The 72,089-nt window shown below is 43.6% G+C and overlaps 3 protein-coding genes across 3 annotated transcripts in view; 2 read left to right on the forward strand and 1 right to left on the reverse strand.

The window, feature by feature from the left end:
* si:dkeyp-69e1.8 (uncharacterized protein LOC100001340 homolog) overlaps positions 1-1,432 on the forward strand; it is a 6,873-nt gene extending 5,441 nt beyond the window's left edge. The window contains 1 exon segment of the mRNA XM_020656004.3: positions 1-1,432. This exon segment is cut by the window's left edge and continues 1,151 nt beyond it. The gene's annotated coding sequence lies outside the window, so the exon portion shown is untranslated.
* Positions 1,433-29,235: 27,803 nt separating this feature from the next.
* On the reverse strand, positions 29,236-32,755 carry foxd7 (forkhead box D7). The gene has a single exon (XM_020656009.3). It carries the CDS (start codon positions 31,988-31,990, stop codon positions 31,055-31,057), a length of 936 nt encoding a protein of 311 aa, XP_020511665.1. The 5' UTR covers positions 31,991-32,755; the 3' UTR covers positions 29,236-31,054.
* A 37,406-nt stretch (positions 32,756-70,161) lies between these two features.
* Positions 70,162-72,089, forward strand: part of s1pr5a (sphingosine-1-phosphate receptor 5a) — a 4,909-nt gene continuing 2,981 nt past the window's right edge. Inside the window, exons 1-2 of the mRNA XM_020656000.3 lie at positions 70,162-70,319; positions 71,095-72,089. The exon at positions 71,095-72,089 is cut by the window's right edge and continues 2,981 nt beyond it. Of these exons, the coding sequence (XP_020511656.1) occupies positions 71,360-72,089 (730 nt within the window). The 5' untranslated portion in view covers positions 70,162-70,319; positions 71,095-71,359. The remainder of the gene's footprint in view (positions 70,320-71,094) is intronic.

Here is a 72,089-nt window from a genome sequence, read left to right on the forward strand (position 1 = left end):
CTTGGCGGCTAATGTCTTCTCAACATTATTAACACTTGAACACTAAACACCAGAACAGAGGTATTTACTTTAAAGAAACATTTGATATCTAAATGCTTTAACTATGTTTAAGAAATCACGTTTCATGGATCGATGATCTGTCAAAGAAATGGAGGATGTTTGAAAAAGTCTTCTGGTTTTTGTTCATCTTATTCTTTTTTTTTTTAAGTCAGCATCGAGATATTTATAAAGTTATGAGCATGAAATCATCTTTGGCTGCTACCTGTTTGATTCGGTCAAAACAAAGTCAAGTCTGTTTACAAAGTTAGTGCGGTGTGAAAGCTGTCAATCAAACCCTGCTGTGGACCAAACAACCAAACAGAGACCGCTTGAAGAGGAGGGTCTATGTCCGCTTTCATACCACTCTGGTTCTGTTTGTTACCACCATGAGCCCTCTCTGCTGAACATTAAAGACCAGAGACCTGACGGAGCTTCAGGAACAGTTTGGGTGGATGAGCAGGTCCTGGTTCAGGAGGACTAACGTGCTCCTTCTCCTGAACTGAAGTCTAGATAAACGCCTTCAGCGACTCCAGAAAATCAACATAATATTTTAGAGCCTCAGTCTCGCCTCATATTCAAACTGTATCGTTTGCATACAGAGATAAATTCAAACAAGATAAAAACAGACGAGCAGAGTCCGTGTAGACGTTCATCCGTTTTGAAACTGTGAAGAGTCTTTTGGAGCAGCCACGGGCCAATCAGGAGGCTTTGATTACTTCAGGGAGTTTTACCGCAAGAAATTTGAACCAATCAGAGAGCATGTTCCTTGTGCATTACACATTTTGATCTGTTTGTTAATTTACCTGAGCTTGAGGTAATTATGCAACACATGGCTCCATGATTCACTATTTATTTACTTATTATCCCGGTTTTTTCTCCAAGTGAGTGCTTTGGGGTTAAGTGTCTTGCTCAAGGACACATCGGACATGTGGTTGCTGGAGCTGGGGATCGAACCCCCCAACCTTCCAGTTGAGAGAAGACCGACTCTACCACTGAGCCACAGCTGCTCCCAGTAAGTAGTGATAATAAACAAAAGTCTTTTTATTTGTCGCGGGTTTTAAAACTTAAACCTAAAGATGTAAAACAACCAAATCTTCACATTGTTGAACCAGAAAGAGACTTATTAACCAATGAGCAGAGAGGAACAGCTTTCACACCTGTTTGAGACCTCAGTGAAGACGGCTGGAACACTGTGTAATACTCAGAAACATCCACAAGGGGGAGACTCTGACCTTCACATTGACTTCTACATGTTGAACTGACAGACTCTGATTTCTGCTGATCAGGAAAATAAAAGCTAGAATAATATAATAATAATAATAATAAAAATCAGATGTTGTTCCTTTGAGGTTTTTGAATCTGAAATAAATGCATGTGTCCGGTGTGATGATGAGAGGGAGATTTTAATTTAATTTAAGGACGTCTGACATTTACAAAAGTTTTAAGATGGGGTCGGTTAATAATAATAATAATAATAATAATAATAATAATAGCTTTATTTATATAGCACCTTTAAAAACAAATGTTAACAAAGTGCTGTGACAGACAAAGCAAATACAGCAAAAACAGAACAGAGGTCAACAGAGAGGGCAAAATTGTAAAAATGCAAATAACAGGAATAATATGGAGGCAACAGGCAGGTATGGAGAGGCAGTTCAGTACAGTGAAGGAAAATTAGTTTAAAATCAATCAGGAGAGAACAAAATAAAAATTGAGGGAGAGTGGGACGACATCAGGTTGTCTCAGTACGTCTTAGGACCCGTTGTGTGTCATGTTAATATAAAATGTTTGGCTCTATGTCATGCTCATTTCTATCCAGGAAGTTAGTGAAGCAAACATAAAAACATAAAACTTTGAGGTCATTTATAATGTAGATTTTTGTGTTTAAAGTTTCCAGTTGATAAGTCGTTTCTAAATCAAACATTTACTTAAAAGTGGAGGGGGAGAGCGTCGATTTGAGCCAAGTTTCAGCGAGCTAGCTAAAACCATGTAATCTAAAACCTTTGTCAGGAGGTCAGGTACTGTCTGTCGTCACATGTAATTCACATGAGCCCCGCTTCCACCAAGCGCTCCGGTTCAGTTCAGTTCAGTTTGGTTCAGTACAGTTTGGTTCAGTTCCGTACGGTTAACCCTGAACTAGGGTGCCAAGCGTACTTGACCTGACCCTAAAGGGGCGGAGCTAGACACACTGATTGGTTGAAAGAATCGTCACTTCTTGTGCAAACAGCGGTAATAAAAGAAGAACACAAAGCGCACCGTGTTTAAACATCCTGTGGATTTGGAGAGAATAAATGTCAGCGCGTAGCTCGACGACCTCGGAGATGCTGACCTTCCTAAGAATCACTGATCTTTTGTTTACTGTGTCGCGTTCTTCTTCTTCTTTGTTGGATTTATCGGCTGTCTACTCTTTGTCGCGCCGCAGTGATTTAGTGATGTGTAATGGGATGGGTTAGCTGTGGAAACGTAAGCAAGATCAGAGTTTACCGTACCGATCTGGACTGAACCAAACCGGACCGCTTGGTGGCTTTACTCTCGCTCACTCGCTAAATGTTGAACGTAACATTCACACTGCAATCTGCATTTTACACAAGGCTAGATAAGCAATGTTTTTTAAATGTTGTGCATGTGTGTTTACCTATTTAGCTATTTATGACCTGATGTGAGTGTTAGTGTGAATGTTTGTATGTTTTCATGTTGAGCCTCAACAAAAGGTAATTTTCTGTCACAATGTGATAGACAATAAAGGATTTGTATCCTACTTTAAAAGTCTTTTGTTGACACATACTACATGCCCACCCACCCACAGATTAAATGTCAAAGCTCTGAAGGCCTTCATTTGACCTGATCGAAGAGGATCAGTCAAACAAATAGACAAATACAAAAAGCTTTGATTATTTTTATTATCATCAAGACGGTTTAAATTTAAAACAGATTTGGTGTCTCCAGCTCTCCAGTTTTTTAAAATCAAATATTTTTTAGGGACAATCATCATCACAGTGGGTCAGAGAAACCTTTGATGATTGATAACTTTCTGTTAAAATAATTTACAAATATGAAAGGGAAACTCATTTCAGCGTCCTTCTCTTTCAGGAACGACTGCTGTAAGATAAATGGATCACGAGTAATTCAAAAGAGAGTTAAGAAGTGTGACAGTCGACCCCGCTCTCCCCTAAATGCATTTTTTTTTTATAAACAGTGTCAGAAATGTTAAAGATGAAGAAAGCTATGATGCAAGAAGCTAAATCCCTGGATTCATGCTGCAGAAACTCCTCCTCCTCCTCCTCCTCCTCCTCCTCGCTTCACAATGGCCGGTTATGTCTTCGACATTGACGTAATTGATACTCTGCTAAAACCGTCAGTCAGAACCCATCCTTACATCTCTTTCTCTCCTTCTCTCTCCAGAAAAGCTGCCGCCGCCGCCGGCTCTGCCTCAGGAACAGCCGGGCGTTTCCGAATGTGGGTGGTCCAGCCGGGGTGGGAGAGAGAGAGAGAGAGAGAGAGAGAGAATTAGCTCTCATGTTTCCCAAGGAGCGAGAGGAGGAGGGAGGAGGGAGAGACACGAGAAAGAGAGAGTGAGTGAGAAGTGGTGAATGTGAGCGAGAGAGAGAGAGAGCAGGCTGTAGGACTACATCTGTCCTCCAGATGTGGCCTCCACAGTTGTCTAAAAGAAGAAGAAAAAAAGGTTTAAAAGTAAAGGAAAATTGGTGCTAAACAGTTTTTTATTGTTAGGGATTACACACACAGAAGAGACGGCGGTGTTAGACGCCTTCTCTTCCTCGTTCTGCAGTGAAACAGCACACTAGACCCCTTGAAGTTAATGGAGACGAAGGAACACCTGTCCAAATATTATTCAGTCTCAGTGGATACACATCACGGAGGAGGAGGAGGAGAGAGAGCAGATTAATGAGACGTTTTTTTGGAGGGGAATTTGTTTCTTTATCAGGAAGGAATGGGACGCCAAAGAATTAAGACACAATAAAAAACAGGACGGTTAAAGTCTGAAGATGTCTGGAGGGGGAAAAGATGATTTGTGTCTGAAGGTCGAAGCCAAGGTGGATCAGCGGTGATCCGTCATTAACACTCAGACTGTAACTTCTTCTTCTTCTTCTCTTGCTCGTTGTGGGTCCCTGGTTGGACTTCTTTTTTTAAAGTTGGGGGACGTGGCTGCCCGCAATATTTTTTTGTTATCATCGCGCCCCATGGTCTGGAAAAAACAGCAAACCAAAGGAAAATAAACAAGATGACACACTTTTTCCTCTGACAGCGCAGAGCCGCTTCCTCCCGCTGAGGCCTTAAAGGAATAATACACTTTACAGTTTCATGCTATTCAGATTTGTTTTCACACGTTTCCATCTTTTTTTCTTTACCGACCTGAAAAGAGTCAGAGCAGCAAATATTTAACATTTAAAGATTTATTTTGGGGCTTTTTTTATGCCTTTATTTTAGAGACAGACAGGACAGGACAGTGGGTAGAGTCAGAGACCAGGGAGAGAGAGAGAGAAGAACGACATTTTTTATTTAATTTAATTTAATAAAAAGGTAAATTCTGGTTTGCCCTCCGTTATTGAGAGACATGCTTCTCACACACAGGCCCAGAATCCACACACACACACACACACAAACAGGACCTGAGGACATGCATTAAAGGAGAGATGTCAGAGTGGGGCTGCTATGCAGGGAGCTCACCAGAGCGGTCGGGGGTTCGATGCCTTGCTCAAGGGCAGTACTCGGGAAGTGCCCTGGCACCTCTCCAGCTACCAGACCTACTTCCATATTCGGTCCGCACCGGTTCCAAACCCAAGTCTCTACAGACTGAGCTACTGCCGGCCTACATGTAAATAAAGAAGCCACAGGTCGGATTCAAACCCGGGCCGCCCTAAGAGCACTAAAGCCTCTGTACATGGGGCACAGGCTCTAACTGCTAGGCTAATGGCATCCTAATATTTAACATTTCAGTGTCTGAATCAGTTTGATTTGTCTCTATATTGAATTCATATTGCACATGCAGAAAAGTAATTAATGTAAATCAATATGTTTTCTGCAGTGGAACAAAATGTAGCACAGGTAAGAAGTCTAAATTACACTGCTGCATTATTGATGTTTTCTAAAGGTGAAGTATGGGAATAGGAGAGGATGGATGAGGCATTGCCAAAACCACCAGTACCACGAGTCGACTCATGTGGTACCAAAAGGTGTGATTATGTAGCTGAGAGAAAGACCGTGCAGCGTTTTAAAAGTGATCAATAAAATCTTCAAATCGATTCTGAAACACACCGCGGTGTGGAGGCACTAAAACAGGAGTGATGTGGTCATGCTCTCTGGATCTGGTTAAAAGCCTGGCAGCTGGGGAGCGCTGATAGTCTAACGGTTATGTTGCACAGCCCCATGTACAGAGGCTGTAGTCCCGGTCGCAGCAGCCGTGTGTTCAAATCCGACCTCGTCCCTCTGCTGCATGTCATCCCCTCACTCTCTCCTCACAACATTTCCTGATGCTCTGCAGCTGTCCTTTCCAATAAAAGGCCCAAAAAATAAAAATAAAAACAAACAAACCATGAAGAGATAAAAGAAGGTCAAATCGTCTCTGTGTCTTTAAAAGTTCAGATATATATTTAGCATATATTCTTTAATATTTCTTTTGCTTTTTTGGTTTTATTAAAATTTCTACATTTTAAGAGTTGAGCTGTTTATTTTTTTTAAATAATATTTGAATGTTTAGTTCAGTCAAAAACATGCAGATAAACTCCTGTAATGTGCAGACTGAACTGGAAATAAACCCTGATTTTGATTCTGAGCCTCGTGCACATTAACCTTCAGTTTTTATTGAATTAAATAACTCAAATTTTAGGGTATAAATACCAACATTACATTTACTCCAGACATTTAAAAACCTGTTGACGATAAAGGAGCAGTATGTGAATTAAAAACACTTTAATTAAATTAAAGCAATTTAATTAAAATTAAAATAAAAGATAGTTTGTAATGTTACAAAACTAAAAAAAACAGAATTAAGTAAACTGTGAGGTTAAAAGAGAAATTAAAAGAACACATAAAAGCTTCAGATCAAACCCAGCAGTCTGGTGGATGTAGTTTTTGACCTCGGGCAGTGACCTCTCTCTCTGTGTCTGATCTCTCTCTCTCTCTCGGTGGGTTTTTCCAGTCAGCGGCGTCCGTCTCTCTCTCCTCCTCTCTCTGGGCGAGCTCCATGTGAAGCCCTCTCATCTTTTTCCCATTAGGGCTGTTTGCATGTTCCTTTCCTAGAGTGAGCGTGTGTGGTGGCTGAGATTGTTTATGAATAAGCAATGTTTGCCCCGTCCGACTGTGTGTGTGTGTGTGTGTGTGTGTGTGTGTGTGTGTGTGTGTGTGTGTGTGTGTGTGTGTGTGTGTGTGTGTGTGTGTGTGTGTGTGTGTGTGTGTGTGTGTGTGTGTGTGTGTGTGTGTGTGTGTGTGTGTGTGTGTGTGTGTGTGTGTGTGTGTGTGTGTGTGTCCAACGTTCATTTATGCAACAAATTTAACAGACTGACAGAGAGCACAAAGAATTAAAGTACGATGTTCAGTTGATTAAATTTCATTTTAGAGAGTGCAAATTAAGTATTGTTTACATTCAAAATGTCAGAGGTAGACCTGTCCATTTACAGGATATGTTTAAGTTCTTATAAAGTTTGAAATCTTAAAGGTGACATATTCTCCTCCTCTTCTTCAGTTTAAATAAGTGTCAGAGCTCCTCAAAACATGTGTGTGAAGTTTCTTGTTCTAAATCCACTCTGATCCTGTATTTGATCATGCCTATAAACCCCTCTATTTCAGCCCTGCTCAGAACAGGCTGTTTCTGTGTCTGTACCTTTAAATATGTAAATGAGCTGTGTCTGACCACGCCCCCTCTCTGGAAGGGCTTTGGGTGTTCTCGGTCTTTCTCGCTCTATGTCCTATTGTTTACAATGAGAAGGCAGACTCAGAGGGCAGAACAAACACCTAGCTGTGGGAGTGTCACCCACCTGGGGGAGGGGCTACTGCCCTTTGTGATGTCATGAAGGGAAAATCTCCACAGAATTATAATTTGTGACTGTGCTGTTTTTAAGAGTTTTCAATCTAGAATCCGTTTTCTTAACTTAATCATCAAGCCACCTCTGGTGTCAAAAAATGAAGCCGATGCGGAAGTGAATAAAAAACAGTTCCTGGAGTGTCCACTAGAGGCTGGCTGCAGAAGCACAGGAAGTCACATACACACCCATTCTAAAAAGCCTGTTTTTACAGCAGAGATGAACATGTTTACAGCCTGGTTCAAAAAACTAAATAGGTGTGATTAGCTCATGTCTGGATGGACACACACTGTACGGGGGGTGAATGTTTTGATGACTCATCAGTTTTGATTTGATGAAGGATAAGAGTTATTCACCATAAGGCGTGTAGCTGACCTGATTGACAGGTGGGCGCGGTGTAACGGTTTGTCAGGAGGTTTAAAACCCGCCTCAGCTCCAGCTCTCAGCCTGTCGTTAGGTTGACTGAAAGTTAGACTGAGACGGCATTTCCAGCATGGAGACCGCCATCGATGGGACTCCAGCGCCCCCTGCAGGAACAGACGGGGGACATAACTCAGGCTTCAAACATTCAAAAAAAGGTCTTTAAGCTTTAAGCAATAACATTATTTATTGATGAATAAATATGGATGACATGAACGTATCCATATTGAGATTTAAACATTCTTAGAGTGAGCGTTTCACAACAGGAAACAAGGTGCCATGACCAAAAAAAAACTGGAAAAAAAGACAGAACAACAGGAAAGAAGCCTCCAGATAACATGAACACAAAATCACACACAGCTGCTGAGTGTAGAGGCTTCACACAAACACACACACACACACACACACACACACACACACACACACACAGCAGCTGAACGGCTTGTGGTCATAGGAGAGGTTTAAAGCATGATGGGTTAACCGGACAGCAGGAGTTTCATCCTCTCACACCGGGCCGTCCTGACCCCTCGCCCTGTCCAGATGTGTCCAACGAGGATCTCTCATTGACAGAGACGAGAGAGAAGAAGAAGAGGATGAGGAGGAAGAGGAGGAGGAGGGGTATGAGACACTGGTAATGCTGTGTGGTCTGGTTCAGGTTTGTACGCCCTGCAGTCTTCCGTCTGTTTAGGGAGGGTGGTGTGGGGGGCGGGGGGGATTCTAAATATGGTCGCCACATTTATGTCATTTTTATTCACTTTTACAACCTTGACACACGTTCTGTCACTTGGAACCCAAACAGGACTATCGGCTGAACTCATACCCCATGGCGACACGTCAGGATGAGATGACATGAAATAAGTTCCAGTTTGACTCGGCTCGTTGCCAAAACGATGAAAAAGCAGTGAGCCTCCTGTGAGACGTTTAAAAGAAAGCCGATGAGCTGAGGGGTGTGGGTGGATCAGGATGGACATCAGAGGGGAAAGAGAGGAACTGTTTTGCTTAACGGAGCTGCAGGAAGCCAAACTAATCGAAAAGATGAGCAGTTTTGCAAGATCAAATCATAACACATTTTTACCACGTTATTTAAAGTTTCCATCCAGCTTTAGCTAATGTTAAAGGAGCAGTATGTAACTCTGACACCTAGTGTTTAAAATGGGTACTGCAGTCCAAATAAAAACATTCTAGCGAGCTGTCCCCCCCCTCCTCTCTAGAGTGGATGCTCACTCAGGTCACCATGTGGTGGACTCTGAAGCTTCAGTGTTTATCCAGCTCTGCATGGGTCTGTAAACCTTTCTGTGTTCTAACCTCTCTCCATTTTTCAAAAAGCATCTCCAATATTGATCCTAGTTTGAGCACGTTTCTGCTCGTGGAGCTTATTAGAAACATGCAGAGGCTTTTTAGGTCGGGTACAATCACTTCTATCTGAACCACTTCTCTTGACCGCTTCCATCGCTGCAACACCTGTTGACCTGATAACTGCTCTCATATCTGGCAAACCGAGGGGTGTCCAAAACGGCTGTGTGGGGGCGTGTCTTAAAAGCGCCTACCTTCTCTGGTCCAAACAAATCCAGAGCATTCAGGAGCAGAATCTAAAGTTAGAAGGAGGACATACTGGCTGCTGCATTGTTGTCAGAGAAGCCAGCACTTCAACATAGCATGTTTCCTTAATGATCAGATAGTAAGATACCTTTATCATCTCACTCTCTACACAGCTCACTGATTGGACCTTTAATCCATCACTTCTTCTATCTAACGTCTGTCTGTCAGTAAGGATGAGGAGGTTTTAAGAATAAGATTTTCAGCTGGTAATTTTAACTTTAAATCTTTTTTATCAATTATGTTAAGGAGGAGTTTTTTTTTAGGGGAGATAACGCAGCATGAAAGCTGAGGGGAAGCCGGCGCTCTGAGTGTGAGACAGCTCGGAGGAGTTAGCGAGGCTCAAACTTTACCTCCTGAAACAGATGCTCTTTGAGGACTGCGGGGGGGGGGGGGGGGTGGGGCGCTTCAGTCAGGACAACAAGACGACTCGCTGCGGTGCGAGTCTCGGATTGGCCCCTGAGCTCCCCCATAATTGATGAATGGTGTGGTCCACATTAAGTGACATGCGCCGTTGGCTGTAAGTGGGTGCGATGATTGGGGGGGCCCTTTTGAAGCTGGGGCTGTGTTTGAACCGTCAACAGAGACTTCTCTTCTCTGTAAAGGACACCAGCCTGTGGTCGGGTTGTGAACGCACAAACAAATGCACACATGCAGACGTTACCCTTCAGTAGGATCGTAGGGGTTTTGGGGGTGGGGGTGGGGGGGTGATTGTATTATTCCTGCTGTAACACTGACTTAACTCAAAGCAGATCTGACCCCGGCTCGTTCGCCTCCACTTTTAGTCTTTTGGATCAAGTCTTAATCCTGCCTTCCACCACATGAATGGGCGACACATAAGAGGCTCTGAACTCCCTCCTGCCACATGCATCACATGTCACTCAGGCACATGTGCTGTCATGCAGCTTCTGACGGGCAGCGCTGTGTTTGTATGAAAGCTAAAAAGGAGCTTAATGGAGGCCTGGAGGAGAGCGGAGCTGGCGACAGACGAGCGGGGAAGATTGGAGCCACGTCTCGTTTTCGATACAGTACGCACCGTCAACCTGGATTTGATCTTCTGTTGTTTTCACAGATCCACAAAAAAAAAAAACAACAGATCCTCCGCCAGGAAAACCAGAAGAGCTGACACCGGGGCACCACCTCAGAGAGAGCGCAAAAAACTATCTCTAAATAGGAGCGTCTTTAGGAGACACTTTACTGTAAGCTCTGACTAACAAACCCAGAGCGCTTCAAAACAACACTGGGAGGGGCGCTGGTGGTGCAGTGGTGCAGTGGTTAGTGCTCCCATGTACGGAGGCTTTGCTCCTCCAAACGGGCAGCCCAGGTTCAAATCCAGCCTGTGGCTCCTTTCCTGCATGTCATTCCCTATTCTCTCTCTCTCTCTCCTTGATCTCCAGCTCTATCCTCTGTCCTGTCTCTCCATTAAAGGTACAAAAAAGCCAAAAAATGAATTTTTCTATAAAAAAAAAACAAAACAATGCTGGGAATTGTCCAACATCCATCACAGCAACAAGAGCGTGCAGAAAAAACCCTCCTGATCAAGGGCACATTACTGTCATATCTTTTCAAAGGACGCCAAACCCTGAAACACACGCTCCCACTCACTCTCACGACCTTGAGCTAACGAGGGACGCAGGCGAAGCGTTCAGGGCCTTTTTTTCCAACCAGCGAGACGTGCAGATCACGTCACGGGCAGATTCACTTTGCGGTTTCGCTGGATGTTTGGCGTGGGTCGTGGTCCAGCTCCGACGCAGTGGAAACACAGAGGGGGCGCGGTGGATGCTACCCCCCCCCCCCCCCCCTCTGATTCCCCCCCCCCGAGGGAAGACTCGCCCTTCAATCTCCATGTGAAATGAGAGACAGGCCGTCGGGCCTCTGATATGTTCTGTGGTCACTTTGAAAGCACCCTGCAGCAGCGAGGAGAGCGGGCGGACATGGTAGACGGGAAGGACGAGGATACGATGAAGATGTGCAGCTGCAGAGGGCGGCCCATCAACGTGGAAATGATAAGGTTGTGTCAAGATGTGCTGACGTCTCTGGCCGTGTATCTTTATTTCTAAAGCTCTTAACTTCGGCTGAGGGCGACACAAGACAATCAGATTTTGCTGTTCAATACCAAACTTTGCAAAGATTTAAAAAAAATCAAGATACACAGTGGTTGGTGCGCGCACCCAATGTACAGAGGCTGTGGTCCTCCAAGTGGGCGGCCCAGGTTCGAATCCCACCTGAGGATCCTTTCCTGCATCTCATACCCCACTCTCTCTCTACCTGATTTCCAGCTCTATCAACTGCCCTGTCTCTACAATAAAGGCACAAAAAGCCCAAAAATAAATCTTAAAAATAAAATTAAAAATCCAGATCCACTCTTAACTGAAGAGCAGTGGCGGTTCTAGACCACTTTTACTGAGGGGGCCAAACTGGGGCCAGCTGTTTTGTCAGAGGGAAACATTAAACCCAGACTGATGACAAAGATGATCGCTTTAAAAAACATTATGCCAAATAATAGCGCACATCATTAAATACCATGATTTAGAATTGTTTCAGTAACTATATTTAATATTAGATTGTGAGTCCGGTTGTTGAGTCACTGTGTATGTGTTATGAGGGGGGGCTCTTCCTTTTGAAAGGGGTGGCCAAAGGGGGGACCAAGCTCACTGTTACAGGACACTGGCCCCTGTTGGCCCCTGCCTAGAACCGCCCATGCCACTCTCTTTCCAGCTCTATCCTCTGTCCTATCTCTCCATTAAAGGCACAAAAAGCTCCAAAAAAATAAATCTTAAAAATAAAATAAAAAATCCATATCCACTCTTAACTGAAGAGCGTCATAGAAACACTTTTTTTAAATCCTAAAATGTCTACATTCAGAGTTGTCTCCCTCTGTGAGTCTCCTCTTTTGTGTGTTTTGGAAAATAAAAGTTGTCAAAAATGTTCACTGAAAGTTTTCACTCGGCTGACGACATGTGAGTGGCCTCTTTGGCTGATGATTGTAATCGCTTGACTCTTTGGGGCGGGGGAGGGGCAGCGCTACCATTGTTCCTAAATAATGCAGCATGTTGGAATCAAGGGGGCTTCAGTGTCAAAAAATAAATCTGAAATGTTTCCGAGCACTAGACGCAGCGTGATCAAAGCTCATGTCGGATCCCTCCCATAACATCCTCGTACACAAAATGTGTTTCAGTTTGTGCATGGTTTGTGTTCAGGCGGGAGACGGAGTGTGTGAGAGACAAATCGTGAGAGAAACAGACAGATTGTGGCGGCTTTGATGTGTGTGTGTGCAGCTCCGGCCTCAGAATAGATACGAGGTGGAAAATAAAAAAAAAGTGCAGAATCACAGGACAAATGTCTCTCTGGAAACCACCACAGCAGAGTGTGTGTGTGACTCTGTGCGTGGGGGGGACTCTGGGTGTGTGTGTGTTGGTGCAAATGGTCTGCACACTCAGACTACCGAGCTGTCAATCATTCGGGGTGATGAAGTAGAAAACGTCTTTTTTTTTCTCCGCTGTATCCTCGAGCTGTTCAGACAACCGACACGCCTTTAAAGGGAAACAAAACAGCCACCACATCTGAATCCTGAAGTCCTCGGCCACCAATGTGCTCCACACATGTCCAAGTTCACTCTTTTGTTTCTTTGAGTCACTCGGCTTCGGGGCACTTATCTATTTATCTATAACATCTTAAAGAGAAGGCGCGCGGGCTTCAGATGAACGCTGACAGCTCGTCACTTAGCGCCGACTTGATGGCTTCTTTATCGGCCTGGATCAGAGAAAACAGCAGAGTCAGCACGCTTTAGAGTACAGATCACTTCACCATCACCCTGATGACGACCCAGATGAAACAAACTTTAACAGACATTTAACGTGCTGATGTACACCTGAAGATTTATTTCTGTTTGAGTTTGTTCCCCTTTTCTGCTCTTTCAAATCAGAGGTCAACCCCTACAGTGTTGAAAAGGGCTTAAATTATTTAAAAAACAGACAGATCTGACATTTGAAACAGACCAGCCTTCTTTTCAAACCCGACATTGTACTACGGTGGCCCTGAAGGTGCACTGCCATAAATTCAGTGAAACATAAAAACATGTTGTGTAAACTAAAGACATTTAATTCAATTCAATTCAATTCAATTCAATTCAAAAAACTTTATTTGTCCCCAGGGGGCAATTCAAAGGCACACAGAGCAGTAAATTAACAACAGTGCAAGTTAACGAAACATTTTAACCTAAATATAAAGTGTCAATTTAAATACAACTTGAAGCTTAAACTTAAATTAAAAATACAAAATATAAAAGAGTAGATATAAGTGGACAGTGATCGGACTAACAGATGTAAACAGATGTAAACAGAACTATGTGCAGTAAATGAGAAATAAATAAATATATACAGAGCTATGTGCAAGTAGGCAAATACTAAATGATAAGTTATTAAGGTGCATGGTGAATAATGGAACAACAGAACTAATATAAACAATATAACTGTAAAGGTAAAATTTAATGAAATGTAAAGCCATTTTTGTGAGACGCATAAAAGCTTCTTGAAACACAGACGATTGAAACTTAAGCGCAAAATGCACATCATGATTTTTTTTGGTTTCAGGATTTTTTTGGAGATTCTTAAAATGTTTTTGCGTTTACATTTCAAACATGTTTTATTTTCCTGATTCATGATTGGCGAGGCTCCGACTACACAGGTAGAAATATAATCGTATGGACACCACACACCTGAGGATTTTTTTTTTTTGGACAAAGATTGGTTGTGACACAAGCCTCGGATCGGGCAAATGGCGCCCAAAATCTGACCTTAAAATCGTCTGATGTGAAGCCTGGTGAACGTTCACTTCCAAACTGGAGCCGCCAAAAAACTTCCATAAACACAATTTATCTTTTTACCAATAAATCTCCCTAAACATCCCACACTGCTCCTTTAACTGTCAGAAGATTGTTGAATATATTTATTAATTTAAACTGATTCAGACGAATCGCTCGCCAATCGTTAACGCAGAGTTACATCATGTAGCGTTCCTTTCGACTCGACTCAACAGATTTGATTTGATAAATGTGATTTTCTCTTTTGTTCAGATGATACGCGTTGTAAAGCGTCGACGTTTTCTGAGCTTACTTCATCTTTAAGCTCGACGCCAGCTCGACATCTGAACATGCCATCACTCTCTGAAATATTACAGACATCACACACTGGAGCAGCGGGGATCTGAGAAATGAATCCACACATTCACACGAGCTCGGGCTAATAATTAACGGATGCTATGACTCAGCGTGGTGGCGGGCGCTGTAATTATCAGACGAGGCTGTCATATTTATTTAAGTAGGAAGCTAAGACGGCTGAAGTCCAGCCGCGTCGTATGTTAGATCGTGTCAGATTGAAACCATGCCACATTAACCCCCCCCCCTCTCTCACTCTCTCTGTTGAGGCAGGGTGGTCCTGATTTTGGCTCCGGCCTGCTGTGTGTGTGTGTGTGTGTGTGTGTGTGTGTGTGTGTGTGTGTGTGTGTGTGTGACTGTCACAACAACATGACCCCCAGAAAATCTTTAACATACACACTAATTCTATTCAGACACGCACATGTAGACCACACTACACACACACACACACACACACACACACACACACACACACACACACACACACACACACACACACACACACACACACACACACACAAACACACACATTTCTTTCTGAAATACATTTTTTAAAAGAAAACAAAAGAATGAATCATGGAGGAGTTTGTTCATGTTTGACCTGAGAAACACTTTAAAGTCTTTCTATGTGATGTTTAACACTTAAATGTAGAAATCAAGTATCTCCTCTGAAAATAACTCTGTGAGTCATGACTGTCTACAATGGGTGTAACACCCGAGTCCCACTGTCTGTGATGTTTTCAGAGTTTTCAGAGTCCTATCTTCAGTTTGTTTACATCGCCAGGACGGCCGGCTGACTCCTCCCCTCGTGTATAAAAGTTGTTTAATTGAGGGACTAGAGAAAAGAAGAATAACATACTGTACTCACTGCTTAACTGTGTTTCTAGATCACGCTCATTTCAGGTCAATTTACATGCAGTGTGAAGATACCAGCATAATAAAGATCGCTAGCATTAGCATGCTAACACAACAATGCAGCGCAAGTTGTTTTGGTTTCATGCTGGAGCTCAAGGGCGACATCTGCTGGATCAAAAAATCACATAGAAAGACTTTAAGTATTCAGATAAGGAAAGTGATTGTGAGGTTTTAAGTCTGGATCCTTTGTTTTGTTTAGGACATGATGCTTTTTTTGGCTCCAACATTGCCCAAAAAAATTCCGAAATATTTGCTGCTGAGGATTTCTATTTTTGTTGTCGGGTTTCATTTTCACTCATCTGAAAGTTTGAACTTCTGGCGTCTTGACAGCCCTTCCCCGTCCCGTCTGCCGGGACAGAAACAACAAGGCCGCCATTGACACTGACCCTAACCTCCATCCCATCTCCCCCCGACCCCTCATCACCCTCCCTCCCACGTCGACCCGGCTCAGCGCTGGTTCAGGTGCAGGACTCTTCTGTTTCCAATTAGCGTGGTATAAATTAGCATCACTCTCTCCAAACATTGGCGTCTCTTCATCCCTGTCGACCCTCCACGCTCTCACTCCTCCTCTGACCTCCCGCCTGCGTCGCTGCCGCTCATAAATCCGCCTCCTTTATGGTTCCTGTCAGCAGCCTCTGCCCCCCCTAACTCGTGCTCGGTGCTGATAATGTGCGCCGCCTTTTGGGATGAAACCCTCTGTTTCACTGGATGTATAAAGCCTTCATGTTTTACTGTACATCCTGGTTACTGTAACTCGGCGTACTGCGGCACGGCGAGCGCCGATAAGGTTACAAAGAGATCAGGTGACTCGGCGGAGGAAATGTAGCTTCACTCCTGGACTTATTACGCGCCGTGTTTGCGAGCGTTCTCTTCCACGGGTCAGTCTGTTAAACTGAGTGTTATTTTTCCAGAGGCGGAGAGATCAGCTGAGTCGGACCCCGAGGTCACCCCGAGACCGAGAGGTCACATCTGTTCAAATAAATCCTCCACTGTGCCATCAGCAGTAAAAACACACACACACACACACACACACACACACACACACACACACACACACACACACACACACACACACACACACACACAGACACACACACACACAGACACACACACAGACACACACACGCACACACACACACACACACTGACACACACATACACACACAGACACACACACACACACACACACACACAGACACACACACACACACACACACACACACACACACACACAGACACACACAGACACACACACACACACACAGACACACACACACACACACACACACACACACAGACACACACACACACATACACACACATACACACACACAGACACACACACTGACACACACACACACACACACACACACACACACACACACACACTGACACACACACACACACACACTTCTCTATTTGTTTTGAAAGCTACACACACTTAAATCTTTTCAAATATATAACGGCCTGCGTTCACTGATGGCGCTTTTTGCACTGGCAGCAGCAAGTTTGAGTACAAGACGTATGCATTTGGGCGGCCGGCAGCCTAGTAGTTGAGGCTCTAGTCCTCCAGGCGGGCGGGCGACCTGGGTTCACCCACCTGGGGGAGGGGCTACTGCCCTTTGTGATGTCATGAAGGGAAAATCTCCAAACGGCCTGTTTGAGCACACATTTTCTGAAAAGTGGAGCAGGCAGAAGACGGAGAGGATGGACTTTTCTCATGATTGGGGGTTTTGTAGACGGACTACAGACACATGTTAGAGTCAGAGGAACATGGAGAAGAGGAGTTTAAATTATATGTGACCTTTAACCTCAGACTTTAATCGCATCACGCTGTTGGCTCTTATCTCAATATTTCCTCAAAGACTCCTCACTTAACCCTCTCACAGAAAGAAGGTATAGACGCAACAAAGGCTGCGACGATATGTCATCGTTTACGTCTTCCACATTCCTGACTCTGGCACCTGTCAAGTGTTTGGATTTTATTTTTTATTTTTACAAGCGAGGGCTGCTGTTACAGAGAACACAGCACACGGGAGGGAACTTTACAGAGCGTGTCCTCCTCAGGCCGTGCAGGATCAAATGCTCCCAAGGTGTTCTGTGTGTGTGTGTGTGTGTGTGTGTGTGTGTGTGACTACCACCACCGGCGCTGCAGCCTTTTTACTGAGTCCAGGACCTCAGCGTGCCCTCTGAGTTTCCTCTTTATGAGCTCGAGCTCATCCCTCGACTTGTCGAGAAAACAAGAGCCGAGCGGTCGTTTATGGGACTCCTGAGGAAACACAACGAAGGAGGCCGAGAGAAAAAAAGAAAAGAGAGGCAGTTTAGAGGAGACAGTTTAAGACTTGTTCATGCTGAAGGAGAGAGGAGGGTTAAAGATTCAGAATTTATCAGCAGCATCAGCGATGTTCTTTTATTATTTACATAAAGAAGAGGAAGCTGATGAGTCTAATTCTTCATGATTATATAATCTGCAAACTGCATAAAAAAGATGGACGACATGAAGTGAAACCAAAACACTCAGAGCTCCCCCTACTGGCCGGCTGAAGTTTGGGTCATAAGCTCCGCCTCCTCCATGTTAACAGATGGGACAAAAGTCAAACAACAAATTAAAAATACATGTGAAAAGTTTTTCAAACATCGTTTCTTGGAGCGCAGATAGCCTAGTGGTTATTTTGCGCGCCTCGCGTGCATCACAGCAGACGTGGGTTGAAAAACGACCACGGCTCTTTTCTGCGTATCGTCTCTCGCTCTCTCCTCCTCACAACATCTCCTGTCTCACTTCAGCTGTTCTTTCTAATTAAGTCAAAAAGGCCTAAAAAAACGTGGTTTCTGTCTTCATAGTTATTTCTTATCGCACTGATTTGACTAAGAAGTTTCGTTTTAACGAGTTATTTAAAGATATAAAAAGAAGTATGACATCATGATTGACAGCTGTGATGATGATATGTTCCTTTTATTGCATCAAATATATATTAAAACACTTTCTCATAAATCATTATGATAATATGAAACTGTCATGGCAGACTCCAGGTTTGACAAACATTTATTTGACTGTTGATTTTAACTGTTTTGTTTGTCCCATCTGTGACTATGGAGGAGGCGGGGTTTATGACGGTCAGCAGGGGGAGCTCTAAACGTTTTGGCCTCAGCCAGCTGTTGCTCTGTCCATCTTTATAAAACAGTCAATGGAATCACATCTTAGCTGGATTTAAAACCTAACCAACCAGAGAGTGACGTCTGCTGAGTGAATCCTGTGAAATGTTTGAACAAAGTGAAGCAAATGAAGAGAAATGAAAAGCAGGTTCAAGGAGGGCGTGAACTTTCTCCATCGACACGAGTTAACTTATGACACTCCCTCCTCCCGGGGAGACCCCGAACATAAACATGCCTGTCCGTTTAACATCTTTCGCCTCTCTCCTCCTGACCTCCCTCCTTTTTCACTCGCACGTCCATCCTTCCCTCTCTCTCTCTCGTCAAAACTGTCTCTCTTTCTCTGTCCAGATGTTTGGCCCGGCAGAAGAAGCTGACGCAGGGAGAGACAGAGAGAGAGGGAGAGAGAGAGAGAGAGATAGAGACAGAGAGAGAGGGAGAGAGAGAGAGAGAGATAGAGACAGAGAGAGAGGGAGAGAGAGAGAGAGAGAGATAGAGACAGAGAGAGAGGGAGAGAGAGAGAGAGAGATAGAGACAGAGAGAGAGGGAGAGAGAGAGAGAGAGAGAGAGATAGAGAGAGAGAGAGAGGGAGAGAGAGAGACCTGGAGGGGATAAGCGGTGGGGATCTCCAGCGTGGACTGGAATGCTGACCCTCGATCCATCTCCATCAGCGGAGGAGCGTTTGTTTGACTTGAGTTGTGATTGTGTTTTCTCTTCCCCACACCTGCAGCTTCCTCCTCCTCCTCCCCCTCCTCCTCGACCGTCTGGATGCTCGCTGATCGATTGATTTCACTCGCAGAAATACTCCACCACAGCAGGGCTTTGACTGCATGGCAGAACTCTGCTGGAAAACATTGTTAGGTTTTTATTACACTGTTGCAAAAAAAAAAAAAAAAAGAGATTTTAGAATTGGAGGCAGTTGTTGGAAATTATGCGAGATAATCACTTCCATATTTTCTGGCATTGCCAGGTTGTTGTGCCTTATTAGCTGGAAATTCATAAACACACAAAGAACATAAATGGAGTTGAGATGTAATTCAGTACCGGGGTTCCCAAGCTTTTCAGCACGCGACCCCCAAGAGAGACCGGGGACCCCGACTGTCCCTGAAAGTGGTTAAAGCATGAAACGTTGAGCACAGCCGCACGCACTAATGGGCTTAACCAAACACTGGCATTAGAATACCACTGAACACAGCAGACTTATTGCATTGTAATGTCAATAGAATTGTAAATTAGGATACAAATTAGAGGCTTTTCCTGAATTAAAAAGATAACATTAAAGGAGCAATATGTAACTCTGACCCCCTAGTGGTTAAAATGGGTACTGCAGTGTAAATTCTAAACACCATAGAGAGCTGTCTCCCCCCCCCCTCCTCTCTATAGTCCATGCTCACTCAGGTCACCATGTGGTGGACTCTGAAGCTTCAGTGTTTATCCAGCTCTGCATGGGTCTGTAAACCTTTCTGTGTTCTAACCTCTCTCCATTTTTCAAAAGCATCTCCAATATTGATCCTAGTTTGAGCACGTTTCTGCTCGTGGAGCTTAAAAGTGCCTACCTTCTCTGGTCCAAACAAATCCAGATCATTCAGGAGCAGAATCTAAAGTTAGAAGGAGGACATACTGGCTGCTGCATTGTTGTCAGAGAAGCCAGCACTTCAACATAGCATGTTTCCTTAATGATCAGAGAGTAAGATACCTTTATCATCTCACTCTCTACACATCTCACTGATTGGACCTTTAAAGAGAAATCTGCTGCAGTTACATATCCTCACGTCTTTTCTTTTTTTTTTCTAGTGTTGCTTGAGGAAAGTGATGCAGAGATGACTCTCTGCTGTTTGTTTTCACTCTTTGATTGACGGCTGTGAAAACAGGCCTCTGAGAGAGAGCGAGAGAGAGAGAGGGAGTGAGCGTCGTTATCAGAGGCAGCTCATGTCGGATCCGTGTTAAAAAAACAAACCTCCTACGTGTTGTGACGGTTTCACGCTCCGTCACTGTGAGTCCTTAACAAAGTGCGGTTTTGTTGCAGATCAAAAAGCTCCTCTCGATTTTTTTGAATTCATCATTCAGCGAACACGCCCTCATTAGTCAGCGGCACTCAGCAAGTTGTAGGGTCTAATTCTGCGGGGCGGCCCAAACTTATCACCCTTCATTTCAACATGGTGGGCTGAAAGCCTCTCATGCTGTTCCAGACATCTGACAACGGCCCACATTTATTTATCGACTTCATTTCGCTTACAGGGCAGACTTTACAGCTCCCTCGAGTGATGCAGAGTTAATGTACAACTGCTCATTGCTCGTGAGTGTTTTTTTACTCCTCCTCCTCCTCCTCTAAACTCTTCTTAAGTGTTTAAACACTCGGTAATGACGTGCTGTTGTGGAAGTGAAAAACCATGTGGGATGAAAAAAAAAAAGAAAAACATCCATGTGGGCTCCCACCCCGGCTCCCACTCCCCCCCCCTGCCCCCCGAGGGGAGAGTGAACCACCGAGGACGGGATGAGAGCGAGGAAGGCCCCGTTAATCAAAATGAATGAGCGTCTCTCAGGGGCCGTCGTGTTAACGAGGCTGCAGAGGATCCCTCAGCCTCCCTTCTCTTCAGGAACGTGGAGCTCAGGGTGTTAAGAGAGACAGAGACGCTTTGCAAATCTGAACTATCTGCACACACATGTTCAACTTTGATCCAACTGTTGTGATCTGAAGTCCTTTTTTACACGTGCACTCCTGAAACATTTATAATTCATAGCAGATAAAATTAAAATGAAAGGGTCCTAGGACAGAACCTTGAGGAACTCACTAAAGTAAACCAATTTGAAGTGAATCCATTGTCTTCAGCCCTTCATGAGAAATAATTTCTAAACTACCCTTTTAATTTAACAACCTTTAAGAGTACTTATCTGTCTGATCCCTCAGCCTCCCTTCTCTTCAGGAACGTGGAGCTCAGGGTGATAAGAGAGACAGAGACGCTTTGCAAATCTGAACTATCAGCAAAACCAATCACACATGTTCAACTTTGATCCAACTCATGATCAAAAAATCTGTTTATAAGCTCACATGTGTTGAAATTTCAGGATCTAGTTCACTTGAAAACATTATTAGTCATGTTTAAAGCTAGCAATAGATCATTCCCCAAAATGTACAGAAGTTTTTTGTGTTTACATCTAATGGAGGAGGATCATAGACGGAGATTTAATTTTAAAAGTCCATTTGCACGCACTACATTAAAACAAATGTGTATTTCAGAAAATGGAGTTAAATTATGGAATTCACAAAGAAAAGGTTCTGGGAAATGATGAATGTATTGAGTTAATCTAACTGCTTGTATTTGATTGTTTCTATATTGTTGATCTATTTTCCTGTTTTCTCATGAACAGTGTTTCAGGATTATGAGAAAATATTTCTTGTTGTGTTTTATTGTGTTGAAACCAAACACTGAGATGAGCAAATAAATCAAATATGTAATGAAATACTCTGAGCTAACACTTAAACCATTGACTAGCTTGGATGGAGAGATATTTAAAACAAAGCTGAATTCACACATGAAATAAACCTGAATTTTCTTTGTGAGCTGCATGTGTGAACAAAAACCTTTTTCACCCCAACTTTACCCAGATTTTCGCTGTTTGCGACAATTGCGTCATGCAACTAACTCTTCCCTCAGTAAAGTCCGTCTGTTTTAGATCGCTCCATGTGCTTAGTATTTTCCTTTATTCAAGGAAACATCACCGAAAAAATCACCGGTTGTAGCGGAGAGAACTCCACTCTCATGATTCCCCGCCAGCCTTGGGGTCATCTTTCGTCAGGAATGAGAGCCCACGGCGGCGGAATTTACAAACTGTGCGTTTGAACCCAATGACCTACAGTATACCCCCAAAACCAAAACCATTGAATACATAATTATACACACACTACATCGGCTCCTACACTAAACCTCCCTGATTCGATCTGAAGTCTTTTTCACACGTGCACTCCTGAAACATTCATAATTCAAAGCAGACAAAATTAAAATGAAAGGGTCCTAGGAAAGAACCTTGAGGAACTCCCTAAAGTAAACTAATTCAAAGTGAATCCATTGTCTTCAGCCCTTCCTGAGAAATCATTTATAAACTACCCATTTAATTTAACAACCTTCAAGAGTACTGATCTGTCTTGTATTTTAGATTTAGCTTCTTTTGCATCTGACAATCGTACGGAGAGTTTTTAATCTCAGAGAATTTGATGTAAAAAAAAAAAGAGAAATATGAGCTGAATTGGCCCAGAGAGTTTGATAAGAGCACGAGTGTTTTTATAGGATGAACATAAATCAGATTATCTTGGAGAAGAAGAGGAGACATTATTGGCATCATTTCATAAAAATAATTATTTGTGGCTGCAGCTTATATTACCCAACAGTTATTATCGCATTGCTCTCTTTTGCCTTTTGAGGCTCATCATGTTTTTCTTTTTTTCTTCTGATTGAACCGAGGCCGCGTTTCTCTCTCTCTCTCTGCTGCTTCTTTCACAGAACGCCTTCAACTCAGCAGCTTTTTCAAATTTGGGGCTTGCGACACTCAGCCAAAAGCCGCAAATTACCCCCCTCTAGCAGCAGCGAATTAGGAACAATTTTGTGTTAGCTATAAAAAAGGAGAGAGAGAGCGAGAGAGGCGAGGGGAAAATATAGCTTACACCAGGGACCACCAACAGAGGCAGCATGGGATGAACGGCTCGTGGGCCGACAGTTTGGGTGGCAGGGCGGTGCTCGAGCAGCCTCAGTGATCTTCACAGCAATCAATCCTATCATATCACATCTACATGGTGCAGCACAACATCCATTACAAACACAAAAGCCGGGATAAGTGGATTTATGTTGCTGTTACAGGATGTTTGCAGGCCTATGAATTGGCTTAACAGCTCCCTGAGCACACACAGACCTGCAGCAGTGCTTAAAAAACAAAAGGGCAGGCTTGTCCTCTCAGCACCCAGCCGTCTTCACTCTGGTGACACTTTAAAAAAAGAAACCGTATTAGGTGACTGAAATTTTCATTCTCTCCTTTTCTAAGAGGGTGGTATTTTTTGATTTCCCCCTGCGATGCGGTTGGTCCTTCACTAATGTTAAAAAGGATTTTTTTTTCTTGTTTCTGACAAAGCGTGAGGTTTGGCATGCCCACTTAATCTGCTTTCGTTGAGCCAATCCATGTTTTTCCCATTCTGGCACCCTCCTCTGCTCCCTTTTAAAATCCATTTCCAAGTTGTAATATGCCACTGCAGACGTTATTGAGAGGAGAAAAACCAAGAGTTAAGGGGGAGAAAGTGCAGACGGAGAGAGGTGGAGAGGCAGGCTGCCAGCGTCGACCTGGCTTGTTTTCAAATGTCCCCATTGCCTGGTGAGGAAGGCGGACCACTTTGTCTTAATGTCGGGGGTTACTGACTCTCATTAGGCCGTACATGCAGGCCTCAGACTGTACCACTGTAATAAGAGCCTGCACGGTTACAGTCTGACCCGTCTGCGACACGTCGTGACCCACATGTTAATTAAACTTCCTGCTCGCTCTTTTGATTAAATGACAGAAGGTTTTAAAGTCTTTGTTTGTTCGGCTAATGGCGCTCATTTAGTGCAATAAGTGGTTTTGAGGGGGCTGCTGTGGGTGACATCACACTCGCGCTGTGTTTGATGTGAGGCCGCTGAAGGGTGAACTAAGTTTCCCCTCGGTGGTTAAACTCGTTGTACCTGCACATGGTGGTGAACAAAAAAAAAACCAAAGCAGCAAACCTCCAGGGCTGAGAGATAAAGCCTGCAGTACCTCGAGTGGCCACTAGAGGCTTGCTCCAAAAGCGAGTAAATCCCCATTAGGCTCGATATAAAAATGCAAAGATAAATGACAGATTACAAATTGTTTAAAGTCTGGTTTTAAATACTTTCTAGTGTGATGTTATTTCTTCTTTGCATGACAACTTCATAATTATTATTTATCAGATATTATGAAAAATCTCCAGGTAAATAAACCAATATTTTAAAGGTACAATACTTTTTAACTATCATTAAAATATCAGAGATTTTGAGCTCAACGCTTCAACAGTCAACAACCCACATGGATGACGTCACTGTGGCTGCGTCCGTTACTCTCCGTGTGCAGGGCGAGGGCATGAGGTTGCCAGGCGGCGAGCAGAGTTAGCAACAGGAAAAGGGGGGGAAAAAGTAACAGGAGGTGGAGGAGTGAGTGAGAGGGGGCGTAAAGAACTGAGTGCCCACACAGGGAAACACAGATTGGCTGCTTCAGAGTCTCCTTCAGAAACAGATGTTTTTAAAAAGAGGAGGAATCTATCTGCTGTGAAATCTAAAAACTCTGCTGTGGATTTTTTGTGAAGATGCCTCAAGGAGCGCTGCTGCAACTTCCTGCTGTCCTCGTCCGGCAGGAAGACGCCTCGGTCTGAGGGTAAGTGGAGGAGAGTATCTCAGAGAGGTTTACATAACGTTCAAGATTAGTGCACAACAGATATATTTTTGCTTCTCTTGCAGCATCTTTAGATCATTCCTGAGATTTTTTTTTACTGTTTGCTTTCAGTCGCTGGTGTTTGTTTTCCTCATTTTGACCTTTTTGTTTTTCCATCTTCTCAACTTTTCATCTTAGTTTTTTATTGTCCCCCCCCCCCCCCCCCCCCCCCCCCAGCTGCAGATTTCTCTCTCTCTCTCTCTCTCTCTCTTTATTTTCTCCCACTCCCACTGAGCGCGTGGCTGAGGTGTGAGATCATTCTCCTTCTGGGTGGCTTTTCCTGCTATATGTCACTGTCATCTGTTGGCACTGAGGCTCGAGGGGGGGTCCCCCGTTTCCACAAAAAAACACACCACACTCCGCTTCACCACCCGGAGAATAATAAATTCTTGGGCACGAGAGTAGAGGAAGGGTGCACCGGCGCAGCAGAGTGTGTTTTACTGGTGTTGGCAGGGCAGCACATGGACCGGTGAGAGAGAGAGAGAGCAGGAGGAGGGAGGAGGGGGCACAGCAGAAGAAGGGTAGAAGATTTATAATTGAATAACTCCCCGAAAGCAGGGCAGCGGGGATCGGCCCTGCCAGGAAAAGCAAACGGCAAGGAGCGAGCTCCGAGTGCGGCCTGTGGAAGCGAGAGGAGAGAAAAACCTCGGCTGTGAAAGATAACTGAAAAAACCACGACACCAACGTAATCTGAAACTCTCCACCTTTAACAACGCCAGCGCCCACTCAGTCGCTGTGAACGCTCCAGGCTACCTACGGCGTTCACACATCGACACAAAGTTGAGGTGAACAGATGAAATTAATAATTTCTTGAATTTATAAAGCGACTTTCAGGAGACCCCAGAATACACAAAGAAAACAACACGACTAACTAAGTCCATCAGACGAGTTGAACAGCTGGGTTTTCAACGCTGAAGGTGCATGAGGGTGGTATAGCGATGTGCTCTCCGTGTTTAGAGCGGGAGAGAACTCAGATCTCGCCGATTGAGTTTGACCCTGCCTCCCACTGCAGACGATGTTCAGAGTGCAGTGAAGGAGTGAACGGGCCTTAAACTCCTTAAAAGAGTTGACACCAAACTTCAGCGTTTAATCAGCGGTTAGGGTCAGTCGATACGTCCATATTTATACGGGGACAAATTACACTTCACACTAATGAGCAGAACATTTGGAAACAACGTCGAGGACAAACTTCTTTGCAGGCCGAGACCTCGAGCAGATCCAGACCTCGGATGGGCCGAGAGGACGGGAGAGAGAGAGTTCAGACTCTGAGTCACAGCGAGGCTTTTCGACCCCACAGACTCATGAGTCAAATGAATAAAAAGCAGAAGGACACAAGACCAGCGGGGGAAATACTCAAATGAAGCACTTTGCACTTTCTGTGAAAACACAGACGGGTTGTTTTTTCTTTTTCTTGGATGAACTCGCAGGTTTTTTTTTTCTATCCCAGAATGCATCTCTTCACTGCTCTGAGTTTTGGGGTCTTTGCTCAACGGATGAGTTTGGTGGAATGGAGACAGTGGTGAGGTTCAGGGAGTTCAGAGAGGATGAAGCAGCTCCACATCAGAGGGACGAGCTGCCTGAAACGGACAATTCGTCGTCAGAGTCGGAGAGCTTTTGAATTTAAATGTTTGTATTCTTTAGATTATTTTAGATATCTTAACTTTCCTCTAACTGTGTTTTTACATCTTTATGCTGTGAGCTTGTTTGTCTCTTACAGCAGAGGGACTTTGAAACGTCTACACACAGAAGATATTTAAAGTATGCAGTGAGTGTGTTATCAGGAGCAGACAAAGACCTACATGAGATCTTTTGCGTCCCTCCTAGTGGGGCCCGGACCACAGGTTGGGAAACGATGCTTCAGATGATACGCTCACAGGATATTAACCGTCCCATGATAAGATTAAAAAACCTTTCAGGAGCGTCACCGAGACTCAGGACGAATCCTTCATGTCGTATTATTTATCAGTTTATTTATCAGGGACCCTACAGATAGGTCTCTCTCTCTCTCTCTCTCTCTCTCTCTCTCTCTCTCTCTCTGTCTCTCTTTCTCTCTGTCTCTCTCTCTCTCTCTCTCTCTCTCTGTACAAGGTATTTATTGTGTTTCAGTGTTTTTTGGTGTTTTGCTGGCAGGAAAATATTCAGGGAAAAAACTTCATGACGTTTGTGTTTTCGCGTGCAGCTCATCTCAAAGAATTTGGGAAATTTCAAGGACTTTTTTTGCAAGTGTGAAAATAGACGATGCACATGGGTGTGTGTGTGTACTTATATGTACTTATAGTTATATTCACATCTCGTGTTAATTGCTCTTTTAATATGTTCATAATTTCCTGTTGGGACATTTACTTTTTCTGCTCTAAAATGACCTTTAACCTTGGATCTATTTTCTCTTAAACCCTGATGATTGTTAGTTTTGTGTGTTTGATATTTCTGCCTTTTTGAAGAACTTTGAGACTTTTAATAAAGTTCATGTTTGAATAAAAGCTGCAGCGTTGTAAGCCAGCATGCAGCATGTGAGCGGTCTGTGATCCATCATGTCCACTCAAGTGATAAATCACATTCATATGACGTTAACGTCTTTCTCTGTGGTGACTTCTTCAGAGAGACGTTGTAGATCAAAGAGTAATAAAGATTGATTTTTTAAAAGAAGTGTGGATGAATATGAACTCTCTTTGTGAAGACTTAATAAAGCTCATCACACTCGATGACGCACACAAAGAGGAGGAGAGGAACGAAGCAGAGCTGGCAACTTTTACCTCCTTCAGGGTGGAAAATTGATGTGCAAACACACACACACACACACTCACACACACACACTCTCTCTCTCTCTCTCTCTCTCTCTCTCTCTCTCTCTCTCTCTCTCACACGATCCCGGGGTGTCCAACTTGCTTATTTTATCAGGTGCAAAGACTTCTCCCCCCGTCTCCCCCGTCTCCCCCCGTCTCCCCCCTCCCCCCGTCTCTGTAACAGTTTGTCTGCTTCACTTTCTCCTCTTGTAGCAGAAATAAAATCATCAAAAACACAAAGATTCCTCCTTCATTCATCTTCAACCTTCATTCAACTGTCTGATCGTGTTGTGTGCAGAGAAATTCTTCAGCTCCTCCAAACTGCAGCTCGTTTTCACTGTTTAAAAGCAAAAGGAAAACATATATGTGGAGCCGTATGTTTGACTTTCCAATCAGATAAGCTGTAATAACATGAGAGCTGATGTTTAACCGCAGCTCGGCCGCACTGTTTGAGATTAGCTGCACAAATATTAGACATTTGGTTTGAACTTGAAGAAAGAGGAAACCTCAGGACAGATTGGATTAAATCTGTGGAGAAAGGAGGAGAGAGGCAGTGAAGCGGGACGCTCCATCAGGTACCAATCTTTCTGATTTGTTGGGGAGCGTGCCGCCCCCCGTCCCACACCCTCAGCTCGGTGATCCATCTAAAGCAGAGAATTAAATAAATACATCCATGCTCGGGAAACCCAGAATTATTATTTTTCTGCCGTCCTCCTCGCTGCAGAGCAGAACTGTGTCGTCTTAAACGAGAGAGACAGAGAAAAATAAATCAGATCATCGTGCATTAGAGGCACAGAGAGAGAGAAAGGGCCACACGACGGGATGTGTGTTTACTGAGTGAAATCACGGAGAGAGAGGGAGCTTATTTGTTCAAGGTTTAGGTTGGAGATTACAGTTTGATGCTGCAGAGCGTTTATGGTCTATAAACGGGAACAAAGACGTTAAAAAGCGGTCGTAAAGTGAAGTGTTTAGATTCGTTTCAGGGACAAATAAAAAGCAGAGACGTTTATCGGATAAAGTAGAGATCTCCTACACGTATGAACCCTCTCTTCACATACTCTTTTTTTTCTTCTCTGCATAAATTGTGAATCTGCTGCATGAACACCAAGGCCGCCCATACGGGGGAAAAGGGGGAATACTTTCTGGGGCTGGGCTCCTAAATTTAAGCGTGAAAAAAACATTTTATTTTTACACCAAAATACTCAGTTTGTTTTTAACTTTCTGTTTCAAAATGCAACGCCCCCCCCCCCCCCCCTTCTCTTTCTTTTAGTTTGTGATGTTGACGTTCCGGGCGCGCCCCTCTTCAACTTGAAGGTTGAAGGAGTCGGACTTTGTAAAACCTCACCAGGAGCTGCACAAAGAACCAGAAGGCAAGGACATCTGACCTCAAGGCAACAACAACCTGTTAACAAACTTCTTGCTGTCAGCTCCAACAGCTGATCGGATCCAGGACCAGGATGCAGATGTGATCCAGGAGGAACACGCACTGATCTGATTAAAGGACGTCTGCAGAGGGTCCAACTCTCTGACTTTACACATTTCTTAGTTGAGTTTGATGTAACCGTTCTCTGTAAAGCACGACACAGTTTGCTCTTTCTGCATTACTGTTTAAATCAGTGGTTCTCAACTGGGGGGTCGGGACCCAAAAGGGGGTCACCCAGACATTTCCAGTAAGTCGCAAATGTGTCTCTGCAAAAAAAAAAAAAAAATCCTCAAAAAGTCTCTGAAGCACTTTTTTTAAACGAGTCGTTGTGTCGCTTGTTTTGCACATTTTATTTTTCATTTGATAAATTTAGTGAGTCAGATATGAGGGTCCCAACGTCTCATGGGGGGAGTTGATGGTTGGTCTTCCTGAGGCCAGACCAGTTGAGCAGCACTGGTTTGAATCCTTGCTGCACTTTGTATATTTGATATGAACGGTACGGAGCCCCTGAAGTCCTAAAGAGTTAAAAACAAAAACTTCAGGGGCTTTGATGAATTGTTCGGTATGTAGCTCCTACTTTTTTTATTTTCTTTCTTCATGTTGAGATGCATGAGGCGTGAGGGGGGGTCAGGGAGATGAGGGGTGTATACACTGGTATTTAAAATACTCATGCATCCTTGATTTATTTTCTGTAAAAGCACGATGACTATAAGAGAATAAAAGGACGATTTCGAGGAACATCTGTGACGATGAATCGAGGATGCTAAATACATTTTTTTTAAATTTAGAAACAGATTAGAAACAAGCCGACAGACAGATGGAGACCAAACAGAGATTTTAGAGTTAATGTTGATGAAATCTTTGTTTTTGTTTTTCACTTTGTCGTCTGAATTGTTTTTGTTTGTTGATTTTTGTTCTGAATGAAGTCTATGAATTTATATTATTTACATCAGGAATAAACAACAACAAGGAAGACAACTACAAACTGATTCAGCGTGACCGTCTCAGAGCGATCTAATAAAATGTCTTCATTTCAATCAAACAGAAATTCATTTAAATAAATTTAAATCTGTTTGATTTCACAACAAACTATGAACTGTCTTTCAGTCTCTGCTCAGTCTTTTATTTCAGCTTTAGTCTCAGAAATTCATTTAAATGTGTTTTTGTGATTTTCTGGATTTTTTTTAATCTAAATAAAAGATTTTATAGGAATAAAAATGTTGGATATATTTTCATCTTTAACTCGTTTTTTTAAAGGATAATTTAAAAAAGTTAAAGTACATGACACAAACACACACACACACACACACACACACACACACTCAGTCACACACACACACACACTGCTGCTGCTGCTTTTCCCATCACTTTGCATCAAGCATGAAAAATACACTTTGTAAATTAAGATTTTTCGTTTTCCTTTTTTAAACACGTTTTTTTTCTCTTTTATATTTTTCCTGTTTGATAAATTTAAAAAGGTCAAAGACAGTTTTTATTAATAATTCAGATTATAAAACTTCTTCCTCATAAATGTGATCGTGTCTGATTTTTTTTTAACGTTCAGTGGAAATAAAAACGATTTAATCCCGAGAAGTTTTTAGTCTTCATAGATTATTTCTGCATTAATTTCTTTTACAATCTTATTTTTATTTGATATATTTTCCAGTTTCTTTACGCATTTATACGTCATCACGTTTAGATTATTGTTGTTTTGATTAAATTAATTTAGAGCAGATAAATAAAACAATCAGCGTGTTTTAGTATTTATCTGCTGCTTCATGAACACCTGGATGTTTACAAAAATAAATCTGAACGCGAAGATTTAAATATTCACTTTTATTTTACCCAAAAAGAAAAAAAGCAGGAATCTCGTCTTTTAAATATTTGAACAAAGGATGATATTCAAGATCAAAAAATCAGAAAGCTCAAAGTTTGTTTTTTTTTAAGAGAAGGAGAGAAAGTTTTTAAAAATATTTACAACATTTCTTTGAAGCAGATCCATCAGCTGTCTTCGCTCAAACTGTCTCTGTTACCTGAGAAAAAGTCAAACTCCGGCTCGACGATTATTCGGTTACTCGTTGGTCGCAGTGCTGATGTGTTTGAGCAGCTCGGAGTCCCGCTGAGTCCGTAATTTGTGATACTCCTGCTGTAAACTGAGGAGGTGCGGGGACGCTGCGGGGTGGAAGAGCGCGGGGGAGGCGTAGGCCAAGCTGGAGGTGAGAGGAGGGGAGTACGCGGCACACTGAGCCGGGGAGAAGGCATCGATGCCCGGCTGCGCCTGGAAGAACGCCTTGGCTGTGAGCGCGCTGCGGGAGAAGAAGCTGGAGAGCGCGGGCAGGAGGCTGCTGACAGGTGGGATGGTGGTGCACGGGGAGGGCGGGTGCTGGTGGAGGTAGGGGTAAAGCTCCAGCCCGGGCAGCTGCAGCCCGTAGGCGGCGTGCGGGAAGCCGTGCAGTCCGCTGGGCTCCAGGTGCTGCTCCTTCAGGGGGTCGAAGCGGAAATGCTGCCGCTTGAAGCGCTTCCTGCGCCGCAGAAAACTCCCGTTCTCAAACATATCCGAGGAGTTGGGGTCCAGGGTCCAGTAGTTGCCCTTGCCAGGGTTCCCGGGCTCTCTGGGCATCTTTACGAAGCAGTCATTCAGAGACAGATTGTGCCGGATGGAGTTCTGCCAGGCGGGGAACTTCTCCTTGTAGTACGCGAAGCGCTGGCTGATGAAGTCACAGATCTCGCTGAGGGTGAGCCGCTTCTTCGGACTCTGCAGGATGGCCATGGTGATCAGAGCGATGTAAGAGTACGGAGGCTTCACGGACGCGGGACCTTTGCTGATAGAGGGCGGGCAGGTCGATGCAGGACTGAAGGTGTCCCCCTCCGTGCTCAGACTGCTGCAGGTCTCGGTGCTGCGCTCCTGCTCATCCAAAGGTAAGATCTGCTCCTCTGCGCTGTCTCTGACTCCTTCCCCCACTACGTCGATAACAACATCCTCCATGATGTCCAAACCCAATGTCATAGTAGAAGTCCGCGGGGGAAGCCAACACCACCTGCCAACAGGTGGGGGAGTGACAGCTCTGCTCGGAATCGCGATCAACAGATTTTCACGCACGACTCATCTCCATTCACAAAAAAAAAGTAAAAACCAAAACACATCCTTCTCCAGCTTTTACGGAAGTTTACTCTCCAAAACCGCAGCTCATCCAAACCTTTTGTTTCCTTTGTTTTTGTTCCTTTAGAGCTCAAAGCGGCGGTCAGCAGGCGACCGTGCGTAAAGCGTAAAAGTGTGTGCGTCCTCTGTGATGTCCAGCATCATCTGTAATCTCTGCTGCGTTCCTGCGGGTCGAGTGGATGTGATGTCACGTCGAGGCACCAGGAAGAAGATCCTGACCAATGAAAACGCCGCAAAGGGTACCAAGCAGGCCCAGATACCAGCCTCCACGCGCGCTCTCATCATCTGCGTAGCTGTGCCAAAACGACGAGGACTTTACAAGATCCATTCATGAAAATATCCGAGTGAGAGGGACAGCAGAGGAGGAGGATTTTATAGAGGAAAACTCGCTCTTTAATTCAAGATGAATATTTAAAGTGTACTTAAAAAAAATCACATCAATAAATGTAGAAAAAAAATAGGGAATAAATTAAGGAATATTTTTATTTCTTGCGTAAAAATATATTTCTTTTTTTTTTGATGATCCTGAATTTAACGTCATTCATTATATATCAATTATTCCAAAAAGTCTCCATTTAAAAAATGTTCTCCACCCCTTAAAGCAGATTTATCTTAAATAAAGATGAGACGAAATTCAGTTTAAAACGTTGGTGTGAAAATCTGCTTTTGATTTTATTTCCATTTCCAGACAGAAAAGAATCAAATCAACAAACTGTCACCGGCCGTGTTGATGTAAATATATATATTTTTTAAAGGAATATAAATAGGACTTTAATTTGAGAATGAGTTGATAGACACTTTGGGGACATCAGATCACCGTCCTGATTTTAAACACTGAGGGGGAAACACCTCTCTACGTGAGGCAGGGGCTTACTCCCTAATCCCCGCGGAGGCTCCTGCAGCCGCTCTTTACGCACAAGTGAAACACAATTACACGTTTTCAGAAACTCAACAGAGGATGAAACTGGAATGACTGATTTTGCTCTGCAGCAGAAAATAATAATTTGTTGCCTGCATGCATGCACTCACGCCAGCTGCTTTGATTAACGTTTTTTTAAAATGTACAGTCTCGTGCTTCTAAAAGGGAATATGGATAAATACGAGCATGTGTGAGATGGAGCAGAAATAATATTTGATGTGTATAACCTGAGAGAAATCCACACCCTCTGTTCTCCTGACGAAATCCTCCGTAACCCCCCGTCAGATTATCTTCTTTAATAATGGGCAGCTGAAGGCAGAGTGGTAATATCGGGATGAAAGTGGAAGATTTTCACTCGCTCAGACATAAAAGCGGAGTGAGGAGAGGAGGGCGCTTTTGGTATTGTTGGGAGGCCTCTGGTTGTTTGTGTTTAATGATGGAGCCCTTTGTTGGGGATTCCCACATTTCCTGCCTCTAATCGTATTGATACCTCGGGGCACAAGGGGGACCGGGGTCCGGACTGGGTGGGCTATACGGTACCAGCAAAGCTGCAGATGATTTTGCAAATTCATCACGCATGTCCTCAGATTGGAAACAGGCCCTCGCGCGCGCGCTGTGTGGTTCCAATAAGGCGCGAGGAGCAGGAGCGTCAAATGTGTGCGAGAGCTGAAGGTATGGCACAGAGCTTTACATCTGAGACACACACACACACACACACACACACACACACACACACACACACACACACCAGGACAGCACATCCTCCGTCACTGCTGTCCTGCTCACAGAGTGTTTCCTGATGTTTCATTCACAGATACAGCCTGCACATTTTTTATTTCTGCTGATTTTATAAGCACCCTATCATAAAAAGCTACGCAACATTAAACGTGTTGCTCAGTTTGAGGCGTTTTTTCTTCATGTATGTTCATAAAAAAAAAGAACAGAATGCAGCAACAACAGAGCCTCTTTACCCCGCAGACGCATTACGCACACATCCTAACAAAAAACAAATGTTGCTATCGAACACAAACGACCATTGTGGAGATCTCATTTGTCCTGCATCTCAGCTGAGGAGGTGGGAGAGGAGTCAGGGGGTGTAATAATAACATCATTTGGCACAGGCTGAACCGGCCTGCGGGATCTTCTTGGATCATTCTGGATAAATGAACCTCCATCCGTGCGGGTCAGACGCAGAGGCTTTGGATGAAGCTGTTACGGCGCTACTTCAGTTGAAATGTTTTCTTATCTCAGTGGAGGAAAAAAAAAAAAAAGAAGGAGAAGAAGAAGCGAAAGCTGAAGCCTGTTCGCATGATTCAGAGAGTGATGTTTTTCATTGGGAGCGGCTTCAAAGAGAGAGAGGATGTTTTCACATCATCTCTCATCTTGATTCTCTTAAAGAATCTTGGCAGCGCAGTGGACAATAATATAACGTGTAATTTAAGGTATCATGAATCATAAGTGTATGAAACAAAGTACGCAGAGGTGCTGCTGAGCCAAGCACACATCTGAAGCACACACACACACACACACACACACACACACACAGAGAGAGAGAGAGAGAGAGAGAGAGAGAGAGAGAGAGAGATACGGTTTAGAGAAAGGATGGACTACATGTGTAAATTTCACGAGCTGCACTTGGTCATTAACGCGATATTTATGAGCTGACAAACGGCTCTATAACATGAAGTAAGTGATGCAGCCTGTTCTCTGCATCCCATCATCTCACCGTGCCGCTGTCTGGGACTACTTTACCCACCTCACTGTGTTGTTTGTGCAGTTATTTATTTATGAGGAAAGATGACACGACTGGAAGAAGAAGAAGAAGAAGAAGGCCCGTCAATCACAGGACAGCGCCGCGGTGACTCAGTGGCGACATCTGGTGGTGGAAAACCGAAAAGCAGCTAACGGCACATCTGTGAAGGGTGATAAATAACTCAAAACACCTCTAAGTCTCACGAAAAAACAAAAATATAGTCAAATAAATGATAAAAACGTCTTAAGAGCGTAACATATGAACATTAAAGAGAGGGCAGGAGTCACTGCAGGCCTGTTATAAACTACAGTAGCCTACCAAAAAACGTCAAAACTGATCAATTTTCCTTCAAAAAAATCTGTTTTAAAAGGCTACTGAACATCATACATGGCTGTATTTTAATTAAGCTTGGCTTAAGCAGTGCATAGAGGTTATAAAATATGTTTTAAAAAACTTTTTTTTAAAGTCTAGGCTATTTTGTGTCATGCTGTCTTGTCTCCTTTTTTGTATGTTGTTGTTTTTTTGTTTTGTTTTTATACTGTTAATGTTATGTCTATATGTTTGTCTTTTGTGTGTGTGTGTTACTGTGTTACTAAATGAAAATGCAAATAAAAATATTGGTTTAAAAACAAAAAACTCATCAAATAACGTAAAACAAACAAAAATAAACAAAAAAAAGCCAGTTATCAAACTTAACACTTCTTAAAAACTGAACAAAACATTCAAAATCCACGACAAGACAGTTGAGTTATTACAGAGCCTTTAGCCTATCTTCATTCAAGCCAGTAACATAAAAAATAAAACCAAGCAGAAGTTTTAATTTTGTTCAAGGCTACACCACTTTAGTTTTTTTCCTTCCTTCAGAATGTGTGCAGTCTCACTGTCTCAGAATATTTAACATGTTTTCAGGTAAAGGTGGTAAAGTATTGTAAAATATAGACTAAATGAGTATCCTACAATTCATCATAATTGATAATGCTACATCAAAAGAGCACTCACTGTGTGCAGCCCCCTCACTCTGACATCTCTGTTTGTGCATGTGTGTGTGTGTGTGTGTGTGTGTATCACATGAACGTGTGTGTAGCATGTCTCAATAACAGTGTAAAAGTTGTGTGAACGCAGCCTCAGCTGATATTTAGTGAAACAGAACTTTGTGTGTTTTGCTTCCCCTGAATGTTAATGACATGTATCTGACCCTGACAGACCGTCTTTAATCTACAAACCTAATCACAACAGTTTCTGAGAATAGGAGCCATGTGAAGGACTTATAAAGTGTTTAGACACAAATTGCTCAAGCAGGTGTCACCTCTGGGTTTCAGGTCGTACGCGTCATAGGTGGAACTTTCACTGGGGTGTCAGGTAGTGTTGAAGTCAAGACCACACTGACCAAGACCAAGACATACCTGAGACCAGAGTGCTCAGAGACCCAGACCAAGACCAAAACCAAGACCAAGACCAAGACAAGACCAAGACCAAGACCAAAACCAAGACAAGACCAAGACCAAAACCCAAGACAAGACCAAGACAAGACCAAGACAAGACCAAGACCAAGACATGCAGGGATCAAGACCATAAATATCTCTGATAAGTCATCATCTTGTGTGCAGGGGGCGTGTCACAAGACCGTAACACCGGGAAGGTTGAGTCTGTAACCTTAAAATTGATAAGTGGGATAAAAAGTGTAATAATCCTCTAGAGCTGAAGTGAGCCTAAAACCACAACCGTTTCCGCTCATTAGCAGGAAACTCAACAACATGAAGAGGATCAACAAACAAACCCAGATTAAACATGACTGTGTCAGCAGTTCAACTCATGCTGAATAATAAACGTTTAAATCTTTGAGTGAACGAGACCGGCAGCGCTGAGTGTGAGGCCGAAGAAATCATCAGCAGGATGTTTATCACACAGTTTATCAGTAGTTCATCAGTTTAACGATGTAATAACATCATTAAGAGTGTGATTTAAACCATCAGGTCTCTTATACATGAGGAGCTTTTACTGCTTTAGAAACATTCAAAGTGTTCCTCGACTTGTCCAGAAGAGGGCGCTCTGACTCCAGTTATTGACATCCATGTCTGCACCTTTAAAAATCTTTATCCTCCAAACATTAGATGAATGAACATTTAGGGATCGATTTGTTTTTCAGCTCAGTGGAACAGATTTTATTAAAAGACTTTCTTGTAAATTTTGTATTTTAAGGAGTTTTTTTCGGTTTTTAATTTTTTTTAAATGTTCCCCCTTCATGCCGTGTTTGTTTGAATCAAACATGTCAGTTCATGTATCTGCTGAGTTTGTTATGTTTTGACTTTATAGCTCTGGTTTTGATGAGAACTAAACTGTATTAATCATCATTATTATAAATGATTTGAATGCAGGTCACAGACACTGAACGCGTCACCCCTCTGCTGACGCTCCCTCAACATGTCTCCATCCGCTGACTCGTCTACAAAACGTTATTGCAACACAGGGCGGAAATGTTCATCGTTATTTTGAATTTGGGCCGGCAGCAGAGGTTTGTGTGAAGGAACCTGAGGATGGAGGGAACGCAGATCTTTGTGTTTTGACGCTCGGTACATACCATGCTGACTGATAGTGAGGGGGCTCAGGCTGCAGGCCGGAGGGGGCAAAGGAAGTTATTTAGCCCCACAGGGTGTTCAGTGAAAAGTTTTAAAGAGACAGTAAAAATAAAATACAGACTTATACTCCATGGTCCCTTCTGGGCCTTCATACATGTGTGCTGGTGACTGTGTCTGCAGAGACTCTGTCCTCTCACTGGATTTTACTGTTCTGATTTGTTCTGGTTGACTCGGGACGTTTCTGGGCGGAGCGGGTGTGTTTCCTCCAGCCAATGACAGCGCAGCAGGTGAGTTTAGGAGTGGATACAATTAAAACACACCACTAACAACAACAACAAGAATAGAACACTCACTCTCTGATTTTTTGTCCTGCATCTTTCATTGTCATCATCCTGAATGGTGTGAAGATTTTATATTTGTTAAAATGTGCTGCATATTCAGAAGAAAAACAGAACCCTCAGAGTCTGGAGTACTTCCATCGTGTTGAAAGGAGGAGCACCCCCCCCCCCCCCCCCCATTATTAATGGGGGACTATTAATGTCTCCATCAGAGCTCCCATAACACTTCCTCTGATTCTACACGCTGAGCAGGTCGTTCAGGAGCAGAAGTGGAGGTCCAACATGTGTCAGAGCTGCTGCCGAGACATTAAAGAACCACCATGAATTATTTCCTGACATCTGAAGCAAGTGTTGTAGTCACACATGTTGTAAACCCCCCCCCCCCCCTCTGTGGTCTGTAAGAAGGACCTACACAGCAACTGGTCCCAGGAGACCCCAGGGTCATGACCCCTGGGTGCACTGGTGGTGTATTTAGAGATCAGACTGAGGCCCCCTTCATAATCCTTCAGCAGCGTCTGAGTGAGAAACACACATGCTCGCTTTAAAAGCTTTTATTTGTTTCATGTCATATTTATTAAAGGAACACAAAATCTACTAAAACAGCAAATAATAATCCAGTCTTCAGGCTTTGAATTCACAGAATCAGGGTGGGGAGGTAGGGAGATTTAAATTTGTGTGTTTGTGCAAAAAAATCATGCTTGATGCAAAAGTCAGCGCCCCAGTTGGGCCACCCCAAACGTCTGGACACGCCCCTGGTTACACAGCAGCCCAACATAAAGGTTGTAAATGAAATACTTACATTTTAAAAAAACAAACCTCAGCAGAAGTCACACTTAAATAATTTGAAAGTAGCATCTGGAACAAGTTTTTATACTTTAATCAACAACAGTCTATTTGACAATGAGAGAAGTTTGCACGTCCAGACTGATGCACCCTGCACGCTAAAGCTTGATGCTGCAGTATATGTGTATTTGCGCACACACACACACACACACACACACACACACACACACACACACACACACACACACACACACACACACACACACACACACACACACACACACACACACACACACACACACACACACACACACACACACACACACACACACACACACTTCCTGTTCTGCCAACTGCTGCAGACACTTTCAGCTGTGACTGGAACACATGCCAGGGATGATTCCCACTGGACAAGTTCAACGCTGACAGTTACATTCCTGCAGTGGCATGCCATCAAAACACCCACCTGGTCTCTCTTTCAGCTTCCACATGTTTTTGTTCCTGCTGTCACATGACCTCCCTGACACCCTGCACAACAACAATGACACACACACACACACACACACACACACACACACACACACACACACACACACACACACACACACACACACACACACACACACACACACACACACACACACACACACACACACACACACACACACACACACACACACACACACACACACACACACACACAGGTGGGCGGATTAGCATCAGAACTCTTTGTATTAGTTTCATATGTGGTTGAAATCGTGCCCGTTCCTTCTGGATTTCACATCTGAAGTCCCGAGTCGTGTTTTTGTTGGAGTGGGGCTGTTTGCTCTGGAACTGCACGAGATGACAGACGAGAGCTGGTCCCAGTTTTTCACTGAGCTCTCCAGTAAATCCGTGCAAATCTTTCATTGAAGGAAGGACACATCACTCGGATGATAAGAGGTTTGAACGTCGTGCAAACTGTCCCACACGGCTCCACAGCTCGTTGAGAGAATAATCCAAGTTTGAATTTCAGATTTCCTGAATCTGAGTCGAGGATTTAAAAGATTTCACTTCAGTTAAAGTCACTTACGTTGAAATACTACGACTGCAATATCAGGGATCCAAATCTAAGCCGTACAAATTTTGTATAAACAACGGCCCCTTCATTTTACTCTGCCAAACACAGGCTGCTATTTTTAGATCATTCATCAAGATTCAGATTCAGGCGACTTTATTCATCCAATTTTACTGTACAGTCCTGCTCATATCTTCTGAAGTGATATCCAGGTCTTCAGACGTAATCGACGTCAATGCAGAATTTTGCTGACATGACACTTTGGCAACTTTCCAGCTGACTTTAAATGTCATTGTTTTTAAGCTTCGGGGAAGTCTTCTCTGACAGAGGGAAACCGAGCTCTGCAAAGAGCGTGTGAACTTTTCTTTCTTTTCTTTCCTTTTTTTTTTTTTTTTTTTACCACAGGTGGAGGCAGCAGTGTGTGATTGAGATGTGGTTACAGCGTGTCACAGAGATGGTGATTAGTGAAGGGACGCTGACCGACCCGCAGCAGCTTCCCTCTCTGCTTCCTGTGGTCGACTGTCCTGTGATGTGAAGTCAAGGTCGCCTGCACCGCTCTGCACCAACAAGCAAACCTGAATGTGAGCATGAACACACTCACGTAGCCGCACAATAACACACACACACACACACGCACACGCACGCACACACACACACACACACACACACACACACACACACACACACACACACACACACACACACACACACACACACACACACACACACACACACACTGCAATGGGCAACAAATACAAAACAGGATGAAAAATTCAAAAACACCTGTGACATTAAGTGAATTAAAGAAAACAGCAAAAATTAAATATTCACACCAAACATTTTTGCAAGATTCAAACTTCAAACCGGGAAACAAAATGCCACAGAAAATGCCGCTAATCCCGCGATTATAACAGAAATGCTCCTGGCCTGAAGGGGGCGATATTTATCACAGTTGGTGTTTACTTACCGCTGAATGAGACGCGAGACGACGTAGTTTCTACACGATGCAAGAGATGAGCTGAGGTCCACTTCTGGAGCGAAGGCGCTCGTGCATGTAAGTGAGGGGGCGTGGCTTTAGAGGGAGCACAGAGGGGAGGGGGTGCAGACGGAGCACTGAGGGAATGCTACTTTCAAAATCAGCCAGTTTTAGAAAATATTTCTCTTTGTTTCTCTTTTAATTGCTTATTTATCTTCTTACCTTCCCCGTCCTCTCGGTCTCAGCTTTAGTTTCCTGAGTTATGATGATGTCCGGGTTCTGATATTTGTTGCATTTTTGTTTTGTTGTTGTTGTTGTTTTGGTTCTCATGCCGTAATGTTATTCTGCACATGTCAAAGCACTTTGTTGTTTATTTTTAAAAAATACTAAACAAATAAAGTCATTATCATAACGTTTTCCAGAAAGGCCTTTAAGACCAGTACGTGTATCTGCCCGTCATCCAAGTGACTGTAACGTGCAGGGCGTGCAGGTTGTGACAGGCCCGTCATGTTGCCATTATGACTTAACATTGTTTACAGAATACCGCGGGAACATTTACGACGGCCTCCAGCGCGAGGGGAACAGATTTATGAGCCGCTCTGACAGCTTATTGACTCTCGGCTTTAGAGGTGGAATGCTTTTTTTATTTGTGTGTGTGTGGGAAAAACGGTGAACGCCGTTGTGGAAATGAGCAAAAGATATTCTAGTTATGATGAGCGTGTTTCTCAAAGGCTCCGGTGTCCAAAACGTATTGTTGCCGGATGAGCCAAGAAAAACAAGATCGAACGGAGAGGTCTCTTATCGGTCGTGTTTCTGAAACCATCTGGCAGTTGAACAGATTTTCTATTTTTGTAAGGATGATATCTTTATTGCTTCTGGCTTTGTTTGACAGATTTACAGGCCAAGAATTCAGGAGAGAGAGGGTGACATGTGATGACAGGCAAGACAAAGCAAGAGGGGAACTGTAATGGATATTCACTCCAACATATTAATAATTATGAGAGCTCACTAATGGACAGCCTCTCCTTCGAGGTCTGTCAGGGTTCCTCCTCTACATTTCTACTGATGGGGGAGTGAGACAAACTGAACACATTGATTGTATATCAATATGGACAACGGGTCCAACGCTGCTCCTGTTAAACTAAATTTAATGGAAAAATGACCACATGTAGCGTTTCGGGCCCCCGCCTTTCATAGCTCCTGAGGTCACCTGACAGGTCATGTGATAATCAACCAGGAACAAGATTGAATATAAACTATGCAAAACATTCATGCGCGCTGTCAGGTGACCTCGGGGGCTGTATATAAATGTATGTGGAGGTGTGTCCATGGTGCTGAAGTGGTTGATTTTCTGCTGTGACAGCGGAGGTCGGTGCCTTTTTTGAGCACTGAAAAATGCTTCAATTTCACCAAAATAAAAGCACGCTAATTACTTTTAAAGTGTGAGATAATTGAGCCCTTCTTTCTGGAAAAGACTGATTTCAGAATATCTAATTTTCTCTGTTTGTGCTGAAAAATAAAAAGCTTTAAATTCACATCTAATTTCAGAGAAAGATTTTCTAACATGTTGGTAGTTTATTGTTTAGTAGTTTATTGTGTTTGTCTTTGTTGTAGCTGTGCAGGCTTTCATGTGTCTGCTCTGACATGTTAATCCTCTCTCACAGGGGATTTGAGTTTTGCCCCACAAACACGTACCTCCTTCACACACGTGTTTCACCGCACAATGAAGACATTGAACGCGGATCGTCCCGCTTCACTCCCGGTTCCCATAAATCTCCTCGTGGATCAGAGACACACACACACACACACACACACATGACTCGAACACTGAAGCCAGTTTGACCTCACGTCTTTGGAAGTTCGAGCTCCTGAGAGAGAGAGAGGGAGAAGAGGAAAAAAAAAAGAAGAGGAAAATATTGGTTTTAACAGTCGGAGCAAATGTTGACAAAGACGTCAGAGAGAGAAATAAATCATGTTAAAGGAGAGGACGATGCAGACAGTGTGTGACGCTGAGCAGCCTGTTCAAATCAATCAAGCTTCAAATAAACCAGAATACACACCAAGCACATACAGCCACACACACACATAACCAAAGGAGTCCGCACCGCTGGCCCCCCGCCTCCCCCCCCGTTCTGTGCTTGGCAGAAAAGCCTCAATCACACGATGCAGAAATCCCTCACACGCTGCAGCAGCTATACCAGACCTACATCTTCTCTGCTTAAATTCTTTCTTTTGTGCAACTGAAGAAAGAATGTCGATTTACTCCCCGTCTAACTTTAACAGTCATGTGAAGGGAGAAGTGAAACAGACCACAAGTTCAAATAAACCCAAAAACTCTGTGTGAAGTCGGAGAGGGCGATACATCATGGTCTGTCAGTGCTGGATATTTTATCTGTGACCACACATCGCCGACATGTAAGTCATGTTTTCATCAATGCTGACCATTAAAAAAAGTCTCCTCTCACTTCTGAAGGATGTTCAGTTAAAGTGGAACACATTTTACAAGTTAGCAGGAATGTGTGTTGAAGAAGTGTAAAGTGTGTGTGTGCAGCAAACATTCTGGACGGCTCATATCAGATACTCCTGAAAATCAAAGAGCTGCAGTTTCACATGAGGGAACCATGGGCCCAGACCCGAGAACACCTGACCCCAAAGAAGTTTGGGAGTCAGGAGTTTCAGGAGTTTTTTGCAGGTGTGAAAGCACTAACACTGTGTTGCTAAGTTCGTATTGGAGGGACGCCACTAGACGCCGCCTTGTTTTTTAGCCTTGAAGCTAGTTTGAGCGGCGCTTCTGCCATGGATGGATGCTGTTTAAGCCCTGTTTCCACCAAGTGGTCCGGTTTAGTACGGTACCCATTTTAGAGGGGGTGAAACTACATCTCTAGTTCCTCATGTTTTCAACCCGATCAGCTGGTGGGACCTCACTCCCAGAATCTAAAAGCAACGGCCGCCATCTTGCTTGGGAGCTATGCTAACAGGCTCTGTGGAGAAAGCTGATAAAAACCAACAATGGCTGGAAAATATGTTTGAACTTCAAACTGATTTGGATGAAGGGGATTTTGAAGGTCTGAAGATCTCTACGAGATGAGCAGTTAATGCTGATGGAGGAACAGGAGGCGCACGACCTGCTGTGCATTCTGGGAGTTGTTGTCTTTCATCCACATGAGCCAAAAATACTCTTTCTGCTTTTTCTTGGTCAAGAAGGCACCAACTTCAAAATGTACATGTTCACATTTCTATCTCATATATGACCCAATGTCAATACAGATTCATGTTTCAACCAGTGAAGTTTCCCTTTAAAGGCTTTCTATGTGATTTTTTGATCCAGCAGATGTCGCCCTTGAGCACCAGCATGAAACCAAAACAACTCCCGCTGCATTGTTGTGTTAGCATGCTAATGCTAGCGATCTTTATGATGCTGGTATCTTCACACTGCATGTAAATTTACCTGAAATGAGCGTGATCTAGAAACACAGTTAAGCAGTGAGTACAGTATGTTATTCTTCTTTTCTCTAGTCCCTCAATTAAACAACTTTTATACACGAGGGGAGGAGTCAGCCGGCTGTCCTGACGATGTAAACAAACTGAAGATAGGACTCTGAAAACTCTGAAAACATCACAGACAGTGGGACTCGGGTGTTACACCCATTGTAGACAGTCATGACTCACAGAGTTATTTTCAGAGGATAGACTTGATTTCTACATTTAAGTGTTAAACATCACATAGAAAGACTTTAAGTCTGCTAAATAATAAATACAATGAAAGCTTCTTCAGTCAGCTCTTTGCAAACAATCCAGCCGGCTAGACGATCATTATTAGCTCATAAACTTGTTGCCCTTCTTCGGTTAAGTCTTGGACCGACCGACATTTGCGAGTGAACTCACTAATGATCGTGTTTCTGTTGGAATGAGAGGAATTTATTCTTGTAAAAGTTGGTGTTTCAGTATCAGGCTCTTAGAGGAGAAGTGTGTGATTGTGGAGCTTAAAACCTGTTTTCTATATGTGATGATAAAAGAATGTATATTTAGGGCTTACTGTACACACAGCTGAGGGTGTCATTGTGTGAGCGTGGAGCGTTTATTCTCCACATGTGGACGAGGTGACTCTGTGATTAGAGGGTGGCGCTGCAGTGTTCCCCCCTCGGGGACTCTTCACCCTGTCATTTTCCCCTCCTCAGCCCCGTGCCTTCAATAGGGAGGGTGGGTCCGTGACCTCCCTCCCACGCACGACCACGAGAGAGGGAGTCACCCCCCTCATCCCCCCCCCCCCCCCTGCACCAAACCCAACCTTAAGTGTCCATTTAAAGAAAGGCTGGGTTCACCGGCCCCCCAGCAGGACTCTGCAGAACTCCACATTTCTCTAAATACAGAGTCGGCTCTCATGCTACTCCCCATGAGACACAGACGGTTGTTTTCTTTGCCCTCCAGATGAACTAACGAGAGTCATGAAGTCTCATCAAGTCTTTTTGAGCCTCCTCAAGTCCCTCTGGGTTTGTATTTCTCAGCTCTGTGTTCACACTGACGGGGACGGCCCCCCGAGTCAACCTCTTCCCTCTCTAACTGTTAATCCCAGGGGAAGAGCGATGGACCCGCCCACTCAGAGTACGACAGAAGGAGAACCAACAGACTTTCAAAAACTATGAAAAGACATTTTTTGGCCTAAAAGTCAAACATAACGACTTTGAGATGTGCATCATCACTTGATTGATCGCAGAATCTTGTTTTCAGATGTTTGTTAGAACTTGTTTGCAGCCGTCTCTGTCCCTGCTGGTGAAACAGGACGGGAGGGGCGGGGAAAGTGTGGAGGGGTGGTGGGAGAGAGATATTGTTTTAAGTCCCAAAATAAGCCTTTGAATAAAGAATAGTTTAAGGATGTTAAATTGTAAATGGACTTGAGCTCTAGTCTTTATTTCTTTAAAGATTTATTTTTGGGCTTTTTGTGGCTTTAATGGATTGACAGGACAGAGAGAGAGGGGAATGACATGCTGGAAAGGAGCCACAGGTGGGACTCGAACCTGGGCCGCCCACTTGGAGGACTACAGCCTCCATACATGGGGCACACTGACCACTGAGCCACCAGCAAAGTTCTTTCACACTGCAGGTCACACCTCCACTTTCACACACTGATGGTAGAGGCTGCTGGGTAAAGAGTCCATCAGTATGAACATACACATTCACATGCCCTGTCGAGGCAGCGGGAGCAATTTGGGGTTAAGTGTCTTGCCCAAGGACACATCGGACATGTGGCTGCAGGAGCTGGGGATCGAACCCCGACCTTCCAGTTGAGAGATGATGGACTCTACCACTGAGCCACAGCAGTCCCTTGTTACTGTAATGAGAAAGACGCTTCCAAGAATTGCCAAACTAGTTGCTTCTAATGAACACAAAATCTTATAAATTGAAAGACACTCCAGAGACTCTTCTTTGCCTAAAAGTGACCGCTGGACTTTTTCATGCATTCATGAGGTTTGTTAAATTGTTGTAAAAGAGATGATTTGTGATGTTTTGTCTGTTTTAGTCAAACTGCTCCTCACAAAGCCCGTCAAAGGGTTCAGACAGCTGTGGTCACGTTCAGCATTTTATCAAACACGCTGCTCACATTAAGTCCAAAACATTCCTGCCATCGTGGTTCCCAGACTCCCACTGCTCCACACAACTGTAAAAACATCACAGGAAACAGCATTAAAAACACTTTTTACAAACACGCCTCCCACCAAGCCGTCTGGGAAATACTCCAAAAAAGAAAAAAGAAAGAAAGGGCTAAAGTGGGAAATGAGGAAGAAACACTAAATGGACCTGAGCTTGTTTTTCTAGATTTAAAAAAAGGGGAAAAAACAAGTGTCACACTTATACAGAGGGAAGTTAAATGTGGGCGTGTAGCTACCTTGTCATCTTCAGCCACAAACCACAGAGAGATATGACAAAGAAGAAACCATGATCTGGGTCAAAACGCCCCCTCCCACTCGCTCGAGGTGAATTCTCCTGATTATTTCCTTCTGCATTCTCACATCAGCTCACTCTGACCTGCTGCAGAAAAAAATACTAGGGGTCTGGTAAAAAAAAATATCATGAGTTTTTCAAGAGAATGAGAAAGAGTGAAGTTTATTTTAAAATGTAATCCCCGTATTTACAAAAGAGACGAGCCTGAGGGAGTACAGTTTCCCACCCGTCTTGTTGCGAGGCTTGTGATTAACTCTGACACAACACAGGAGAGGTGATAGTGAGACGGCAGAGGCCCCGCAGCTCGAGTAGAAACACGACTTGTTTGCAGTTAGCCGACTTATCTTATCAGGAATCGCAGGCTGTGTTTACCTCCAGCAGAGAGATGCAGAGAGGAGGTTTACAGGATAATGAGGAACTTTAACGCCCTGTGTGTTAACCTGTCACCTTCACTGTGATCCAGATATCCCATTAGTGAGCTAAAGGCAACAAAACATCAATGAAGTGATGAAATAGCCTGTCTGCATTTGTGTTTTTACTACCTGTGATGCCATCTTCTTCTTCTTTATTTGTATTTTATTGCCCTCAGTTTTTTGACTTTTCCCTTAAATTTCATCTTCTTTAATTGTACAGCTTTATAACTTTTACTGCCTGTTTCTTTTCTTATTCCTGTTTTTCACATTCAAATTATTTTGGTCGACGTCTCTCTGTTTGTCATCTGACGTTTACAGTGAAACGACCTGATTCTGGGTATGACTGTTTCAGGACCAAGTTATATCTGTGACACCGCCATCAGTTGACACCCACACCTCACCACAAGCCTCAGTAGAGTTTGCAAGACGAGTGAGTGTAAGCATGTGTGTCGCTGCTTATCGTTCCATAGGAGACATATGCCGTCCGTCCTTACAAGGACAGCACGGGGAAAAGAAATGCAGGGACATTTTTCCTCGGGAGGTCATGGGATAATACAAAGAACAACATACATTCTCAGGCCGTAAGTGAGGAAATTAAAGAATTGCTCAGTTTATTTTTGACATGATATGTTCAGATTTGGGTCCTTTCAAGACAAATAAACAAGATGTTCTCCATTTATAAACGGCTACTGAAACACGATGAAACCTTTTGTCAGGGGGGGAGCATGACTGGTTAATGAGCGCCACACTTTTTAATTTGTAAAGCGAAAGCAGTCGAGAGCGACCGTCAGGACTTTAAAATGAGAGACAGACAGTTCTAGAGAAAGTAAACAGAAAGTAAAAGATAGAGACGAGTCTCTTGTTCCATCTCCATTGTGCTAAAGAGTGTTTTCCTCAGATCTGGCTCTGAGCCTATCCAAACACCCCCCCCTGCCTGTGCCTTAAAGTGACCCCACAACCCGTCCATTAACCCCCCCACCCCTCAGACGTCACACGAGGCCCCAGCTGCATCCAAAAGAATCTGAAGAAGAGTGTGTGCAAAAGTTAGAGGTGGGGATCACCAGCTGAAGAAGCGAATGTGTTCCTGTTTTAGATACTTGGGAGGATCTTTACGTCCACTTGTTTCAGACATCTCCCTCAGAGTTTCTACCCTTGCTGCCCTTTTCTTCTTAGAGGGAGAAGGGAAACACGAGGGTTGGATTGAGTTAATATCTACAGCTGGGAGGTCAGCTTTCCTCTGGGACAATGTGAGGATATGAGTGCTTGATGACAGCTCATGATAAGAGGCTCAGTTTGGTGCGTGCGTGTGTGTGTTGAGGAGCTAACAAGTACAAGGGCAGCCAGTCTCCTTCAGTCCTGTATCTGCAGACTGATGCCAAAGTCTGCACAGCCTGTGTTTTTATTTTATACAAGCAGCTAGTCCGTTATCCACTTAGCTGAGGAAGAGGCAGATATATACGTAAGGGTGTCGTCTGCATACAACCTAAGTTTAGATCAGAATCTGGAGGAGGTGCCATGAATAACACGTCTGTGTTTGAAGAATTGAAACAGTGTGCAGGTATTAATCTGCATTTTCTTTTGGTCATTAAAAACAAGAAATAACCCAACAATGGACCGGCTTGGCCATGCAAGCCAAACATTCTGGGGGGGCTTAGTGAGAGTCAGGTCAAAGGGGTCCTTCTTGAAAAAAAACTGGGAAGAATAAAGAACAGGATGCTATAGTCACTATACAGCCTTACTCTGCATTAGTCATTAGTGCATCTGAGTCTGTGAGTAACCGCTGGTGTGATCAAACCAACAACAGGGGGGGCACACATTTATGAGGTATAGTATATTCTGTTGAAAAAGTCTCGATATAAATGCGTCAAAGTAAAAACATCTTACAGTAGGTTAAACTTGAATCAGGAGGTCGGTCTGTTGAGATACTGTTTGCCTTTTTATTCTCTTTTAGATAACTTTAAACTACCTCCATGTTTGTTTACAACTTCTTTAACTAAGTGAGGACTAAAGTCTGTCATGATTCTGGACTTAATTTGCTTTATTGCTAATATGTGTTGAGATTTGATCAACGATGTTGGTAAGGACGGTGAGTAAGATCAACAATGTTGACATCAGCTGTTCTCTGATGGGTTTTGATATCATGCTTTAAAAAGCTCTGATGTCCCTCAGATATGTTTTATCACCTATTGTTTTTTAAGCTGCTGATCAATCAGGAAACACTGAAATGATAACGACGACCTTCTGAGGACAAAGTCAGGCTGCTGACCGTGTTGACCTTTTGGGGGTCGAGAGACAATCAGCAGTGACAGAAATAGAACCAAACAAGCAGCTGAAAAAAAAAAATTCCAAGACAAAGACCAAGACATTTAGGGATCGAGACCAAGACAAAATATAACAGATATATATGTAAGGGTGTCGTCTGCATACAACATATATAAATGGGGAAAAAGGGAAAAGAATCAAACTACAATTGATTTGAAGTTATATGTTTCCCTTCTAGTCAAAGTAATGAGGTGGAAAAATAGCCTTTCAGTGGAGGTCTTAATTTAAAATCCAGAGTCTGTCAAGTCTGAGACCGAGACAAGGCCGAGTAAAAATGCTTCCGATTCTGAATCGGGACTCTCAAAAATGGTCTTGGAAGACCGATTTCGAGTACTACAACACTGTATTGTTGAAGATAAGCTTGTTTCATTGTATTTAAGGCGATGTATGTTAGAGCTTCATGCTTCATGCTTGACCACGAGCGCCTGTGTCCACGTCTCTCACTGTCATCAACACAATCTGATAATAAACTTAAATGTTTATGAGCTTTTTAAGGACTCTTCCTGGTTGACTTCAGGCTACTGTTAAAACTCACTTGCCATTTGGCTTCCACACAAACACCCAAACACTGAATCAACTTTCTGATCATTTCTGGGAAATTACAAGTTGCTGACACCTTCATGATTCAACTCAAACCTGTGCAATCAGAGGAAATTGAAGAGGAGCTCCTCAGTGGTCAGCGAGCCCGTGTGTTTCCTGAACGTCTTTGAGCAAACACACATCCTTCTGCTGGGAATTTTTTTATCTGCTCCCCCGAGCTCACATCAAGGCCTTGGACTGTCCTCCAGAACAATGGGCTCAGGAATCCCGCTCTGTGCTCTACGAGAAAACCAGGCAGTCATTTAGATAGCTGTATCTGTCTGTCTAGACCGCGGGGCATGGCAGAGGTATCACTTGTTGAAACAATGCCGTGTTAATTGCTGTTTCGAGTGACTCTGGGCAAAACAACAAACACTGAGCAGGGGAAGGAATTTGAACATTGTTTTACGGAGCTGTAAGGGGTTAAACTTTGTGTTTGCGCTCTAATTAGTTTGAGCTCGGTTTTGTTTCAGGTTAAAAAGTTTTGATAAAAGAGAAACAGAAAAATCCCCTCGACTCTGGCTTCTGTCATGAGGGGATTTCTGGGATCAGATTTATCAGAGCAAACATCTAGCAGGCCAAGAGACACCCACGCCATTCCACACACACATACAACAAAAGTAGTAAATAATGACTTCCTGTGAAAATGCAAAGCAAGAAGTTTGACCAGTTCCTTTAATTTCCCTTCCTCGTCTTTCATTTAAGACTCCCAGAGGAAAGTGCTCAAAACTCTGCGGTCATAATTACTTTAACCAAAACAGCAGGCGAGTTAAAAGAAGGCAGGAAGAGAAGGCATGGGCTGCTGGAGGTTTAAAACAGGGTCCTCTGAGAAGGTTATTTTGGAGTGGTGTTGTGCATTGTGGGTAATTCTAAGGTCTGCTGCTTTACTGTGATGTTTTGCAAAGTGAGAACACCTCGTGTGGTTTACCAGATTTTTACCGTCTGCTGCTTTTTTGAATTCATTTTATTTGAAAGGGAACGATGAAATGTAAGAGTTCACATCACCCGTTTTCACACTTGCACTGCTGAAAATATCTAGGACTGCTCCTGATATTCTCCTGACCTGTTCACACATGCTACTCACAGTGGGAGACTACCCCTGTTAGACAGGAGGGGGGGGGGGGGGGTCTCCTGAGGTAAGACAAGATGCAAAAAAAAAAGATGCAGAAGAAGCAGACGGAGCAACAGAGTGTTTGTATGAGTGAAATTTCGCATTTGCGACCTTCACCAGGGTCAGTTCATCATCACGTGTTGCTGGAGCATTTTGACCTCTTCAAGCCTTTCACTCTTCATGCACCTGGTTAGTTGGTGAAGGTGTGTCAGAAAATCCCAATTTGCTTCAGTGCGTGTGTGAACAGCCAGCTCAGGAAAATATCTGGAGCAGTCCTCCTGAAATACTCTTGACATTTTCAGGAGTGCACATGTGAAAACGGCTTCAGAGTGATTTCAGGGGGCGCCTACCCGACATATCCTACACAAGAGTGCAGTATAATGCTTACAACATATCCAAGATGGCTGACGATGAAACAGAGTCTGACGCTATGATGACAGCTATTCCCTTTAAAGGCTTTATATGTGATTTTTTGATCCAGCAGATGTCGCCCTTGAGCTCCAGCATGAAACCAAAACAACTTGCGCTGCATTGTTGTGTTAGCATGCTAATGCTAGCGATCTTTATTATGCTGGTATCTTCACACTGCATGTAAATTTACCTGAAATGAGCGTGATCTAGAAACACAGTTAAGCAGTGAGTACAGTATGTTATTCTTCTTTTCTCTAGTCCCTCAATTAAACAACTTTTATACACGAGGGGAGGAGTCAGCCGGCCGTCCAGGCGATGTAAACAAAGTGAAGATAGGACTCTGAAAACTCTGAAAACATCACAGACAGTGGGACTCGGGTGTTACACCCATTGTAGACAGTCATGACTCACAGAGTTATTTTCAGAGGAGATACTTGATTTCTACATTTAAGTGTGAAAAATCACATAGAAAGACTTTAAATCAACGCTGCTTTTAATTGGATGTTTTTTCAGCATCAACGAGACAAAAAAGGGTGAACAACATACTGAGGAGCCAAAACAGGAAGAAGGAAGCTGCTTCATTAAGTGGAGATTGAAGTCTCAACACTCGTTAAAGACGCCTGTATTAATTTCAGTTTGTTTCATAACCAGATAAAAAATGTCCTCACATGGTTTACAGATCAGCCTCTTAACCACACGACATGCCTCTACAGTTGTTTGTATCATGTTATTTCATTATTGACATGCCTTCTTGTTGTTTCTTTTACGAGTAAACATCACATACATTTCCATTCATCACCCTCAGGCTATAAATAGTCTTGGAACAGGACCAGATTTCCTGCAGTGATGCAACTTGTTGTCCAGATGTGGACAGCCCTTCAAAAGAGCGCCTGAAAAACAGTGAAGTCATGGGAAAGCAAACAAACACACCCACCTCAGAGAGAGGAGCGCGCCGGCGTCGCTTAACACGTCTTGTTTCTGAAAGAGAGGCGTGCTGCAGGGCCGGGAAAACTTCACCAGAAACCAAAAAAAAAAAAACCCTGAATTCTCCAACACAATGGCAACAAACACGACGGCTCCGGCTGTGGAAGTGACAGAGAATGGGAGAGGAATGTGAATGAGCTTTTTTTTAATGTTCTTTAGTATTTACACGATGTGAGGAGAGTAAGCTGGACTCTGCTAGCATCTTCACCACGTTGTTAGCAAAATGTTAGCATGTGTCTTCAACAGTTACCATGACGACTATAGGCCGTAGCTTAACTGTTACATCACAGAGGATCACTTATTTAAGTTTGTGTGGTTCCAAACTTATTCATATCAAACCTGAGACATAACTCGGGTTAGACCACTTCCTGCAGCCGCTAAAGCCGCTAAACACGAGACGACGCTGACACCGCTAACGATACATGCTAACGTTACAGCTCAATCTGTTCAGAATGATATCTGCAGGATGTACGCTCTGCTTCTCGCTCACTCTCTCTCTGTTCTTCTTTTCCTCCGTCTCCATCCTCTTCCTCTTCGTCGTATCAAACCGTACAGAGACGAGCTAACAGGCTGCTTTGTAGCTGAAGGCTGCTGTGTGAACTAACGCCCTAAAGACGTACACACTTCTCACGAGGTGACCTCGACCTGCTGCTGAAGTTACATAGTGCTGAAAACAGGCGAGCGGGGCGTTCTGTGGACACGAGAGAGACGCCATTCTACCTGTTGAAAGTTATTGTGCAATCAACGTCTGAAACTATTTTAAAATGGGTATAACGTTTCTACAACTGAAAGCTACTTTTATATTAACTGTTTGTAGCGTTCTTGTTACCGGTTAATGTTGGAGCAGCTGGTTAACTCACTTTAACACCTGAATGCAGATCGTAGCACGCACAGAAGGGTTCTCATGGGAAACATCTTAAACATGATGCATGCAGGAAATATAAAAAATGGATGGTAAAAACAGGAAGCTTTGACTTGATAGATGCTGCCTGTTTCACGACCTTTACACTTCATGATTCACAGGTCAGGAGAAATACTTCTGATAACGGCTGATGTAAAACAAGATATACAGGAACTCTAAGAGGAGGTAGCACTTTCACGTCACACTTCATGTGAAATTCAATGTCAAATTGAAATTCAGAGATTGAGGCGGCTGAGTTTAACTTGCAAAACTCAAACAGCCATAAGAAACAGGGTCAGTGAGGTCATGCTAAATATGCAACACCTTCTCTTTGTGTTGTGACCTGCATGGCTGCAGAAAAAAATCACACATTTTCATGAGTGAGAGCGTAAGTGAGATCACAATTGCAGGCTTAACTGTGCTGTGCATGTGTTTGGTAGTGTGTGAAAAGCAAACACCTGCTCCACCCAGAGAGAGTCAGAGAGCCTCCGGCAGGAGAAGTTTTTCAACTTTCAGAACTCGCAGAAAAACACTCTAACACATCAAGAGTTTGTTTTACAGTAACAGACAAGAAAGAGTGCAACTTATCTGACTTTATACTTACCATGATGTTAACCATATTCACACAGCTGACAGTTCTCCCCATGCAGGTTCCAGTCAGTGAGATGTGTAGAGAGTGAAATGATAAAAAGTATCTTACTCTCTGATCATTAAGGAAACATGCTATGTTGAAGTGCTGGCTTCTCTGACAACAACACAGCAGCCAGTATGTCCTCCTTCTAACTTTAGATTCTGCTCCTGAATGCTCTGGATTTGTTTGGACCAGAGAAGGTAGGCGCTTTTAAGGCGATCCCCACACGGCCGTTTTGGACACCCCTCGGTTTGTCAGATATGAGAGCAGTTATCAGGTCAACAGGTGTTGCAGCGATGGAAGCGGGCAAGAGAAGTGGTTCAGATAGAAGTGATTGTACCCGACCTAAAAAGCCTCTGCATGTTTCTAATAAGCTCCACGAGCAGAAACGTGCTCAAACTAGGATCAATATTGGAGATGCTTTTGAAAAAGGACTTTCTGCAGAAAAAAATGCTACACATGGAGTTTTGTGCAAATGAGAGAAAGAGAGCAACTGCCTGTTTTCCAGCCTCAGCTGCTACACAGAGTAAATATTTCACTCTTCATTGAAATACTCTCCCTTTTTTCTTTTTTTTTTAAACTGACACACAAAGACACGCTGGAGGTCTACAAAAACAGATCCTGTCTTTGTTCTCGGTCAGCGGCCTGGTTCATGTCGCCCTCGGTCTTTTCATTTCACAGGTGTGCCTGCCAGTAGACAGTTCAGTCCAATATTTGTCACTATGCTATTGTCTGTGCTCACTGCTGTGGAAGTGACACCGGGTTGTGACTCAGTAGCATTTCATGCAGTCGGCCTGCACTCAGCGGTGTGTGCATGAATGCTCTTCAATGAGAGAGTGCACAGGCTGGTGATAAAGGAAGAATTATGAAGTACATTAGTGAACAATTATTGACTGTTGAAAGCCGATCTACAATGAGTAGGTGTGTTGTCTCGCAGTCTGAATCCTCTAGTCTGCGTTCAGAGGATTAAAATGTCACAAAATGAGTTGAAGCTCTCCTTTTGTCTGCATGGTTTTTTTTTAATTGTTAAACATTTGAAAATCATCTTGTGTGTAGTCAGCTTTAGCGAGCATCAGATGCTTCCTGTGAGCTAGCTCTCACTCTGAATTACAACGTACTTAGTGTGCGCCGGTCCTTTAGCGCTGTTCACTTTCCCACAACAGACGATGCGGCCCGTCTCCCCGGAGCGTGCAGGCAGCGCCACTACGCTCCGCTGCGTTTCAAATACGCTGCAGGTCTATTTTTGACAGATATCACTGCAAGAAAGCGTTACAGTGGACAGAATAAAACGACCCAGACAGGAAGTCAGACAAGGAAACGCACAGAGCGTTCGGTCAATTTCAAAATAAAACAGAACATACAGACTCATGGACTTGTTCAGGGATATCTTCAATAATAGTTTGAGGAAATGTCTCATGTTTTAGTCATCGTGCAGTTGTCAATGGATGCAGGATATTTGCTTGACATATATATTTTATATGTCACGGTAGTCCTTTGCTGTGAAAACCTTCGGTGAAGCTGTGGTATGTTGCTGTTTCCTTCCCTTTACTTCAACACATATAGAAGAAAAGAAAACCACAAAAACCAAACAGGGCCACCCTCAGACTCTCTGTGCCACAGCTTCCTGAGGAAATGCTGACATCATGACAGCCCACCTCACAGAGACTTTTTCAGGGCCGAGTTTGACCGTTTCCTCTCTGGACGACTTCAGAGCTTTCTATAACCAGAGGGGTAAGTTACGTCTGGGTGAAGCATGTCGATGATGTTTCTGAGGCAAAGTACTGAACTACTTGTTTATCTCTGACAGTTTGGCCCACAGCAGGAAATCAGGGACCGTATATTAACTACAAACCTCAACGCAGACACTCCCGTTATGTACACATGCTGAAAAAAGAAAGACCGGAAAGTCAAGCCGTGTGATGTCATTCATCCAGCTCACCCACACGATTAGATCCTCCCCAGTGGATTCTTCCTCCAGTGGACTTTTTGCATGAAACGTTTTGTTTTTTATCAAGAAAATGAAAGAAAAATTAAATCAACTCTTTGAGGCTGTACTACAGTAAATAGCTGAATGCTATCGACAGCATGCTAACATGCTAACAGAGGTTGTGTCCCATTCCACTAGCAGCATCTTTCAGTCGACCTTTTGAAGTCTGATTCTGTCTCTAAAGGTTTTCCTCTTTCAAAGGCTCCTTTAAACGTGTCCTCCTTTCCCAGAAAACTAAAGATCCATCCGGTGCATCTCTCCCGTTCCAACATATCCCGAGGTTCATTGCACACTGATTCAAATGAAGCAGCGGACTCCGGAGTGGCTGAGTGATACACTTTAAAGCAGTGATTCTCAAATGGAGGGTCGGGACTCAAAGGTGGGTCGCGGATCTGTTTTCAGTAGGTTGCAAGCATGTGCCTAAAAAAAACCTGGAATCAAAAAGTTTTGTCAAGCGCTTTTTTAAACATGTATGTGGTGTTCAGTTAGCAGCTTGTCAGATTTTTCCGTCAGGTACAAAACATTTGACAGAAACTGAAAAACTACATAATTTAGCATTTAATAAATCTGAAAAATATCAGACATTTGGGTCACGGTTTTTCAGGAAGGAGTTGGTGGTGGGTCCTGACGCTAGGTGAGTTGAGAACCATGCACTGCTTTAAAGTGTGAGTGTGTGGTTTCCCAAAGACAAAAAGTCAGTAACAGGAAATAAATGAACACCAAATTAATTTTTGTTTCAAATTTTACACTTTACATTTGCACACTATTTTCTTAAAAAAATGGATTTTTACTTTTACACTGAATTGTCCAAAAACAAATTAAAACATCAGGAAAAATTCACGATTAACGCAATTACGTTTCCAAAGTTTTGATTGACCTTTGGGATTAAACTCTCTCACTACAGTGCCGTCTTCTCAAATACACGGAGAGGAAAACACGTTATATGGTCGATAAATTAATTAAATTTGCTTCAGTTGGCCCAAAACTATTTTTGGATGACAAAGCAGGATTTTGAAGTTTGGGAATAAGTGATGTTTAAAATTAACTGCATAGAGGTAAACGCCCGGCGTCCTCATCACAGACCCAACAGAACTTTTTTTTCAGTTTTCATGGCCTGCGTGTGGAAAAGGCCCCGAGTCGCACTGATTTACAGACCGATCGAGCTCTCTCACGGGCTGCAGTGTTTAACATTCAATGCCAAGCTGCTAATTTTCTACCACAGATACCAAATATTATGACAGGAATATATCGTCCCAAAAATCATGCAAAAATTAGTCGGTCAAATATTTACAGAGCTGGACGGAGGAGAACGTTTGACAACAGATGACCAACACGTTTTCCAAGGCGAGATTTCATGCCTCAGCAGAGCGAGGAGCTACATGTGCCATCCAGATGCTTTCAGAGAACTTGAATCCTAACAACACACACATGTCGGGAGGGACGAGCGGAGCTGATCATCTCGCTGAAACCGCTCGTATCCAAACAGAATCCTTCCTGCTCTGCACAATCATCTCTCTCAGTGAAACCTCGTCTTTAAACAAAAACCATCTCATCCTCAAACCTGACCGCAGAAATAATCTGCTTCTTGTGATTAAGGCTGGCATCGGACAGAAACTGGCCAACGATTCATGCATAAACATGTGAGTCACGGCGAGGACGGTGGGAAAGGGATTAGGAGATAATTGGTTTGAATTGAAACAGGATGAAGACACCGGAGCTGCTTCCAAGAGGAAGATCTGACGACGGACGGTCGGGACCTCGACGGCTAATCAGGATCATAGTAACGGTGACCATGTGTTTAAAATACATTTCCTCCTCCAGCTATGACACACGTCTCCAATTCTCTTCAGACACAATAAACAATACAGCAGGATGAGGGTGAAACACACATTTCTATTTCTAACCAAAAAATGAAACTCAGTATGATGGCTTGGAGCTGTGAAAGTGTCCAGATGAGGTATGTTAAGTGGAAAGTTTCGAGGCCTCCGGGGGACAGAAAGTGGAGGCTGAGGTGTGTAGCTGTTAGATTTCTCATGCAAGGCTACAGTTACTCCGCCCCCCCGCAGGGTCAAAACCTGGGCAGGAAAGAATATATTCCTTGTCTGCTGTTCGGGTTTTACAGTGAAATACTTCACATAACTTCACAGCCTGCAGAAACACAGTCAGTACTCAGGACAGCGGGGGGGGGGGGGGTGCGGGGGGGTGCGGGGGGGTCCCAGAGTCGCCATGTGTCACCGTTATACTACCCAGAGTCTCAGAACATTTTTAGCAACTGTGGTCTCACAACTGTTTCAGGTCTCTGCTTGAAACGAAACACCATCAGAAGCCAACAGGCCGACGACAAGGTAGAAATGGAAAACTTTCAAAGGGCAGATTTTATATCACAAATTATTGTTTTTATGGTAAGGAAAAACTGTAAAAAATAAGAGCTCTCAGAAAAAGTTTTTAAACGTCATTCTTCTGTAAGTGCTTTAGTTGAGAGTTCAAATGGTCAAATGTTGTTCCTTCTCTAACTGAAGTTCAGACTGGGGAATGAGACAGACAGACCATAAATCAAGTGTATAAGATGAATTTCTAATACCTAATTTTTCCTCTTCAAGGTTTGTTACGTCCTATTCACTGATGCAACCAATACACCAGTATAAAATGTCATTACAGCGAGGGAAGCGGCCACCATCACACTTTGCAATAGGACCTGGCTGGATTTAAAATCTGCTACCATTCACTGTGTACCACAAGCGGTGCTGGGATGCTAAGGGGCGATTCAAAGACGCCTCAATTCAAAGTCAACGAGTGACCAGTGGAGGTGGGCAGTCTCACGGGCTGGACCCGACCTAAAAAGCCTCTGCATGTTTCTAATAAGCTCCACGAGCAGAAACGTGCTCAAACTAGGATCAATATTGGAGATGCTTTTGAAAAATGGAGAGAGGTTAGAACACAGAAAGGTTTACAGACCCATGCAGAGCTGGATAAACACTGAAGCTTCAGAGTCCACCACATGGTGACCTGAGTGAGCATGGACTCTAGAGAGGGGGGGGGGGGGGGGGGGGGGGGAGACAGCTCTCTACAATGTTTAGAATTTGGACTGCAGTACCCATTTTAAACACTAGGTGTCAGAGTTACATACTGCTCCTTTAATGAACCCCATTTTATCCCCCTGAGAGACGCACAGAAAACAGACCCTAACCCTTACCAGATTGTACTGTTGTCATACTTCAGCAGCTTTTTAAAAACAGCAGATTTAACTTCTCTCCTTTTTAGGGAACATTGAGTGCGAGATAATACTGGTTCGTGCGAGGCAAGTCGTCGTTGTGGGTGAGTGATTTGAGTTGAGGTGCATAGGAGTAAAAAAGTTCAGACAACTCTGTGACACATGAGGCGTTAAAGAGCATGCATGCTTAATGATTATGTGTGTGAGTGTGATGACATGTGTGCGTCAGGCTAGGCTGGTTATAATAGGTTCCAGAGATTGGACATGTTAGCCAATAAGAACCCACAAAATGTTGAGCAATTCACTTCCTGTAGCGTTGGGTTTACCAGCGCTGTGAGAGCCTGATGACCTGTTCTGCTGGTTTATGAGCGCCAGGTTATTGTGGAGCGATTAAACTTTCACACACACTTTTTCTGCTCCAGGAAAAAGACAGGAAGTGAGGAGTGAGGGAACCAAAACACACACATGGCTATAAATGACCATGCAACATGAGAAGAAGGGGCCCAACAACATCCATAGACTGTTTTTTATAGATGTTGAGATTTCACTCATTGGTTTGTTAGCTGTATTCTTGAGGCCCTGAGTTTGGCAAAGTGCTCGTCGCCATGTTGGTTTTTCTGACAAAGGGACCATATTTAGAGGAGAGGGTGAAACTGGAGAGGGGTGAGGGTTTTAAAAGATGTCAAAGCTCAAAAGTCTAAGCCTGTGGCTAATTTATTAGCTGGTGAATGAGCTAGTTAACCATTGTGTTTAACTCAGGAAGAGATGTGCGGTAGCAGTTTATAAACCTGTTAAAAGAAGCTAAGAGGCTGTCTTCAAGTAGCAGACTACAGCTCATTGTTTGAATCTTTAAATGTTCATGTTCACCTTTCAGTCTGTGAAACCTTAAGAAGTACCACAATTTATTTTACTGAAAAATCTTTAGCACAGACTTTCCTGATGCTCTCTTAATAACATAAACTGTGCTGCAAACCAGATAGTTTCTCCAATATGCATGAAAGAAAATCTTAAGAAACTGACTTGACTGTTGAAAGAATCTAGTAGTACCTGCAATGAAATGAGCCGATACCGATAGTCACTTGATTTGCTAATATCGGCCAATATTATCGGCTGGCCAATTTACCGATCAGACTCTACATTTTTAATCTGTTAAGTTATTTTTGGGGCCTTTATTTGAGAGAAGAGCTGAAGAGAGACGGGAAATGTTGGAAGGAGAGAGTAAGGTATGACTTGCAGCAAAGGGCAGAGGTCGGATTCTAACAAACAGCCGCTGTAACAAGGACTTCAGCCTCTGTACACGGGGCATGTGTCATGACCGCTAGGCAATCAGCGCTTTATGTTTTATCATAAAATCGGGGCTGTATAAAGTTGTCTTGCTGTAAGCATTGGTTATTTTTGCTGTGAAGCTGTGCATGTCAATATGGGGCGTAATGAGAAACAACTCACTTGTATTTGTGTCCAAGTGGCCACTAAAGGAACTGCAGTTTTTAGTACTTCATGTAATTTTCCCTCGTCTGTTTCACACCGATAAGACGATTCAAACACACTTCAAAAGGCTTCAAATGGAAATACTGAGGGCTCAAAGTTTATACATCCATCCAAAGAGCTCCCAGACTTCCCTCTCCTTCTCTTCTTTTTTTTTTATGACCAACACACATGAAACCAGAGAAGAACCAACAATACTTTTGGTTTGGGCTAAGTACAGGATCAGAGAAACAGACCCAGCCTGGTCTTTGTGATGGTCTTGGCGAGCCTGCTGGTTCCCCCCTTCGCGGGCCCACACCACACTCACAGAGCTCGCTCGTAATGGAGGGTTTCAGCTTCTCTCTTTTGTGTGTGTGTGGAAAAGCTACAGAAGAATGCACAGATTATATTTACTTCACAAAATGTCCTTTGAATATAAGCGGAGACACAGACGAGTGGAGGAAGACGGATTCTATGACGTCTAGAAGATTTCATATAGGGTTAGCTTCCTTCTCTTGTTAACTTACAGATCATCTTCCTGTGGGGTCTTTTTGATATCTGCAACTATTTCCCCTCCTCTCTAGAGTCGATGCTCACGCAGGTTTCCATATCGACAATGAAGCTTCAGTGTTTAGTCAGCTCTGCATCTGTCTTAAAACCTTTCTCCCGAGGCAAGACTTGGTGTAAAAAAAAAATGGATCAGAATCACAATCTGAAGTAAAGAGTGGAGAAGAACATCCTGGAGAACAGGAAACATGCACCCCCCCCCCACACACACACACACACACACACTGGCTCCTCCCACTGGCTCCAGGTGAATTCTCCTGATTATATCCTGCTGCATTCTCACATCAGCTCATTCTGACTTTCTGCAGAATAAATATGAGGAGGCTGGAGGAGAAACTCTGAGTGAAGTCTGAGTGGAAAATTTAGCTTTTTGCGTTCAAACATGAAGCTTCTCCGGGAAATATCAGCAGTTTTCTACAAGTGTGAAAGCACTCGGCTATATGTTAACAAATTAGATAAAGGCTTTTCCAGACGACTGGTGGTTTTTCTTCAACATTTGAATTTCTGCATTCCACCAAAAGAGCCCTGTCGTCTACTAAGTTTGAACTTTTGTGAACTCCCTTTTTCCTCTTTCCTTTAAAAAAAAAGCATCATTCAAAGGCTCTTATTGTTTATGGGAACACCAAAACCACATCCACTGGGCTTTATCTGCTGCCTTTCCCAGGATGGAGTAATGAATAAACCTCAACCAGGGTGTTGGTAATTCAATGAAAACCCTGCAGAGTAGAGGAAGCCAGGCCGCAAACAGGTAGGGGCAGATTGGTAACACAATAGTCAATCTAGTATTCAGGAACTGTCGCAGATATCAGCCAGACTGGAAGACTGCAAACGGCGTCTATCACTGCCTTAGCAAATGAGTTATAAGTGATTTAGGGTACTTAGCATGGTGGTTAAAAATACTTCCTGACAGCACCCCCATTGTCTCAGAGCAATAGCTGCACCTTCTATAGCACACACTCCCACTCCTACACACACACACATTTCTACTCACAAATCAATTGTACAAGCATTTCACCTCCAATGAAAATAAGGTTTTAAACCAGGAAGTCTTTCTTAAAAGCAGGGCAAAGACTCGCACTTAAACGCCCGCTTTTCTAGTTTGTTCTGGCACAAGATATCTTTAACTAAGCAGCAACCTCCAGTGTTGAAAAATGAAGCCGATGCTGAAGTGTAAAAATCCTGCAGTTCCTGGAGTGTCCACTAGAGGCTGGCTGCAGAAGCACAGGAAGTCACATACACACCCATTCTAAAAAGTCTGTTTTTACAGCAGAGATGAACATGTTTACAGCCTGGTTCAAAAAACCAAATAGGTGTGATTAGCTCATGTCTGGATGGACACACACTGTACGGGGGGTGAATGTTTTGATGACTCATCAGTTTTGATTTGATGAAGGATAAGAGTTATTCACAATAAGGCGTGTAGCTGACCTGATTGACAGGTGGGCGCGGTGTAACGGTTTGTCAGGAGGTTTAAAACCCGCCTCAGCTCCAGCTCTCAGCCTGTCGTTAGGTTCACTGAAAGCTAGACTGAGACTCGTCCTCCCTCCTGCACACTCGACCCAGGAAAAAATATTTAGCATTTAGCATTTAGCATCATGTCTGACATGTGATATGTGAAATGCCATCCCACAAAAACTGTCAGGACCTGAACGTTCTGAAATAATTTAGAAGTTGTGTTCGTGTAAAAGGGGGACTCAGCCTCTCAGGATTTATCCACGTTGAATAAGCATACTGAATGAAGGCTCTTACTTTGTTTTTTACTCAGAAAGTACCTGAAGCTGACACAAAGACAGGAGGACCAGTCCTCAGAGAGAGATGCTGAAATTCCCAAACATCATCATCAAACAAAAGGAGGCGTTTATGACTCTATTCCCTCGCTCCCTCTGTGAGGAAGTGACAGAGCTCTTCCAAGAACCCTGACCCCCGACAGAGACCCTCGATGAGCCTGTTGCTGTGTGCAGTCATTAAAGAAGCTTGAGTAAATTTCTCAAAGCCCAGTTACTAATTCTCATGACTCACCCTCAGTACGTCACCCCGCCCGCCCTCGTCTCCCCTCGATGTGGGAACGCTCCCCCCGCTCTTTCTTCCACTCTGTCCTCCAACATGAACTCATCCCAAACGGCTGCTGTTTGAACAAAACAAGCTTTCATACAACCACTCATTCACATCTCACCCCCCGACAGCTAATGTGGAAACAAATTCAAAATGTATTACAGCATGAGTTAGCCTCTCTGTGACCACGGCGTGCCAGCCAGAGAAATATAAATGACGGCCTCTGTGGTGGATACTGTCACTGTGGAAAAATGTCAACTTTTTAGAGGAAAAAAGAAAAGAAAAAGGGGCATTTTCAGGTTGAGCATCACACAGTGAAACTACCAGGACCAACACAAAGACTTCCTGACAGAGAAACCTAATTAGGAAAGAATGCCTCTTTATCAGCGTTGACCTGTCGCCTTCTGGGCTTTATCATGAATCTGCATCACGGAGCGGATAACGGGTGGGAGGTTAAAATGTGGGGATGAGGGGATGTGGAGACAGGAAGAAGAAAAAGTTCTTGGTTTGTAAGAACAATAGGACAGTAGCTATTATCACTGACAGTACTCTGATAAATATTGTATAAAAAGTTATAATTTATAATGTATAATCAGGAATATTAGTCGCACCGATAACCCAGAACTTCCACCAGAAGTTTTTAGAAAAACGAGTTGCCGTGACAACAATGCAGCAGCCAGTATGTCCTCCTTCTAACTTTAGATTCTGCTCCTGAATGCTCTGGATTTGTTTGGACCAGAGAAGGTAGGAGCTTTTAAGACCCCCCACACGGCGTTTTAGACACCCCTCGGTTTGTCAGATATGAGAGCAGTTATCAGGTCAACAGGTGTTGCAGCGATGGAAGCGGTCAAGAGAAGTGGTTCAGATAGAAGTGATTGTACCCGACCTAAAAAGCCTCTGCATGTTTCTAATAAGCTCCACGAGCAGAAACGTGCTCAAACTAGGATCAATATTGGAGATGCTTTTGAAAAATGGAGAGAGGTTAGAACACAGAAAGGTTTACAGACCCATGCAGAGCTGGATAAACACTGAAGCTTCAGAGTCCACCACATGGGGACCTGAGTGAACATCAACTCTAAAGAGGAGGGGGGGGGGGGGGGGGGGGGGGGGGGGCAGCTCTCTATGATGTTTAGAATCTGGACTGCAGTACCCATTTTAAACACTAGGTGTCAGAGTTACATACTTCTCCTTTAAAAGACAGTTTTGGTATCAATCTTTGTTTATTATCCAAACTGTTAAGATAATTAATGAAAGATGTAACAGCTCTGAACGGCCTTGCAGAAATTTCCACAAATGCAGAGCAGAAAGAAAAGGCCTCATGCTGTGCCAGTAAATGTGACTAAAGCAATTAAGTGAAATGCAAATAGGAAAAGCAGCAGCGTTTTGACTAATGAGGTAGAACACTTGGTGTCAACAAATGTTACTGAGCTGTCTCCATTTACATATAAATACACAGATGACTCCCTCTCTATGCAGGCCAAGACTCAGCCGGGCTACACTCGTGGGACTCCAGCTCGGTTCTGCCTCCGAGGATTTTTAATAAACACAGATGTAAGTGGGGCCGAGACTTTTAATAAACATCGAGTTATCCACGGTGTGGAAACTGCACGGCTTGAAGCTCGAGAGTGAGAACTGGTGAAAAGGTTGAATAAAAGGACGTTAGGATGTTAGTGTTTGCATACAGACACAACATCAACATACACTTAATCAAATGGTCCCAAATGGAAGCCTCTTCCTGTGTTTATTTATACCACAAATCCCCTTCTGACTTTAGCGACCCCCGCTAAACTTTTTCCCGCTGACTGAGACAAAAAATCTACACGGGATAGTTTGAAAAATGAATAACTGACTGTTTCATGGTGCAAAAGGCTTTCTGTATGAGGAGAGTAAACACGGTCAGATGTGGTGACAGAATTTACACATTCCTCACAGCGGCCCACAGACCTGACTGTATGTAAATGCCACTTTTTTTTTTAGCACAGTTAGAGGCCATTTTTGAAAGATTTGCATTTGTTTTGCATGACAGAGAAAAACACAAAGTGAAGGAGAGGCAGGAGAAACGGTGGAGCAGGCGGCTCATGTGGTTGTGCTCGGTTTGAATTAAAAAGCTCGCAGAAGCAAAATGACCTGACTCGAAACGAGGCATTGAGGTTTGTAAAGAAAAGAAAAGGACGGCGATCGAGCAGACGGAGCAGCTGGAGACTGGAGACGAGGAGAGGCAGAAAACAGTGGATTTCAGAAATACATCGAGGCAGCGTGGAAGCAATGGAAAAAAGAAACAAATCCAAACATATGCTCCTCACATTTCCCCTTATTAAGAGCTCAAAGAGGGGGTCGCTGCCCGGCACAGCTGCACACATGAAACCGGGCGCAGAGAGGCTGGACTCTGACAAAGGCGGGCTATTTCCAGGGTTCCCATAAATCTGCTGGACACTACATTTAAGTTCCTGTGTTTTCCCCCCTCTTATTTTAACCGGCTCTGTTGCAGCATTTCTTTTTTTTTCTCCCTCAAACACAAAAACACACACAGGAGGAGGTTCCAAATATTCCTGACCTCGGCCTCACCCTCACTCCGAGGAGAGAGACTGAGCGCTCTCCAAAGAAGACATGACGACGCCCTTAGTTACCGCTAACACCTCGCTCTGAACGCACCTCCTTCAGGAGCTTCCAGAAAGATTTACAGTACATCTATGAAAGTGTCTACCTTTAAATCATCCATCATTGAACCGCTTACTGATCTGCATTCACACCACTATTTCCTCTGAGTTAATGAGGCGTTAGAACTGCAGAGATAATCCTCATCAGTCTGACAGTGAAGGTGAATGTAGGGATGACCCTGCTAGTGTTGTTGTTGGGCTTAAGACCACTTTTTGAAGCATTCTGACTCGCTCTCAGACTGGGCGGACTCTGGATTTTAAATCAAGAACGGCCACCTCTGATTGGCTATTTTTCCACGTCATCACTGAGATTAGAAGGAAAACCCCTCTTTCTAAAAGAACAAAAAACTTCAATTTGTAGTTTGATTTTTATCCCCCGGTTAGGACCACAACCTTCCCGGTGTGACAGTCTAAGTGAGTGACACGCCCCCTAAACACAAGATGATGATTTATCAGTGATATTTATGGTCTTGGTCTTGGTCTTGGTCTTGGTCTTGGTCTCGGTCTCGTCTTGTCTTGGTCTTGTCTCGGAGCACTCTGGTCTCGGGTTTGTCTTTGTCTCGATTAGTGTGGTCTTGACTACAACACTAGACCCTGCTACACTTATTTAACCCTTCATTTTACACCAGGAAAACATTCTTTTCAGGAGAGTCTGGGCCGAGACTGCAGCATCAAAGTTTGAGACAGAAAACAAAAGACCGACGACAAACAGAATCCAAAGCGCTGAGCAGAGAAACACCTGCATCCAGCGGTCAAATGTCCCTCTGCACCTTTAAGAAAAAGCTAAAGAGCCAGCTCTTTCATGAATACCTACTAACTTAATGATGATGGTCTCCATATTATTGATGATGATGATGGTAATGACGATGGTTTTTGTTTGATAACGACGACTTATAAGATGGTTTCTATACTGATTAGAGCTCTCAAGAACTGCCCTCAATGTTGTGCTTTGCCTCTGGTCACTTCCTGTCAGCACCTGTGTGTCCAATCAGACTCAAAGCTGATCGTTTGCTCTTACTGACATTGTTCCCTTTTTTCTAGATCCTTGCTTGTGTTGTTCTTACTCTCTGATGTACGTCGCTTTGGATAAAAGAATCTGCTAAGTGAATTGTAGAAATGACCCTTTATCCTGGTACTCAAGGCTCTCAAAATACTTAAAAACTTCACTCAACACTCAAAAGAGAGAAAAAACAAGCACAAAGCACTAATGATCTGAATTAGAGAGGTGTGGATTCTTTCCTTTGTGAAGTAACATTGAAGCGAGGTTGTGTATTTATTTCCTGTGAGCTTGAGGTTAGAGTCTCATTTTGAAAGGTGTGATTTCTCATCGTATGGCCGAGCAGTAACACCTCAGAGAGAGGAGCGTGACAGAGTTCACACTTAGTGTGATGCAGAGCTTTTATAGAAATGGTGTGTTGAACTGAACCCAAAACAAACTCATTAGATTTAAGTTGCTTAACGCTGACGAGAAGTCAAACATGACCCATCAACCCGGCCTAAAATTTTCTCAAACACAGCGTTTGTTTCTGGTGCTTATAATAAACTTATACACATTAAAAAGTCTCAGGGAGTATTGCCAAAAAGTTATTTACTTCACGATTTAAAATACAGACAATTCCTGGGGCGCCGATGACAGGCGAGGCAGGCAATGTCTCGGGGGCCCCAGACCAGGAGGGGCTAACGGAGCATCAGAGTCCACTACACTAATTTGTGTGTCTGAATTTCCTCTGTGTACATCATGTAGTCGCCTAGCCTTCACTTTGTTCTGTGTTCATTTCAGATAGAAAAGAAATGTCTTAAACAAGCGGCTCATTTGTCAAACAGCAGCCAGACGAGGAGCGGGCTGTCAGGACAAAAGCAGGACTGACTGACTTCCTTTCTACTGGCCGATTTACGTCACAGGAACAAAAATCACCCAGAGCCGGGAGTGCTGGACAGAACAAACTGAATACAAAGAGCCCCCCCAACCCCCCCGCCCCAAACCCTCAGGCAGCGAGGCGACGGGGACGGGGAGGGTCTGCACCGGTCACTCTGTTCTGTTTTGAAAGTTTTGCTCGAGGCCTGAGGAGGAGACGCAGTGACAGAGGAGATCCCCCGCTGTGGGAAAAAGAAAAGAAAAGACAGAGCAGAGAGTCCTGCTGTCACAGCTTTGTGTGTTAACTAATCAGAGGCGGCACGCTGAGAGGTTGTCACAGAGTCACAGCGGGGGGGAAACTGCTGCTCAGGCTGACTGAGCACTTCAGTCTGGTTGTCAGCTGGGTGGGCCCCGAGGGAGAGCGGAGCAAAGGCAGGAAAAAGACGAGTCATCTACGAGCAGGAAGACACCGGCTAGAGATCACTCAAAGAAGCAGGTGTGGAGAGAAGCTGCGGATGCTAAATAAAGGAAGAATTATATGAATGTGGAGAAGGAAAACCGACCGTATTCAGAAGGCTGGCGTTTTCCTACGTCATCATAAAGCTGGGGAGGTCATACTGCTGTGTAAAACAAAGTAGAAGTGACCAAAACTTAACAAAAATACAACTATTTAAAATAAGACAGGCGAATTGGAGAGGCTTGAATCCATCATAAATTGCAGGCCTCCTCCTGCACACTTATGGTGGACTCCGCTACAAGCTTCAAGTCTTTCCTCTGGAGAAAGGTTTCAAGAGCAGGCTAAACACTGAAGCTTCCGTTTCCACGACATGTCAACCCCCCGTGAGCAGAAACGTGCTCAAACTAGGATCAATATTGGAGATGCTTTTGAAAAATGGAGAGAGGTTAGAACACAGAAAGGTTTACAGACCCATGCAGAGCTGGATAAACACTGAAGCTTCAGAGTCCACCACATGGTGACCTGAGTGAGCATCCACTCTAAAGAGGGGGGGGGGGACAGCTCTCTATGATGTTTAGAATCTGGACTGCAGTACCCATTTTAAACACTAGGTGTCAGAGTTACATACTGCTCCTTTAAGACCACCATCTCAACGACCGCGCTCGTTTGAAAGCTGTAAAAACATTCAGTAAAATCTTACGTTATTCCAGATTTGGAAATGAGTAATTCTTTGATTTTGTGGCCTTCAGTGACGGTGAGACGTCACTCTGTGGAGTCACAGCTCTGCGTCAGTTCCTACCAAGTGACCTCATGGAGGATATCCCTCTCCTTTCGAGGCACAATGAGGCAGCTTCCTGTTTAGAGAAGGCCGAGTCCTGCCTCCACTCGTCCACCCTCACCCTTACGTAATTCTCCACTTTGGTCTGCCAGCACCGAGTGAAAACAAGACGGTGATATTTATTCTTCAAATGTCGCCTAAAAGTGGAAAGAAGGCGTTTATTTTGAGCTGCAATTAATAATTCTGAGTCTTTTAAACGAAGGACAACTGAGAGTTATTGCTTTTATTCAGAGTATTTAAAAGTCCTGGCGTCTGTCTTTAGAGGGGAAACAGGACTTTAGATGATGCATTTGCTGTGCAAGAAAATGAAGGTTTTTAAAAGTGCGAGCTCAGAGATAATTACAAGTGAAGCAAGCGGTTAAAATGTTGAAATACCAAATATTTGCACTCTTAAAACTCTGAATTTATTACTCGAGGAGAGATTTTATATGTCGTCTTGCGCAACATTTCGATGAGTTCTTATAATTACCACAAACAAATAATTATTCAGAGTTTTTAAATGTTGCAACACGAGTCATTTAAGGGGAAAAAGGGAAATTTAAACAGCATGTTGCCCCAAAAAAGAGGACGTTTTTTAATGTGTGGGTTTGAAGATAATTACAAATGCTGTCAAGTGAAGCTCTTCAAATGTTGAAATACAGAATATTTAATGTATTTAATAATCTGGATTTACTTTTACATGAGCAAATGATTATTCAGGGTATTTTTATGTCACAACAGATGCTATCTGAGGGGATGTTTAAATGGCATGTTTGCACCCCAAAAAGGGAGTTTTTGATGTGTGGGCTCAAAGATAATTACAGATGAAGCAGATCTTTGGGGAGTTATTTTCTGAAATGTGGGATTTCTGGAGTGCAAAACAGACCCAGCTGCTCCACTCTCACAAATTACTATTTTTCCACTGACAAATTAACCTGTGGTTTTTTAAAGATTTCAGTGTGATGTTTCTCTTTTACTTGACTCTGGGAGGGAGCGAGAGGTTCCCACGTAATCTGACAAACCTGAAGAGCAACATGTGGACGTCATTACACGTTCAAAGCATATTAAATACACAAACGGATGAGGAGAAATAATAGACAAGTGTGCACCTCAGGGCAAACTGATAGAGCTCAAATCTCACTTTCTTCCTGTTTGAAGGACAAACACGCGAGCATTATCTGTCATCGAGCTCTAATCCTCCTGAGGGCAAATCAGAAACTAACTCGAGGGGTCAGACGAAGGGGGGGGGGGGGGGGGGGTGGTTGAAGGGCAAACCCAACCCACTGCTGCGTGTTGAATCCTGCCCCGCTCCGTTCCCACTTCACACTCTCATGTCGCTGTGGTACAGAGACCCACCGAGTCCGAGTCCTCTCCACCTCTGCTCAAAGACTCACTGGATATTTACGTGTTTACAGGTGCGTGGGGGAAACTTTACAATGTTACTTTTTATTAACAAATGTGGTTCGTGCAGGTGCGTGAAATGTGTGTTTGCCTCTCCGTTAAAAAAAACAAAACATTTATCGTAACTTTAACGGATGCAGCGCCACTTTTAACTGCAATGTTTGACTTTATTCTGTTCATATTCCTTCTGATTATTTTTTACTAGATGAATCGTAAAGAAATCACACAGAAACATGATCAAAGGAAACATCTGTTTGAGTTGAATGAGCCGGTTTGCATTTTTAAAGCCGTGCGTAAATACGCACAGAAATGCGTAAAAACGATAAACACAATCAGGAATACTTCATTTATTTCTGTTTGGACATTTAGGCGTTGCAGTTGCTATAACACAGAATATGAACATGAAGAAGAAGAAGCCTTTAGGAAATGCATTTATCAAATATTTTGCGTGTTCGTTTTAGCAGTTTAACACCATTTTTTTTAAATAATGTTTTAAAAAGCGTGTTTGAATATTTACAGGATGGAATAAATAAAACGCAACAAATGTTCAGATTAAATCCCGGTTTAAACTTTGTATTTTATTTCTTATTAACCCTCTTTAATGTCTAATTTTTGAAACGCTCATATGTTTGATTCTGGAGGCTTCACTCTCATCTCTCATGCAGATATATTCGCTTACGTGTTTGCATCTTGATGGATTTAAAAATGTTTATTGATTAAACACTAGACTTCCTCTCTTAAATCCTCCAGTTTTCCACATTAACTTGTTTCTCCTCTGTTTCGTTCCAGGTTCGCGCTCATCGCCCTCTACTGGTCAACCAGGGGATTGAACAGATGTGATTTTTGGAAGACAATAATCACAGGAAGTTCCTTCTTCACAGCAGCAGAAGGAACATTTTGTCTTTTATTTTAGTTAAAGTTTTTAAGACTAAAATGCATCATCAGAGGACTAAATGACGCCTTCTCTGTGGATCTAATTCATTTCAAAGGTGATTTTTTTTTATTAAAAAGGGAGAAGTGACTTTTTTCTGGAAGCAAAAAAAAAAAAAAAGAAATGTCCACAGAGTCTTTACAAGCTGCCTACGCTGTCATGGCTCCGTCCGCCGTCCCGCTGCCCCCCTCCACAGGAAACCTGCTCCAGATGTTCCGCGCGTACCAGAGCAACGCGGTCATCATCGAGCACTACAACTACACGGGCAAGCTGAATAAGAACAAATACAAAGACGGGCTCTCCCCAGAGGGCATCGTCTTCCTGCTCGTCTGCCTCCTCATAGTCGCCGAGAACGCCGTGGTGCTCGTGGCGATCTGGAAGAACAAGAAGTTCCACTTGCCGATGTACTACCTGCTGGGAAATCTGACTTTGTCCGACCTGCTGGCGGGTTTCACCTACATGGTCAACATCATCATGTCGGGCGCCAACACCTTAAACATGACCCCGGTGATGTGGTTCCTCAGGGAGGGGGGCGTGTTCATCATGCTGGCGGCGTCCGTCATCAGCCTGCTCGCCATTGCCATCGAGCGCCACGTCACCATGGTGAGGATGAAGCCGTACCAAGGGGACAAACAGGGCCGGATGTTCGCTCTGATCGGGGCGAGCTGGGTTCTGTCGGTGCTCCTCGGGATCCTCCCGGTCCTCGGCTGGAACTGCATCGGCCAGCTGGACCGCTGCTCCACCGTCCTCCCGCTCTACGCCAAGAGCTACGTCCTCTTCTGCATCACCGTCTTCAGCGCCATCCTCATGTCCATCGTGGTGCTCTACGTGCGCATCTTCCGCATCGTCAAGT

Source organism: Labrus bergylta, chromosome 16 (genome assembly GCF_963930695.1).
Source record: "Labrus bergylta chromosome 16, fLabBer1.1, whole genome shotgun sequence".
NCBI classification, from domain to species: Eukaryota; Metazoa; Chordata; class Actinopteri; order Labriformes; family Labridae; genus Labrus; species Labrus bergylta.

Excerpts from the sequence above, each read along its gene's own strand:
- foxd7 (XM_020656009.3), bottom strand. The coding sequence starts at position 31,990 with ATGACATTGGGTTTGGACATCATGGAGGATGTTGTTATCGACGTAGTG.